Here is a 72089-nt window from a genome sequence, read left to right as displayed (position 1 = left end):
CTGCAAATTTCTAGAAGAATTTTTCCTCTTGTTTACGTACATTATGAAATCTGCATACAGCATCATGCTATTCATATGGCCTTTAGCAATAACAAACACTCGCACCCCAACTATAATGGAAATCCATTGGTTTCATTATTAAAGAGCAAACCAACACTTAACCTCTCTCCCCTACACCCTTAACAATTACCTCCAAATGCCCTCATTTTGTAGTCCTCAGGGCTCCTTGTATATATCCACGATGCCCTCCTCTAACTCCTGCTCCACAAGGTGGCAGCGTGCCCTGGGGCCCATTCCTTGCACAGAGCCCAGCTATGTGGAGATAGAGAGCCAAGACGAAAGTAGCCACATCAGGCATTGAACTTGTTCTGAAAGGGGCAAAAACAAAGCAGGATGAAAAAGCGCAAGAAGAGGAAGAAAAGAAAGAGAAGGTAAAGCAATATAAAACGGTAGACCCTAACTGATTTCAACCCAAACCTACCGTTTATAAAAACCAAAAAAAAAAAAAAAAAACAAAAAGAAGACAAACCATTGCTGTCCAGTTGATTCCAACTCATAGCGACCCGGTAGGACAGAGTAGGGCTGCCCCCCAGGGTTTCGAAGGAGCAGCTGGTACATTCGAACTGCCGACCTTTAGGTTAGCAGCCGAGCTCTTAACTTTAGCGCCACTGGCACTCCTTCTGTAGCACAATATTAAGTATTGTATAATTACTGAGAGAACTGTGGATATATGTAATATTTTTTAGTATTTGCCTGAGGGGGAGGGAGGGGGAAAGATATTGTATTATCGTATATGCTTTTTTTTTTTTTTTTTGCAATAAGGATTTATTCTCAGAACACCAAGTAAATTTATCACATGTAATATATGCATATTCAAACTATACACACAGCCTGCTTTAAAAAGTTACAGTTTTATTTAGTAAAATGATTTGTTCTATGGACTAAATGTAAAATATTTATAAATGAAGACGCATTTTAAATGTCTATACATGGAGTCATAACTAGAGCGTGGGTTTTATATAAGTTTCTAAGAATTTAGGGGAAAAATAATAAAGGTTCTATGGTATACAAAAGGCAGGGTAGATGTGAAGAAGGGAGAGAAGTAAACCTAAAAGGAGGAAGAAGAAAAGGAGTCATCAACAGATGAGTGGATAAACAAAATGTGGTACATACAGACAATGGAATATTACTCAGTCATGAAAAGAAATGAAGTCCTGATGCATGCCTACCTTGAAAACATGCTGAGTGAAATACGTCAGTCACAAAAAGGCAAATATTGTATGATTTCACTAATATGAAATACCTCGAAAAGGCAAATGTATAGAGATCAGAGTTTAAAAATGGGCAGGAGGGACAGGGAAAGGAGGGGACTCACTGCTTGGGTAGCATCGAGTTTTTGTTGATGGGGATGGAGGTTTTGGAAATGGATATTGGTGATGGTTGTACAACAGGGCTGCCATAAACTGTACACGTGAAAAATGTCGGATGGGCAAAAAAAGGGAAGAAAGACAAAGAAGAAGAAAAGGAAGATGAGAAACGAAGAAAAGATGGGTAAGAAACTGAGGAGGAAGAAGGTGATCAAAGTAAAAAGAAAAGAGGAAATGGAGAAAGAAAAAAGGAAAACGGAAGGAGAAAAGGAAGAGATGGAGGAAGGATGGAGCAGAAGCAGCAGGAGGTGCTGAACTGTGAACCCAGCTGTGGTCTGAATGTCCCCCCCACCTCCTTCACATGACACTCCCAAAAGGGGGCCCTCCACTGTGGAATAGGGGGGTGCCAGCCAAGGCGATGGGTTAAAGACCCATTCAGGGAACGGCGAGAATGTCTGGAGCTCCCAGCCTACGGGCCCCAAGCCTTCCTTCTGCACCGAGCTCCTGGACTCCTCTGGGACCAACCAATTGGGTTAGGGAGGGAAGAGAATGTCCACGGCACACTGTGCACATTAGGGAATTAGTTCGTTAGGTAACAGGATTAGAGGGAGCCGGGCAGGCCGAGGGCTCCCATGGAGATGCATTGCCTGTGCATCTCTCTGATGGAGCAGCAATCAAGTTTCCCTTGAAGAAATTTCCTATTAATGGAATTGATGGCACAACAGACAGGGGGGAGTTGGAACTGAGGCCACTGGCCAGTGGCGGGGTGTAAATTGCCTCAGATGAAACTATAGACTCACTTTTGCCCCTTTTAAAGAAGATAAGAATTAGGGTGAGGACTTGATGAACTCGCCTTGGCTAGCGGGCATGAGGAAAAAGCAGAGGCCTGGCTAATTGGATTCATGAGCTCTGCCTGCAGACACCCAGGCTCCTCCCAGGGAATGGAGGCAGACATGCAGATGGCAGCAGGCCAGCCTGGGTAATGAAAAGCCCCAAGACTGCAGGACCCACAGGCCTGGGCCTTTGTGTCCAACTGCTCCCAGCACCCTGGGGGAGGAAGACTGGCATCGCATGTGTCTGGAGCTTTCTGTCTGTGAGTGAATGCTCTTGCACTTGGTCATACTCCTAATCACTTTTCTTGTGCCTAAGAAATTGAGCCCAGAAAGTCTCAATGACTTTAATTCTTATGCTCATTATGGATGGAACTGGGGTCCTCCAGCCTCCTGCCTCCAGCTTCTTGCCATTACACCTGTGTTTCCCATCCTCAGCAGTCAATTTTTACTGGTCTGTAAAACTTTTACCATCAAAGAGCCTTGCCTTTGAAAACCTATAAATTGACAAAAACTCTGCAACTCGTAGGAACATCTGGCCCCACTAGGGGTCCACCTGCTAGGGGAGGCTTATGGTTTGTCATCATGGTGCTAAATGGAAGCTGTATCTTCATCCTTTCCTGTGCAACCCACATGTCTCCATACTGGCGGTGGGGTAGAAAGGACAGACAGGTGCACTCTTTCCTTTACCCAGTTCCAGGAACCTGACACATCCTGGCGTGAAGGTTGAAAGATTTAGGGGTAGAAAAAATAAAATAAATAAAAATAAATTTTTTTTTTATTTTTTCTACCCATGGGGAGACAAGAAAGCCAGCAGGATGGAAAAGTGCCTGACCCACTTCCTGGTTCTTCTGCCCAAAGAGGCAGCAGCAGCCTTGGTAGGGAGAGAAGAACAGCACCCTCAACAGACATGGGGAGGTGTTACAAATTGAATTGTTTCTCCAAAAAAAAGATATATTGAGGTCCCAACCCCTGGCACCTGTGAATGTGGCCTCATTTGGAAATAGGGTCTTTCTTTGAAGATGTTATCTGTTAACATGAGGTCATAGTAGGTTAGGGTGGGACCTAGTCCCTTCTGAGAAGTGTCTCATAAAAGAGAATGACACAGATGGACACAAGGGGATGATGCCATATAAAGATGCATCTACAAGCCAAGGAATGTCGAGGATTGTCAGGAGCCATCAGAAACTAGGAGAGAGAAGAAAGCCAAAGACACAAGGGAAAGATTAGTCCAAATGATTAACATGGACCACGACTACCACAGCCGCCACCAGACTGAGTCCAGCACAACTAGACGGTGCCCAGCTACCACCACTGACTGCTCTGACAGGGATCACAATAGAGGGTCCTGAACAGAGCTGGAGAAAAATGTAGAACAAAATTCTAACTCACAAAAAGAAGACCAGACTTACTGGCCTGACGAAGACTGGAGAAACGCTGAGAGTATGGCCCCTGGACACCCTTTTAGCTCAGTAATGGAGTCATTCCTGAGGTTCACCCTTCAGCCAAAGATTAGACAGGCCCATAAAACAAAACAACACTAAAGGGGCACACCAGCTCAGGGGCAAGGACTAGAAAGCGGGGAGGAAGAGGAAACCTGGTACTAGGGAAACCAAGGTCGAGAAGGGAGACTGTTGACATGTGGTGGGGTTGGTAACCAATGTCACAAAACAATATGTGTACTAACTGTTTAATGAGAAGCTAGTTTGTTCTGTAAACTTTCATCTAAAGTACAGTAATAAAAAAAAGAAAGAAAGAAACTAGGAGAGGAGCATGGAACAGTTTCTATCAGAGTCCTCAGAAGGAATCGACATAACCACGACCCTGATTTTGGAGTTACAATCTCCAGAACTGTGAAACCTTATATTTCCATTCTTTCAAGCCACCCACTTTGTGGTATTTTGTTACAGCAGCCTTAGGAAATTGAGGCAGAGGGTCTCATCGTCCTGGTCTTTCTTTCCTTGCTATCCCATCTTTCCTTGCTATCTCATCTTCTCCACCAAGGCCCTGGGTCCTTGGAATGGTCTGATTCAGCATGACTCCACAACAGTAGCTGTCATCTATGGAGCATATACTATGTGTCAGGCACTGTGCTAGGCTCCTTATCTTATTCAATCCTTACTTCCTATGAAAAAGGTATTGTTATTTCCACACTGCTGTTGAGAAAACTGAGGCACAGAGAGTGAAAGCAACCTGTGTAGAGTTACATAGCTCATAAGAGGAGTCTTATAGACTCAGAAGCCTGTGCTCTTAGCCACCTGATTACACTAAGTCCCAGAACCTTCTCTTGGATTTAGGCCCAGGCTGGTTGGACTCTGGCTACTATAATCCCTCCAATCCTGGTGATGGATTGGGGTTCCCACTCTACCTTGATTGCTCTTACTGAGAGGGCAGGTTCACTGGGATGGGCCTGCGTAAGCCTGCTAATTAAGTGATTTTTACTGAAGAATATCTTAAGTAAGACTATATGATAACTTAATGGACTGTTAAGTTTACTATTTTCCCCAGCAAAATATGGGTTCAGAGATACAGCAATCTACTCCCAGCAAAGCCAGTTGCAGCAAATGTCAGGTGTGGGGCTCCATAGTAATTTGGGGCTGGTGACCTCTGCAGCCCTTCCTCACAGCATAGACTCAATGCTAGAGTTTTGGGGGTTTATTATTATATGGTCATTTTGTTGAGTCTGAGAACCCTGATGGTTCAGTGGTTAAGCACTTGGCTGCTAACTGAAAGTTCAGCAGTTCACACCCACCAGCCGCTCCATGGGAGAAAGCTGCGGCAGCCTGCTCCTGTAAAGATTACAGCCTTGGAAACCTATGGGGCAGTTCTACTCTGTCCTACAGGGTTCCTATAAGCCGGAATCAGCTCAACAACAGTGGGTTTGTTGAGTCTGGGTGCGTGGGGTAGGGCATCATCGGAAGGATGGGGTTATTTCTAGTGGCTCAGTGATTACTAACCAAAAGATGAGCAGTTCAAATCTACCAACCACTCCTTGGAAACACTGTGGGGCAGTTCTACTCCATCTTATAAGGTCACTGTGAGTCGGAATCGACTTGATGGCAACAGGTTTGGTTTTTTGGTTATCATCTAGGAGCAGGACTTTCCTAACCCTACAACTAGACAGGATGGAGATCCTAAGGAAGCAGCATGGTGGGGCTTTTCACTCAAGATTGACCCCGTGTTATATGTGTTTTACTACAAAAACAAAAAAAATGGCCCCAAAGAGCTTGTTTCTAGGAAGTGAGTGTTCATATTGCCACCTTCCACATGGAAACAGGCAAGGAGTAGGAAGTAAGAGAGCCAAGCAAGGGGTCTCTGAAGTTGAACTGTTCCTTTGGGGCTCTACAAGGATATTTCAGGACACTGGGAAGACTCTGACAGGCCTAGGAGAAGAGAGAACCCTGTGCTGTTCAAGACAGGCTGCTTCGGTCTCCTCCTTCTTACTTCCTGTCTCTTCCCTTAATAAGGGTTCATATTAGAATTTCCAACCTCCATCCTCCACACTAAGGGACACAGAAGGAAGGGAACTTTATGCATTTTTAGGCTAGTGTGGTGGCAGCAGCAATGGTCTAATTGAGAGAAGCACCAAATGAAGGTGAAATCCAAGGGACTGCACGGGGCTACTTGGTCCCACTACCTTTCTGCCTGGAAGTCTTCCTGGTGCTAAACTTTGGAGGTTTGGGGACTTGTTTTCATGTGGGGGGTGGTAATCCTTCACACACACCATAAGGAAACCATGAGTATGAGACAAGGCAGGAGCAGGCAGGGTCATGTAAAGCTGACCTTCTCTCTCCCCCTTCCCTTCCTTTCTGGTGCAAGAAGATGGTGGTCTTACTCCAGTTCTTACAGGTGTCCAAGAAGGAGATGTTCTGGCCACTTGGACATGTCTCGCTCCCATAAGATAAAATTTCCCCTTATCCCTTTCCCCAAATGTCCATCAAGTTCTAGCTTTTTCACCTCCTTAGGGTGAAAGCCTTCTTCTATATCCCAAACAACAGAGACAACTTCATGATGCTTCAGTCGCAGAAGGATACCCTGGTAAGTGCATCTAGAATTAGCAAGCTGGTGGCAAAGGCCAGGCCTCAGTGGGACTGGTGACAGAGTTGATCTGGGGACAAAGGCCATTTGGCTTCAATATTCTCTAACTCAGGAGAATTTTTAAATTCCAGGAAAGAAGAAACCAGAGAGGTCATCTTATTCCTGGCGGGTGACCACTAGTCCACCTGGTCACCCCAAAATGGGACCTGAAGGAAGAAGGTAGTTTGGCTGAGATTTCTCTCTTGCTTGAATTCTAATTTCTAAAGTGGAAGAGACTGAAAAGGCCCTCTTATCCACCCCCTTCCTTCTAGGAATAATAATAATAAAAAAAAAATAGTTATTAGTATTTTCTGAGAAATTATCAAAGAAAGAGACTTCACAAACCCCTTTGGGATTCCAAAACAAAGTTCCTCCTAATATCTAACTTTAATTGCACTTGTTCCAATTTAAATCATTTCCCTTCATCCTGTAGAAATGAGCCCTATCTCTCATCCATCTTTGCCACAGTCTCCAAAAGACAGTAGGAACACAGTGGCAATTTATGTGTTCTTCCAGAGAGAAAAAAACAGAGGCAGAGAACGATAACATTAATCAACCTTTGTATGGAGCCACACAGTTTACGATGCACTTTTGTGAATGTTCACTCTGGAACTCATTATATGACACTTTAAGGTAGGTGATATTATCCCCATTTTGTAGATGAAGAACTATGGCTCTAAGACATTTGGTGACTTGTCCAGCATCACTTGGCTAATATCTGACCAAACTGGTTTAGAAGTCTAAGCCAAGCTAGGATGCATTCTTGAAAATCTGCCTTCTGCCTTTTCCTCTGGGGTAAGAAGTGAGGAAGAAGGAACACGATGAACTACAACAATCATTGTTTTGGGGGTTTGGATGTGTGTCTGGGGCACAGGAGTGGGGAGGGAGACTTGAGTTTCACTTTCTACCCTTTTATACCTTTAAATTTTGTACCATGTGAATATATTACCTATTCAAAGAAGTTTAATGATATTTTTAAAAGAAGCAATGGGGAAAATGGAATATAACCTGGATTTTAATCCTGGTTCTATTACAAACTCTCTGTGTGATCTTGGGCAAACCAGCTAAACTGTCTATTGGTTTTACCATGTATCTAATGGGAATAAAGGAATAATTGTCCTTCTACCAAATTCACAGGACTTTTGATGAGGATAATATACTTTAGCAATTACCAGTCTAGAGTGGGGAAGGCAGTACCAGCATCACATGGTTCAAATTATGCATGCTCCTCTTTTCCAGATATTCTGATCCCCCTCCTCTTCCCCACTACACAGACAATTAAAAACCAACAAAACCCAGTGGAAACACAGACAATTACGGAAACCAAAGTGCATGGTATTATGAAAAAAGCATGGACTCAGGAGTCAAAGGTGACCTGAGCTCAAATCTCACTTGTTCGGTTTACTAGCTACATGACAAGATACCTAAAGTTCCTAAACCCAGATTTCTCATGCCTCATCTATCCTCATAGGTTGTTCTGTGGATTAAATGAGATGATGTACGTAAAGCATGTACACAGTGCTAGACACACAGTGTACACTCAAAAAATGTTAGTTTCATCCCTTTACAAATAAAAGGCATCGATAGAATTAATAAATAAATGAGGCAATGGGTTATGAACACTCTAAAAAGAGCAAATGCAGCAATATAACCTGTAAGGGTTTGTTCCTGAGCAACCTGTCGTAAGTGGCCAGAGGGTGGAGCCTGGGAAGAGGAGAGGGGAATTCGAAAGCAACAGCTTGTCTGTGATTCAAGAGGTTGTCATCTTCCTCATATGTCATCTCACTGAGACTTTCTCTGAACATCCTGTCTAAAGCTATAGCCCCCAATACTCCCTACATTCCTTCTCCACAACACCTAACATCTGTTAGGAATTGAATTGTGTCCGCCCAAAAATGTATGCTGGAATCCTAACCCCTATACCCAAGGATGTAATCTCATTTGGGAATGAGGTTTTCTTTGTTATGTTAGTGAGGCCATATCAGTGTAGGGTGTGTCATAAACCTACTCACTTTTGAGATATAAAAAGAGCAGATTAGCCACAGAGAAGTAAGCACAAAGGGAGGGGAAGGCACATGCCACATGGAGCTCACCAAGGAACCCAGGAACACCAGCCGAGGTTATAGAAGCTAAGACAAGGGCCCTCCCCCAGAGCCAACAGAGAGAGAGAGCCTTCCCCTAGAGCCAGTGCCCTGAATTCTGACTTCTAGCCTCCTGAACTATGAGAAAATAAATTTCTGTCCTTTAAAAACCATCCACATGTGGTATTTCTGTTAAAGCAAACCAAAAAACCAAACCCACTGTCATCAAGTTGATTCCAACTCATAGCGACATTATATTACAGAGTAGAACTGCCCCATAGGGTTTCCAAGGAGAGCCTGTAGATTCAAACTCTCCAACCTTTTGGTTAGCAGCAGTAGCTCTGAACCACAGTTTCCTCTGTTATAGCAACATTAGGAAACTAAGATGCCATCTAATATGCTAATATTTTGCTTATTTATCTTGTTTATAATCTGTCTCTCCCCACTAGAATGTAAACTGCACAAGGGCAGGGACTTTTATCTGTTTTGTTGATTGTTGAATCCCTAGAACCAGGAAGAGTGCCTGTCACATAGTAAAACCAAAGCCAACACACTGTGGCAGAGTCAATTGCAACTCACGGTGATGAGTTAGAGAATAGAACTTCTCCATAGGATTTTTTTTTGGCTGTAACCTTTATGGAAAAGGATCCCTGGTGACACAGGGTTAAGCGCTTGGCTGCTAACTGGAAGGTTGACAGTTTAAACCCACCAGAGGGAGAAAGATGTGGCAGTCTGCTTCCATAAAGATTACAGCCAAAAAACCCTATGGGGGCAGTCCTACTCTGACCTGTACGGTCGCTATGAGTCAGAATTGACTCGATGGCAACAGATTTTTCTGGCGGGAGGGATCTTTATGCTAACAGATCACCAGGCCTTTCTTCTGTAGTGCCACTGTATGGGTTTGAATCACTAACCTTTAGGTTAGTAGTCGAATAAAACCATTTGGGCTACCCAGGGACCTTTGTCACAAAATAGATGTTCATAAATATTTGCTGAATGAACAAGTAAATGAATGAATGAATAAAAGGCATCAGCAGAATAGGCTATAAGTGGATGGGTCTAGGAAAATCCACCTATGTTCTGGGGCTCTCCTGGCCTCCTTGGGAGTCCTGTCAAGGGAGGTAGGATGGATGACCCCAGCCATGGGTCTTGGCTACCTTCTCTGGTTCCAGGAATGTGCTGAGCATGCCCTCTTCTGCACTGACCCTGGTATGTTGGTCTCCTGGGCAGTGACGTGATGGGACTCAGCTGGCCACGGAATGGCCTGTGCAGTAATGCATTTCTTGGAATAGAGAATATTTGGGCCACCCAAGCTGCCATTACCTGGAGATATGAAATGACTTAAGACACAGAGCCTGTAGTTCTGGTGGTTACATAGAAGGGTAGGAGGTGGGGGGAGGGCAGGCATGGGATAAAGCCCACCCTTGCTCCTGATGGGAGGCAGTGATGCCCTACAGAGAGAACTCCGGCTAAGGAGGGTCCTGCCCATACCACCCAATGGAAAGGCTGGGCCCACTGAGGCAGTTTCATGACTCCTTTGCCCTGGGGACGCTGTCTCACTTGGGCATTATGGGAGAGCAGACTGCCCCTCAGCCTAAAGCAAGACCTCAATACATCCCAGCAGATACAAACCTACTTTGTAACCAAGCCCTCCGGAGACAGAGGTCTTAGAGAAACTCTCTGACTCCTTGAAAGCTGCCTAGTCCAGCCTCCATCTGGCACTCAAATCTCTATAGCATCCCCAGCAAATGACCTGTCAGCCTTTGCTTGCAGACCTCCAAGATGAGGAGCTTACTACCTCTCAAGACAGCCCTTTTCATTTTCAGAGAAATTTTTCTTACATCAATCTCCAAATCTGTTTCTCTTCCAATCACCCAGTTCTACCCTTTAAAACCATCCAGAATAATTCCTTTTCTAACATCATCCATTCTCTTCAGTTCTTTCAACATGGAATCCAGGGTTTTGGAGCTGGAAGGAGTGTGGGCTGGGAGGGCAGAGACTGTGTGTCCGTCCCCTGGGGGTCTTTAGTGCTGTGCTCTGCCTGGTGACTCATTGGTGCTGGATGGAGCCCATTGGACCAATGGATGAACAAAAGAATCAGGTGCAAATTTCTCAATTTGTTGTGAGGCAAGGGAACCTCAAAGAGGGTAAGTGACTTAAGCAAAGGTCGTACAATTCCTGAGGTTGGAACTAGCTCCCAGTTCAAGGGTTTTTCTAGAGTCCCACACCAGAGTGTTTAGATGTCTTGCTTTGTTTTGCCTACCTGACTATGTAATTTCCTAACCTGCCCTGTCCCACCCCTGGCACACCTGATCACCCTTACCTGCCTGACTTTTTTTTTTTTTTTAATTGTGGTGAATATATATGTAACAAAACATTTTAGCTTTTTTAACATGTACTATTCTGTGACATTAATTACGTTCATCATGTTGTTCAACCATCACCATTATCTGTTTCCAAAATTTTCTATCACCTTCAACAGAGGCTCAGTGCCCCCCTGAGCAATGATCCTGCCTTAATTTTTCCTTTTTCCATAGCCACATCACCTTTATATACTACATGATGACTTATTTTGACTTACATTGATTCTTTTTTGTCTGTCTCCACTAATAGAATGTTAGCTCCACGAGGACAAGCTCCTTATGTGTTTTGTTCACTGAAGTGTCCCAAGTGCCTAGAATGATCCCTACATAGTAGGAACTTGATAAATATTTGTTGGATGAATTTCCTACACAGAGAGCCTTGCAGGGTCACAGGTCTGAATCCCCTCCCACAGGACCCAACAGGACTGAATGCATATGTGTTAACAGATTGACTGATACATGACATGTCTTTGCTGCTCTGTAGCACTGTGTGCTGGGCACTGGTCACATGGCTTAAGTCTGCACAGTCCCCCCTGAGGTCACCACAGAGGTCCCACCCATGGCCATGGTCTGGAGAGTGCTTCCTGCCCTAAACCTCAGTGGGAACTCTGTGGAGTGGCATTGGGTTCATGGTTGCCCTTTTTGCCATCTAACTCATCTCAGATGCCAGACTGTTCCCCCATGTGGCAGGCTGAAAATGGCTCCAAAGATGATGTGAGAATGTTACCTTACATGGCACTCCTTTGGAGTGTTGTTCCAAGTGGAGTCATCCTCTTCCTCCTCCGCTCTGGAGCTTCCCACCCTGCAGACTGACCTTGAAGTGTCTTGCTGGCCTGGAGTAGTTTCCCCAAAAAGATCCTCTCAATCTTTCTGGTTCCAAGCCTTTAATTAGTCCTAAATGAAGAGCCCTCCAACATCGGATAGCACTTTTCATATTTGCTGACGTAATCACATTTGCACAATTGCTGTTACTACTGATTATCCTTCTGGAACTTTCCTTCCCCTCTGGCTCCGCCAAAGTTGGTTTCATGAGCCCCAAGAACAGCAGCACTTCCCACTTTAGTGTCCTCTTGTTTCGCTGGTAGCCTTCCGAATTCCATAGCTTGATTTTTCATTCCACCTTCAGGCGTGAACACAGATTGCTACGATTCAGTGTTTCCAGGCTTGGGCTTTTTATATGCTATGTCATTTAATCACCACAGCAGTCATGAAAGATAGAGTTATTCTTCCCACCTTGCAGATGAGGAAACTGAGGCTCAGTATACTGTGGGAATCAGTAGAGCTATGATTAGAAACTGGGTATTGTAACCATTCACGCTATTCTCTAAATACTCCAGTTCTCTTCTTTTCAGGGCACATGGAAGGATTTCATTTCTTCTGTTCCATGGTGGGTTGCATGATGGGAACAAGGAGACAATGAGTTGTGAGTGGAAAGCCCTGGTGTGTCTTCCAGGCCAGGTAAGACTCTCATGAGGTCTCTTTGTCTCTGCCAGGGCGACCGTCAATATTCCAGATAGAGGCTGCTCTGTTAGCCTGGGGTCCACAGTGAGGTCATCGACTAGAGCTGGAGCTGACCCGCGGTATATGGGGTCATGTGTTACCACAGCATAACTTAGCCTCTCCTGACTAACTTGGCTTGAATGTTGGCTCTGCCACTTTCTAGCTGTGTGGCCTTGGATGAGTCAATCAACCTCTCTGGGGCTTTGTGGGATGGATGGATGACATTTATCATAGGATTTGGGAGAGGATTCATTGAGATAATGAGTAAGACTCTTAGTGTTGTGCCCGTCACATAGTAAATGCTTAGTAAATGGAAGTTGTAGCTTTTGGCATTGTTATCACTGTTACTATTATTAAAAGAAATTAAGCAACTTGCCAAGAGTCACCTATTTAGAAGTGAGTGACAGGGTGCAGGAAGGGGAAGAGAAAGAGGACCACATTTCTGAATAATCATTATATGTCTTATACTTATTCATTGTGTGATGTTAGGCAACTTACTTGACCTCTCTGGGCCTCAGGTTTTATATGTGCAAATTACTCCACCGTGGAAAGCTTTCATGAGGTTTAAATTAGATGCAATATGGAAAGGCCTCACATAATGCATGGCACCTAGTAAGTGTACAGAGAGTAGCTATCAGTAATCGACATTATCTTCATCATCTTGGGTACATCATTATCCTCTCCCAGCCTCAGTTTCCTAATTTGCAAAATGAGAGCTGGAAGAGCTGGTCTAGATTCCTCTTCAACTTTTAGTTCCTGCCTCAGACACACACACACACACACACACACCACTGCACCGGTAGGCAGAGCAGGCCTCTCCCAGTCACCTGGGCCTCTGAAGCCACCGTGAGGAGTCTAGTCTCCTCCCAGGTGCCTTCTGTGTCCACCTCAGAGTGGCAAGGAGAGGGGCACGGTGGCTGAGGGGCAAGGCCACAGGGAGTGCAGGGAAGAGGGGTTGAGTGATGAGAAAGGCCAGCAGGCCATGGGGAGACCCACAGGCTGGGAGTGCAGCCCCAGAGCCATCCCCAGTGGCCCTGGAAGCAGCAGTGCCCATAAAGCCTAATGGGCGTTGGAAATATCACCACCAGGGGAAGGTCTGGGAGATGGAGAGAGCTTTCATTCTTCCCAGGGACCTGGCTGAGACTCTGTGGCAGGGCAGAGCAGGCCACTCAGCAGCCTTGGGGACTTGGACTGGAAGACAGAGCATTGACTCCATTTGGGTGGCGCCTCTTTACAGCCCTGGCTCCTTCGGGAGGCAGGAGAATGAGCACTGACAGCAGACAGCTTACTTGGCACCCGAGTAACCCTCTTTATGCTCCCACTCCTGCCTACCCTCCCCCCCCACCATGCTTTGATGTAAGGTGGTGACAAGGCACTTCACCCACTGCAGCTTGGCTGGCTGCCTTTCAGCAAGAACTTCCTGTGACCCCCCGCTGTGGGCCAGGCTTTGTATTAGGTGCCGGAGATATGAAAGGAATGACTAAGACCTGGTTCCTGTGGTCTCAGGTCTACCTCCCCCTGATGTTCTGGTGTCTCAAGCTCTGGGAAGAGGAAGGGTTTGGGTGAACAAAAGGGCTGTGTCTGGGGGAAGCTCCTACAGTGACCAAGGCACTGGCAGAGGGGCCTGGAGATGCTGTGGTAGGGACTAGTGGGCAGCAGGCTCAGGCATTTGTCCCAGGCAGCAAGTGGCCCTGGGGGGGTAGGTGCCTGGCCGCTGGAGCTGGCAGCCTGGTTCTCCAGAACAGAGGGTGTTTACCATCAGGGGAAGGAGAGTGGTGCAGGGCCTGCCTCTCCCTCACTCTATTTCTCCTTGGATGGCACACACAGAGCCATCTCTGCCATCTGCCCACAGCCTATAATTCAGTTGCCCAGCTGCACCGAGGGCTTGACTGCCCTGATTGTGGTGAGGGGAGATTGCTGAGTGGGAATGGAGTGCTATGATTGGCAGGTGCCCGGCAGGGCCCAGCTGTCCTGGGAGCGAGGCTGGCCCCACGTGACCCCGTGCCACCCTCCCAGAGCTCCCAAAGTCAGTCCTTACCACGGCAGTTCTTTAGTTCCGTGCTTCTCCACCTGTAGTGTGCAAATGAACACCTGGGGGGTCTGGTTAGAATTCAGATTCTGATTCACTCAGGGAAGGCCTGAGAGTCTACATTTCTTACGAGCTCCTGGTGATGCTGATGCTGATGCTGATGCTGCTGGTTCAGGAGCCACACTTATACTTTGGGCACTTTGAGTAGCAAATCTCTAAAGTTTACAAAGCCCTTTCCCGCTTACGATCTCCCTGGGCTCTCATAACAGCCCTATAGTAAGATAAAACCAAGAACCAAACCCAATGTCATCGAGCCAGTTCTGACTCACGGTGTCCCCACATATGTCAGAGTAGAACTATGCTCCACAGGGTTTTCAGTGGCTGATTTCTTGGAAGTAGATCACAAGGCCTTTCTTCCAAGGTGCCTCTAGGTAGATTCGAATCACCAACATTTTGGTTAGTAGCCAAGTGCTTTACTGTTATTGTTCTCGATGCCTCTAATGCAAAGCACTATGCTGGCACTACATAAATCTTATCTTAATTAGTCCTCACAACACCTCTGAAAGCTTTCTTATAATTTATAGATTAAAAAAATGGAGGTTCTGGGATAATTAAGTAACTTGCCCATGGTCACAAGCCTAATGAGTGGTGGAGTTTGAATTTGAATCCACATCTTCTAACTCTAGCCCCTTCCCCTTTCCACTGAGAAAGCTGGCAAATAGGAGACTCTTCTAACAAGTAATGGTCAAGGGCACAAGCTCCGTACCTGGATATAGCCAAGTGTTCAAGAGCATGGAGTCTGGCTAGACCTAAATCGCTTGAATTGGAATTGGAATTCTAGCTTTGTCACTTGCCAGCTCAGTGACCTTGTGCCTCAGTTTCTTCAACTGTGAAATGGAGATAAAAATAGTAGGATTAAATGAGATTGTATGTATAGATCACTTAGAAAAGTGCCTGGCACAGATATAAGTGCTATTGATTATTATTTGTGAAATGGGGATGTTGATATTAACAATAACAATGCCATTCTTGTTGTTGTCTGCTGTCGAGTCAATTCATGGTGAATCCATGCGACAGAATATAGCTACCCTATAGAATTTTCTAGGTTATAATCTTTATGAAAGCAGATTGCCAGGTCTTTCTCTGGCAGAGCCACTGGTAGGTTCAAATCACTAACCTTTCCATTATTAGCCAAGCGCATAATCATTTGTGCCACCAGGGCTCCTTAACAATAATAATAGCTAACACTTAATAGCCAGCCACTTTAAGCATTTTACATGTAGTGACTCGGGCAGTGGGTTAATTCTTTTAACTCCCATAATAATCCCAGAAGCTAGATTTAATACTTACCACCTTTTATATATGAAGAGACTGAGACTTGGAGAGTTTAAATGACTTGCCCGAAGTTACATAGCTATTAAGTGGTAGAGCTGAAATTTGAACTCAGTCCAGTTCATCCAACACATATTGGCATATTGATTCAGTGTTTACTATGTGCTCGGCACTGTGATGGGCGCTGAAAAGACAGCAGTGAACAAAACAAACTCCTTGCTCTCCTGGAGCTGCCCTCCTGTGGTCCTAGAATAATACCACCCAAAGCACTCAGCCCAATTCTTGGCACATGGCAACACCCACAAAAAGGGTCAGTTCTGATTGCTCTCCCTTATCTGTCTCTTGGAGTCCCTGGGTGGTGCAAATGGCTAACATGATTGATTGCTAACCGAAAGGTTGGAAGTTTGAGTCTACCCAGAGGCAACTTGGAAGAAAAAGCAGCCAATGAGAACCCTATGGAGCACAGTTCTTCTCTAACAGACATGAGGTCACCATGAGCTGGAATCGACTCCATGACAACCGGTTCTGGTGTCCCTCTCTTACCAGTGGCAGACATCACTAATTGATCACAGTATTCTTTCCCACAGAACCCACCTATGACCTGAAAATTCATTTCAAGACAACACTCCAGGCAGCCTCTGCCAAACCCCAGGTTTGCATTGAGGTAAAATCTGTGTCAGCTCTGAGCGACTGGCCTGTAGTGGAACTCACACACATGTTTTTTCTTTTTTTAAGTTGTGCTTTAGGTGACAATTTAGAGTTCAAGTTAATTTCTCATTCAAAAATGTATTGTTTTGTGACATTGGTTGCAATCCCCACGGTGTGACAGTAAGCTCCCCCTTTCCACCCCGGTTTCCTGTGTCCATTCGTCCAGTTCTGGTTCCTTCCTGCCTTTTTGTCCTGCTTTTGGACAGGAGTTGCCCATTTGGTCTTGTACATTTGCTTGAACTAAGAAGCATGTTCCTCACATGTGTTATTTTTTGTTTTATAGGCCTGTCTTTTTTAATCTCTGTCTGAAAAGTGGACGTTAGGACTGATTTCAATTCTGGGTTAGCAGGGTGTCTGGGAGCAATAATTTTGGGAGTTCCTCCAGACTCTGTCAGACTACTGAGTCTGGTCTTTTTATGTCAATTTGAATTCTGTTCTACATTTTTCTCCTGCTCTGTCCAGAGTCTCTGTTGTGACTCCTGTCAGGGCGGTCGTTGGTGGTAGCCAGGTACTATCTAGTTCTTCTGGCCTCAGGCTGGTGGAGTCTCTGGTTCATGTGGTCCTTTAGTCCTTTGGGCTAGTATTTTCCTTGTGTCTTTGGTTTTCTTCATTCTCCTTTGCTCCGGGTAGGATGGGACCAATAGATGTGTCTTAGATGGCCACTCGCAGGCTTTTAAGACCTCAGATCATGCACATGTTTCTGACCCCAAAGCTTATGCTCTTTCTGGTGTACTACTTCTGCTGGGTTAAAAGCTCTGTGAGGCCAGAGACTGAGTGTCCTATTCAAGGTGGTATTCCAGCACCCAGCAAGGTCCCTGACATAGAGATATCAACTTCCTACCTGAATGAGTGGGAAAGTGAACACATGCATCAATGACTAGGCTTGTCCACTTCAAATATCTTTCCCCACAAGCTTGCCACAATACTGAACATCCTTTTTTGAGTTATGTTGCCCATTGCCACTTAAAACCAAAAAAAAAAAAGAAACTCATTGCTGTCAAGTCAATTCCAACTCACGGCGACCCTATAGGATAGAGTAGAACTGCCCCATAGGGTTTCTAAGGAGCGGCTGGTGGATTTGAACTGCTGACCTTTGGGTTGGCAGCCATAGCTCTTAACCACTGTGCCACCAGGGCTCCATTTCCACTTAAGTATCCCGAAAAACAGAAGGAAGCAAAATCATGCTGCTGGGATTCTCAGAGGGAGCATAGCCAAAGAGGACTCCCTTCCAGATAAAATTTCTTTGAAATCTAAAGTTTTGTTTTAATTCTAATTTTCTGCTCCTTCCCCACAATGTATCAGTGTTTGTTTTCATGGGAAAGTATTTGATATTCCTAATAAAACATTATTGAGTAAAATTGGCACTCTAGATGAGCCGTGTTCATTCTGGGGCCTTGAGTGCACCGAGCACACACAGGGCCCCTCTAGGGGTACATGTACCGCAGATTGGAAATTTAGCATTCACCCCTTTCAGCAATTCGTACCTGGGGATGGATTTGTTATAAATGACAGTCCAGGAATGGGCACAAGTGAAGGGATCTTGGTTGGCTTTGTGCATGGTGTTCCGGAAGGTAGACTAGGGAAGAACACAAAAGTGAGGGGTTTTGGCAGGGCTGGATTACCCAGTAAGCAAGGCTCACATGGGGGCCAATTGTGCCTTCCCACCAATATGCAGTGCACAGTTTCACTGGTCCCTGACCGCTCTGAAGATGTGAAATTGCTCGCCACAGATTAGCAAGTAAATAAAATCAAGCACATATGTTCCTTGCTCAGTGCAAGCTGGTGCATAGTGTGTTTATGGGTTAATCTGCCCCTGGGTCCTGGGGCAGGCAGTGTGGGGACTTAGTTTCCTGGGGCAGGTGTGGGTAGGGAAGAGGAAGGAGCAAGAGGAAACTTCAAAAAAACTTCAACTATTGTGCAACACGGCCAAATTCAGTCTGGGTCCTCAAAGGGCCAGGTGCTGGGAGGAGGCAGCCGGAGGGTGGGACTGGGGTAGAAAAGGAGGTTTGTATGGGGAGGAGATGAGAAGCAAGGTTGGGTAGGGGGTGGGAGGAGAAGAGGGACTGCCAGCAGCACCCTCTCTTGCTCTCAGCCTTGAGATCTCCAAAGAAGGATGAGCAGGCTGACAGGGAGCTAGATCCCATCAAGGACTGGCCGTCTGCATGCAGCCCTAGACCCCGTGGCACGCAGTAGGGTTGATTATCCCAGTAGGCCCACTCAGGCCCCAGTTCTTTGGCGCCTACACTGGGCTTAGGGGGAGGGTAGAGAGGACGTGGTGAAGAAGGGAGGAAGGGCCTCCCTCTCCCTCGGATCTGGAGCCTTCTGCCCTCCCAGAACCTGCTCGCTGCCCAGCAGTGCCCCCCAGCCCCTGCAGAAAGCACTGCTACAATTCCTGCTTTATGGCCTCTGCCAAATGAAGCACAAGCTTAACTACAGCACCTCCCCGACAGGATGGGGGAGAGGGCGGGGGTGGCGTGCTGGGCCGCTCCAGCCCCTAATCTAATCACTGGCGTGGGTCATTTCAATTATGGACACCAGAGTGTGGTAGGATAGGGGCTGCTCATAAAAGCCTCCACACTGTTGCTCAGCTAATTACGAAGCTTTCACTGTCTCGGCAGGTAAATAACTCAGGGCTGAGAGGTTCTGGCTGCTGAGATGGAGTCTGAGCCAGTAACAGGATAGGGTAGACTGAGCCTGCCTGAGAGGTGACTGAGGCGGGGCCCTCGGGCTGCAGATGGAGCTGCAATAAGGAGGTACGGCCTTCCTGGAAGGAACTTGGAAACTGAGGTCTCTGCCCTGGGGTGATCATCCGTAAGGGATTGGCAGAGAACTCCTAACCTTAAAACCCAAATTCTGAAGTGTTCTGAAAGCCTCAGAGCCACAAGATAGGGTGAAAATTGAAACTCCCCCCACTTCTACTAACTTTACTTTCAGATGTGGACTTAAAAAAAAAAAAAAACAGTTACCATTGAGTCAATCCCAACTCATGGTGACTCCATGTGTGCCAGAGTAGAACTGTGCTCCATAGGGTTTTAATGGCTGATTTTTCAGAAGCAGATCGCCAGGCCTTTCTTCCAAGGTACGTCTGGTTGAACTCGAAGTTCCAACCTTTCATTTATCGTCTGAGTGTGTTAACTGCACCACCCAGGGGCTCCTAGATATGTACTTAGATCCCTGAGATGTGAGAGGATCTGGGGAACCCTGGAGAGGGACTCAGAGGAGGGCTAATTCTATCAGGACACTTTTCTTGCTGCCTCCTTTCCCGGCAGCTCTTTGGTTCACTTCCTGGTTCTGACCCACCTAGACTGAAAGTCCTACCGTGGAAGACTTGTCATAGAGGTTTAAGAGGTGAGATACTCAGCTTCACCCTCCACGATGGCCCCCTTTCCTCTAAGACAACTGGAAAGGTGGTGGGGACATCTTGGGAGTAGAGAGAAAGAAACCTCTACCTAATTACTGGCAATATGAAAGGCTTAGGACATTGTGGGAGGTCATGTTACCGGTACTCCAAAGATATCCTAAGATAAAGCGATGAGTTGAGGGCTGCCTGGCAAGCCTGGGGCTGTGCTTAACTAACTCTATTCTAGAAGTCCCTAGAAGTAGAGCTGTGATTTCTTGATGAGTACTGAAGCTACCTTAGGCTCTAGGAAACAGCATCTGGTGGGAGCATTCACAGCTGGGAAAATCTCATTTTTTCTCTCTTCCTCAGTTTCCTTCCTGTATGGAATGGGAATAATGACATGTATAAACATGTGAAGGGGCTGAGCTTAAAGATGCTCTGTTAAATAACGGCTTCTGGCATCCCAATATTCCTCCACTACAGAGGGACAAGGGACAATATTTCAGGAGGAGGTCTGCAGTGCCATTCTCTCATAATGCAGACCTGACAGCGGGCCTTAGCATGAGTTTCTGGCCGCCATGTTGAGATCAAAGTCACTTGGTACCGGAGAGGAGGGAGTCCACTCCTGAGACAGCTTAGTGTCCAGGCTTTACTTTGGAAAGATGCCTCTTAGCGGCTGACACAAAGAACCTGGGAGATGTTCTTTGGGAAAGGGGTGAAAATGAACCTAGTGGGAAATGGAAATACAAGTCCCTCCGGCAGCCTTCGCCACTCAAGTCCCTCTCAAGGAGGCATGTGATGGCTTCAGTCCTTGGGACCCAGGAAGAAGTGCACTGCTGGGGAGAACCAGAGCCCATGACTAGATTCTGAAAAGATGGCTGGAAATGGAACCTCCCACTAAAGACCCAAAGACCGGAGTTCTTTTGCAGGCAGGCGTGAACTTTATTATGTGATATATCATTTACTTTTCAAGGTGCTTTTAAATACATTACTTCCTTTTGATTCCCATAATTCTGTGATATGGGTAGAGTAAATGTAAACAATTCCAATATCAAATAAGGTAAATCGAAGCTCTGAGAAGTCCAACTTAAGATCGTCAGTCTAGATAACGTTGGAGCCAGGACCAAAATCAGGTCTCCCGACTCTTAATCTCGTACTTTCTCCCAGGCATGGTTGGGAAGGAGGGAGAACCCACCACAGTGGGTTCACTGCAGGCCTTTTTCTCCCTTAACGACTGTGGAAGTGGAGGAAGCCAGGATCAATTTAGAGGCTAACTGAGCAGGTCAAGGCAGAAGAGGCCAGTAACAGAAAGTAGGAAGTGAGGAGGGAAACAAGTAGAGGTTTGCATGGATACTTCCTGTTCGCAAACTTATTATGTTCCTCATTTCATTAACAGCAGCAGTGGAATTTCATGGATAATTGGCGTTAAGCACTAACTGGGAAGTAATGAGAGAGGGAGGATGTAGGTAAAGGCTGTTTGAATTTAAATTCTTTTCTTTGGGGGGATGGGGGAGAGATTTTTTTTTTAAGGCAATTTTAGAGCTGAAAAAAGTTTGTAGCAAACAGCTTTGGATTCTTGTGTTCTCTGGCAGCAGTGTTAGGACAGATGACTACCACTCAGCCCCGTGTTTTTCTACCACCAACCCCCTCATGCGCTGCTCTGGGCTGAGGGAGGAGGGATGCAGATGGACCTGGTGTCTGACCTCAGGTAGGTTTTGTCCCTCAGACTTGGGAAAACTAGAAATGTGTCCACCATCAGCAGGGAGTGAGAACGGATTGCTGCAATAACTATTGAAGCTTCACCATGTGCAAAACTGTATGGACCTGGGGTAGCTGAGGGGTTAGCTAGAAAGCAGCATTACCATTCTAGGAATTGTGATGTATTTGGGGAGTCAAATGATACAGACACACATATAAAAGAATCCTGTGGAACACTCGAAGGGAGAAAAATATAAGAATACCTAAGTCTAGAGTTGAGGGATAGAGTCATGGGATAACGAGGTGGAAAAGCTGAATGGAAGAAGGCTGCATTGAGCATGTATCTGAGAGGGACTTGGTCTGCAGATTGGTGAAGCAAAAGAAGAGAATGTCAAATGGAAGTAGAGGCTTATGTAGCAATAAACCCCTTCCTGAGGAGGATGGCAAGCCGGTTGGCTTGGCCAGATTCAAGACTTGGGAATAGGAAACAATGAGAGTGAAGAAAGTTAAATACAAGGGGAAGGAAAGTTGTGGTAGGCTTGAATTCTAATCTTAGGATCCAGGTTATGAGGCCATAGGAAGTGTCATGAGATAGGCTAATCAATACAGATATTCAAGATTACCCTGGCTACTGAAGAGTATGAGCCTGAAGTCGATTTACCCAAGTTCTAGGTGACCAGGGCTCTCCTATTCTGAGCAAGTGACCATGGGCATGGATGGGAAGCTAAGGAAACTTTGGGACAGTAGAGGGTAAATTCCTTGAACCCAAGGGCTATGTTATGCCTATCCTCTAGCTCAACGCCTTACATGTGGTATATGTTTTCTAAATGCTATGTTAAATTGGGCCTGGAAGCCTTGGCACCTGGATCTCCCCCAAAAATAGTGCCCTGCTGAGGAGGCATGGGAGTGAGATGGAGACGGTGGGCTCAACTGGGATAGTGGGAGCTAGCACAGCACTTCAGAAGGATATAGTGATGGTGGGAATTTTGTATTCTGGTTGGTACACGGTTGACAATGGAAATCAAGTCAAGCAAAGAGGGATCTATAATTACCTTACCTTTGTATTCTCTGTCTTGCCCAACATCATACCTAGGACTCAATCAACACTCAGTACAGGTTTTGTTGAATGACTGACTCTGACTGAATAAAGAAATGACCAAGATGGGACTGGGAGATGGAGTGATCTTACACTTTTTTAAAAAACTGTTTATGCATACCAATATGCTTATATGTGCCTAGACAGAAGCCTTGGTGGTGCAGTTGTTAAGCGTTTGGCTGCTAACTGAAAGGTTGGCAGCTCGAACCCACCAGCTGCTCTGTGAGACAAGGATGTAGCAGTCTGCTTCCATAAATATTGCAGCCTTGGAAACCATATGGGGCAGTTCTACTCTGTCCTGTACAGTCACATTTTCAGAATTGACTCAACAGCAAAGGGTAACAGGTTTGGTACCTGGACATTTTCTGAAAGGATACAAAAGAAATTGCCTACAGTGGTTACTTTGGGGCATGAACCAGGATAAGGAGGAAAGATTACTTTTCACTGTATACCGTGTAATGTTTATGCATTTTCATCATGAATGCATTACCCCTGGGTCATTCAGTATTTCATTAGGTGGGAGTATCCAGACTGAATGAAAAGAGGCAATGGGGGGTAGAAAGCTTTTTAACCCCCTTTTCTCCAATCTCCCTCCAATCTCCCCACAAAAGAATTCAGCCTTCCCCCAAGTGCCATGACACCACCACCAAATATCAGTCTTCACCAGCTGCTCCACAGTGCCCAGAGGGAGCACAGGGTGATGGTATAGAGCCCGAGCATGATGATGTAGCTTCGAAAGAGCAGTCGGTCGAAGCGGTATAGGAGGGCCAGCCACTCAATTTCCCGTTGATCAGCCTGCTCCTGAGCCTGGACGTAGTCACTTATGGATCGAAGCTGGGACCAGACTTCTTTCAGGGTACCTGACTGGGCCTGGTGCTCTTGACAGATGGGGGACTCTGTGTTATAGAAGAAAACACCCTACATGAGTCAAGGGCTAGCAAGGCCCACCCGGGCTTTCCATTGAAGCTTACGACCTTATCCTTCAATGAAGGCTGTGGGAAAAAGATGGGGGGGGGGCAGTGGGTTGGGATTGAGCTAGCGACTCTGTCCCTCCCCGCCAAGAGAAGGCAAGGCTGTGCTGCGGGAAGCTTCAGAGAACATGGCAGAGTTGTATTGTACAATTAGGGTGTAGCTAGGCCAGATCCATCTAGATTTTTTCTTTTTGAGCTGGACCCAGACCCATTTGCCTCCATTAGAGCTTTAGGGGCTGGGTTAAATTCTTATTCTTTTTTTATATTAAGCAACTAGAATGTAAATATATACAAATATCTCTAGATCTATACCTCTATGCCTCTATATCTATCTGTCCATCCATCCATCCATCCATCCATCCGTCTATCTATCTACCTACCTATCTATCCATGCCAGCAATCTGCTATTCTGGAGTCAATGGCTAAATTACTTTGGGTAATTGGTTGTAACTAGAAAATAAAACAAGCTAAGTGTAGTGGAAGGCCTGACCTAGAAGTCAAAATTAGACTTTCTGGAAAACCAGAGGGTGCAGTCTTCATTCACAGAAGAGGTAATGAAAACGCCAGCAAAGAGGCTAAGGAAGTGTTTCAAATTTTTCACCCACTCCAACCCATGGTCTGGTGCTCCACTCATGGGAGCTGATACTGAGGATGGTAAGGCAAGATGGGGCAGAGACCTCAAGACTCCTCACAAACCTGTTGCCCCTGCAAGCTGAGCCTTGGGATCCATTCTAGTCCCGTCAGCATCGGTGTCCCCTCGAAGGCACAAGAGGGGCCGCTCCCGCCCACTGCATCGCTCATCATGGAGGAATTTGATCAGCAGAATGGACTTAGATAAGCTGAGGACCAAGAAGGCCATGCAGACTGTGAAGAAGATCTCTGAGAGAAGGAACCCAGAGGAGTGGGGTTAGCTAGAATGTCCAAGCTTCTCCCTCCTCCAACTGGAAGTGTAACATCAGACCTTTGACAACAATAATGGAAGATGGGTATCTGGTGACCCTAAAAGTGCTTACCAATCAGAGGGGTGCTCGCTGCACTCCTGGGCACCTCATCAGACATGTTGACCCTGAAGACAGTATAGCCCACCAGCACACCTGTCTTGAACACAATCCTGGCACGGCAGTTGGGTGGTAGGTAGAAGCTCCCCAGGTCCACAAGCATTAGGAAGATGCTGGGAATCAGCAGGCTTACTACGTAGACCAATGGGCGCCTGCGAATCACCACCTGGTCAGGGACAAGGAATCTATTGAAATGAGGGACCCAGCCGACTGACTAAGGTTTGGCTAAACAAATAGTCAATAATGTTCCCTGAAGTCCTCGCATTTCTGCATAATGTGAAAAATCTACATAGTTTACTTAGAAACATGTTTGAGGTTATTTTGTGGTTTAGAAAATGGAAAAAAAAATTTTTAAGCATTTACATGGAGCTTATAAAAATGTTATTAATAATTATAATAACAATAAAAAAAAACAATGTTACTATTTATTCACCACTTGCTGTGTGCCAGGCACTGGAGTCAGTGTTTCAGGGGCTTTATCTTATTCAGTCCTCACAATTCTAAGGGCTGGATATTTATATTTCATTTTATAAACAAGGAAACTGAGGTTTAAAGAGGTTAAATTACTTATCCACTCTCACACACGTGATAAGAAACTGTTTAAAACCAGACCTTACACCAAAATCTTTCTTCTTAAACCACTTATTATGCATCATACTATACTGTGTATTGGTTTTTCATTATTTCATTAGTTTAGTCTATTTCCCTACTCAGAATGTGAGCTTCTTACCAAAACCAAACCCGTTGCGACTGAGTCAATTCCGATTCATGGAGACCCTGTAGGGCAGAGTAGAACTGCTCCACAGGGTTTCCAAGGAGCGGCTGATGGATTCGAACTGTTGACCTTTCGGTTAGCAGCTGAGCTCTTAACCACTGCCCAACCAGGGCTCCGTGAGCTCCTTAGCACCTGTGTATCTGTGAGGGTCTGGGCGGAAACAACTGGAACAATTCAACTGGGAAAATTGAGAAGAGTTTAATAAAGAGATTATATACAAGGCGTGGGCATGGGTAGGGGAACCACAAGAAGTAGTGCAGTACCCCAGGGCTTTTAAGGGACTGGGTGAAGGCCTGAACTGGAAGCCAAAATTAGACTTTCTGAAGAGCCAGAGACTGCGGTCTTCAGTCAAAAAAGAGATAAGGAAAAATACAGCACAGAGGCTAAGGGGCTGGGCGACTAGCCTTAGGCCTGAAGTAGCCAAGGGGAAGGCATAGTTACTAGAACCTAAGGACAGAGAAAGCTGTATGGAGAGGGCTGCCAGGCAGGAGCTGTGGCTTTCTCTCAGGGACACAGCCAGCCTGGCAGTGACTCCACAGGGAGGGGAATGGAGAGATAAATATATACCCACTTGCTCTCTTCACTCTGTCCCATCTCCTGCTATCCTCCCGCCTCCCCCACCCCCCACCATTGGCCAGTGACCAGGGATCCCATCTCTACAGGCCACACAGCTCAGTCTCCAGGGGTGCAGACCAGGGAGAAGGAGGTTTGAGTCGGGGGCCAATTAAAAATATCCAGCTTACCCTGCAGTATGTCTGGGCATATAGTACTGCTGAGTGGGCTTCGTGGCTTGGATTTTGAGTTTCATAAAATTACCTTTATTGTCGTTGCCCTTTTTTATACATAGTTTCTCTGGGATACAATGGGAAAAACTAGGAGAGAAGAAACTAGGGAATGACAGATCTGTTTCCCCCACTAGTCTGTGGACCCCTTAAGCATGAGGGAAGCAAGTTTTTTTTAATCCTCCACAGAGCCAAAAATACCACCTACCTTATGGCGGGTGTTCAAAAAACAAATAAATGTTCCGGGCCCTTAGCTGTAGGATTTGGAAAAAAGTAATATCTAAAATCTCCCATTCCTTTGATTCAACAAATGAATGCTTTCTACACGTCAGATAGTGCTAGGGGCTTTTACATATATGATGTTGTTTATTTAATCCTCAATACAACCTTATTGGTAGGTAATAGCTCCATTTTAGACAGTTTAAAAAATGAAGCTCAGCCCCTTTAAGTGGGTAAGATGAATAGGTGGCAGAACTAGGAGGAGCCCCTACATATGATTCCAAGCCAGATGTTCTCTTCTGCCGCAGCATAGCTACAACTCTTGGCCTGATTGGTCTTCTGAGCTTAGTGCAGGGTTCTTCTCACTCATGCTGCCTCCTGTTCTGGAAGAGAATAAGGTAGATATGGAGCCAAGGCAGAGATTAAGTGCAGAGGCCAAGGTGAGATAGGACAGAGCAGAAGGTGGGGGGGAAGAGCTTGGCTGGGTAAGACCAGATATCTCCTTGCTGATGAGAGCTGGGGCTCCCCAGCCATTGGGTCTGGGAGCATATCCTGACTCAGTAGAGCTTGGCAGGCCAGTGTTGTTTGGTGGATTGTAGTGGCTTGTCTTTCATATTAAACATACTTGGCTGCAAATATCTAAACTAGAGCGACATTCACTGCTTTGCAATAATTTGGTTAAAACATATTTCTACCAAAGTGCAATCAACAAGAAAAACAACAAAAGTAACTGTCATCATCCTGCACCTCGCTAGCTCCTGTCATCGTGACGTGGCTGAGATGACTGTGGTCAGGTGGAGGCAGTAAGAAGGGAGCCAAGTGCTCAAAGTCCACGGGCAGGTTGGTGTTGAAGGCCCAGCCTGGGCTATAGGTGATCTGGCCAGATGAGGTGATGGGGGTGGCTAAGCCTGCTATCCCCTGGAAGTTAGAAGCTAGAAGACCCCTTAGAAACTTCATGGTGGGTATTACACGAAAGAGAAGAAAAAGTATAAGAATGCCACCCTAAAAAAAGTACAAGTAGGCATGTTGGGTTAAATGGAAAGAGCCCAAACTTGAAGACAAGGGAACCAAGTTCTAGAGCCCCTCAATTTTAAGTGCTTATATCAGCTAGTGGAAACCCTGGTGATGTAGTGGTTAAGTGCTACAGCTGCTTACCCAAGGGTCGGCAGTTCAAATCCACCAGGCGCTCCTTGGAAACTCTACGGGGCAGTTCTACTCTGTCCTATAGGGTCGCTAAGAGTCGGAATCAACTCGATGGCACTGGGTTTTGCTTGGTTTATATCAGCTAGTAGGGTTGCTATGAGTCGGAATCGACTCGATGGCAGTGGGTTTGGGTTTTTTTTTGTTGTTTGTATCAGCTAGTTTAAGTGATCCTGGGTAAGGGACTCAACCTCTCCATGCCTCGATTTTCCCTTTTATTGAAAGCGATTTACTTTTGCCTTGACAAGCATCTTGGGTACAATTGAGATTAGTTGTGCTCTTTAAATAAAGATCCTATGTAAATAGCACCTGCTGAGATGATTCCTCTTAGAGGCTGATGTAGAATGTGTTCAGGGAGCCCATGGCCCATGAGGCACGAAGCTAGAAGACTGAATGTAAATCTGGGCCAGAAAAAAAGATGGGCAATGTGGCTCCTTAGGGTCCCTCATCTTAGAGAAAGTGCAGTTTTATCAGAACAAATGTTTCCCAAGGTGCCAGGAGAGAGGTATGGGGAGAGCTAAGGGGTTGGGAGGCAGGGCAGGCTTCACGGGCCTTCGACCTGTGCAGTTGCATAGGACCCTGTACTTAGAAGGACTCTCTGCTTGGTTTAATGCTATGCTGGCACCATTTTGAAATTCTTAATACTTTTTGAACATGGGATCTTGTATTTTCACGTTGAACTAGGCGCCACAAATTATGTAGCTAGTTCTGTCGAGAGAATATTCCTCACCAGATATCAACAGTAGATGGATACAGAGGGGAAAGAAGTGGGTACAAGAACAGACAATTAGCTTCTGCTGTAACTAGAAGAAGGAATTTCCTTTTTCTACATTTGGGTTATAAAATTGTAAAGTGTGCAGCTGAGCACATTAACTGTTTGCACCCCCCAGGGGCTAATGTACCTGTGAATTAGACTTAATTCCTCCACAAGCCCAGTGCAGCCCAAAGAAACTAATTTTATCACACAGTTTTCAGAATTTTTTTTGTTTTCACAATTTCATTTGATCCTTATAGCCCTTTATTACCTTGTTCAACAGACATTAACTGAGCGTTAATTGAACAGAGTATCAGGTGCTATCCTAGATACTAGGGTTAGAACTGTTAACAGGACAGACAGGGTCACTGCCCTTGCCTCCATTTTATGGGATCAGGGACCAGACTAGTGGCTGCATGACCTGCCCTTTAACACACGGGTGGATGGCAAAGAACAGAGCGGAACACACTGCGTTCCCTTTAGTTGTGTGTTAGCATGATATGGGATTCTGTAGACGGATTGTTTGGATTCATGGTTTCTGGAGTTAAAGTGCCTAGATTCAAATCCAGCCACCACCAGTCACCTGCAACCTCGAGTAAGCTACTCAACTACTCTGTACCTCCATTCATTTGTAAAAATGCCTGTACTTAGAGCACCCACATCATAGGGATTTAAGGGTTATATGTACAAACTCTTAAAATGGTGCCTCACATAAAGTGCTTAATTCATTTTGTGGTTATTGTTATTACGTCTCCCTGGGGAGATTTTGAGGTCCATGATAGATATCAGGAAGCTTGTCTTATTCATCTTTGTGACCTCCGTGTTTAACATTGAGCCTGGCACATGATAAGAGCTCAGAAGATGTGTGTTGAGTTGTATTGGAGTCTGTTAATGATGCTACTTTTAGTTTCAATGGGATGGGAGTGCAGAGTTAGTCCCCTTATTGAGGCCAGTCCTTCCAAAGGCTACCTCCCTGCAGGTCATGCTCGAAGCAGTAATCCCTGCTTTTGCTGAGGGGAAAAGATGTCACCAACGCAGTGAGAAGCTGTCTGCAGCACTGCCCCTACCTAAAGCCCATAGTTTCTAATGGACTAAAGGAGCTGGTGCCTTTAAATTCCACAGAAAGAGAAGAAAAAGCACTTTAGTTTCAGTCTGTGTTCTCCATTAGACACCCTTCAGGTGTTAGCAATATTATGCCACAATTTCATTATCCATTAAAGCCAGGTAATAATAAGTACACAAAGGTATTTGGAGCCTATTGACGTTAATGAAAGAGATCAATCTAATTCGGAATGTGTGTGTGGAGAGCTCCTTGGAGATGGAATAGGACTGAAGGTTAGCCTCTAATTGCCTCCTTGATGGTAGACCCCACCAGTACTCAATTTTGCATGACCGTCTTTATGACATAGTTGGAATTTTGACGCCCAGGCTCACGCTTCATACAGAAGCCCATTTTCCTCCTCTCCCAAACCCCTCCCAACATTCCCAATTTAGAAAGGATGGGAAAGTTGCTGCCAATTAAGTAAGATCCTTGCACCTGAGTGCTTCTTGGATCTTGACTATGGATCTTGGGCTGGATTAGCAGAAGTCCATGATTCCAGGATTATTCGGGTACCCCTAGAAAGATTTCTAGAGCTCTCTCTCTTTTCTCTCCTCTGTCTTCCCTCCCTTTCCCTTCAAGCCCCTTCCCTTTCCTTCCTTTCCCTTCCCTCCCCTCCCCTCCCCTCCCCTCCCATTCCTTTCCCTTCTCTTCCCTTCCCTCCCTCCCCTTCCCTCCCGTTCCTTTCCCTTCCCTCCCCTCCCCTCCCCTCCCCTCCCCTTCCCTTCTCTTCTTCTTCTTTCTCTCTCTCAATCTGGTGGTGCTCAGAATGATCTCTATCAAGTTTATGAGATGCATTCACTGGGTGTCTCAGCAAAGCTGCTCTACCCTGATCTAGAAGGGAAAAGTATGATAGAAGAAGATAGATCAGGTGCCTTTCTTTCCCAGATGCCTCTTCGCATCTTTCTGGGAGTCCCCTGTGGGCACCCCAGGTCCTATCTGAATGAACACTTCAGTCAGCATGAGGATTTTTGTGGTTGAGTTCAGTTTAGTTATCACAGCTGTCCAACATTTTCCATACAAAGTGTTCCTACATTTTATTTCTACCTCCCTCCCACTCCTATCCTCATTCTTTAAAAACAACAACAACAACACTGCCATGCAGAAATCAAATGCTTACCCTGCTGTCTCTGGGAACCAGCACCTCTAATAATGTATTGGAAGAAACCTCGCCTCTCACGGCTGCTGGATCGGGTCCCAGGCTGCATACAGACATCCTAGTATGGAGAATTGTCTGTGCGTGGGGGCCCCCTGTGGAATGCAGCCTGACTCCAAAGCACCAGCCAAGCCCTCGCATAAACAATACGTGTCCTAGAGCAGGCAGATAGGATTGCACATTAGCTGGAGCTAACAGGGCACCCGGAGCATCTGATTTAATGGAAATGGCAGCAGTGTACATCAGGCCCAGGGTGACGATGTACTTAGAATAGATCATTGTTCCCCCTGTCTGCTCCACCAATCTCCATTGCCCTGCTGGACAGCCTGGACCGGAACACTAGGGTTGATTAGATTAGGAGGAAGCTGGCCCTTTGCTAGCGGGCCCAATGTTGGCACGGGCCTGGCTCTAAATTTCATGTCAGTGGCCAAGGGCTGTTGAAGGACACCTGAATGCCTCAGTTGCTATTCCAGAGTGAGATGTCTGGTATGGAGTAAGGGAACATAATGAGCCTAACCAAGCTGTACATAGCAGAAATGGGGAGGCATGGAGACTGAGAGAGACAACTGTGATAGTTGCCAAATCTACTCGAAGTCTTTCCAATGTTGCAGAATCCCTTCTGAGTTGGCTCCCTGCCCTACCAAATACAATCTGTGACTCTACTCAGCATTCTGTCCCTACTCTGTTCCAGAAGCCAGTGTGGAAGCCTGCTGCATAGCCCACCTTAGCCCCCAGGGCAAAAGAACCTAAGGAAAACCTCTAAGAGTACGCAGCCATATCTATCCCCACCTCCAGCAGCCTCAATGTGCACACTGAAAATACATGACAGTGCAGAAAGCAAAGGAACTGGATCATGGCTCCTGAGATCCAGGGAAGCTTTAATCTTTGCTCAGCTCTGTTCATCGTATTTAAAATATAGTGCACAGAAAACCTCTCACCACTGTCGAGAAGACAAATTAATGCTTGAGGTGAAGGGTGAGATAAAAATAATGGCTGCTTGCATGGAGAGAGACAGACCGAGATCTTGAGCGTGTGAGCGCGTGTGTGTGTGTGTGTGTGTGTGTGTGTGTGTGTGTGTGAGCGTTCCTGTTTACCTGCCCCTTCTTTTGCCTTTGTTTGTCTTCTCCGTGCAGTGTAGGTAATGGTGTGTGCAGCGTTCTCCGGAGTGCTTGGTAGGTGGCTATGTTCCACCTTGCACGTGCTGCTCCCTCACATTTCCCATTAATGCTCTCCATTATTTGGGCTGCATTAATAATGTTTGCCGGCTGATATCTTTAAAATTAATGAGGTGTTTACTCTTAGCCAAGAAACTCATTCAAATTAAAAATGCTTTCTTTTTTCCCTCTCTTTCCCTAAGTTAAAAAAAAAGTGGACAAACAGGCCACAATGCAAGCTTTGCTAAAAACCAAGCAAAATTCTAGGCAAGAACCCAAACCTCACCCTTAGCCTAGAAGGTGGGAGTTGTGACTACTTAGTACCCAGCCTTATGCATTACTCAGCTTCAAATCACAACTATGTCTGAGTGGTCCCTGATTTACAAGAGCTTTGCTAAGCTTGGCTGGAAAACTGCATAAAACAAACCCCTTTTAACCAATGGAAGGGCATCTGTGCCCTCGATAATAGTTTATTCCACTCCCCCTTAGATAGAATTATCTACAGTAACCGCAGTGCCTTAGTCTAGTCTAATTTTTTTTTTTCTTATTCAAAGGTTTGATTTCTATAAGAATTCATCTCGTGTGCAACCCTGACCTACCTGCAGTCTCTGTTTTTCAATGGGATCCATCACCTGGTATTAAGGACCCACCATCACCACCACTAGTCAACTTTGTGCAGAAAAGTAGAGCGCACTGCCAAATACTAACGATCTTAGTCTACCCATTGTGTGAACTTACTGGAGACCTTGTGTCAGGATGGTTTGTCAGGAAGGCCAGGGAAAGCAGAAAAACTGCCTCTGGAGTGCAGAGTACCAGGTTGTACTGACATGCACCCCATCATCCTCCAGGCCCCTGCTGGGCACTTTTCCCTGTAAGCAGTGCACTCAGGAACATTCCCAGTGGCGTATCTGAGAAGCATGGGCTCTCATCACGTCCCTTTAGGGCACTTGTTCTCTCTGATTCACAAACCACCAGTGGTCTCTGAGGGTCCCACAGGTGGTTTGTTGGCTAATCCCTCAAGGCTTTCAGGTTAATGCTATAAAAATTTTATGTACTTGCATCTGGAATTACTAATTAACAGTCAAAATGAGACAATAATGTTAATGAGACACTCTTCTCCCCACCTCCTTTTTTTTTTTTTTTGCTGAGATGTGTGGGTTTTTTGTTTGTTTACCTCAGTAGCAATTAGAAGTAAGGATGTTAGTGCATATTGAGAAGGTTTGAGGATTCCCTCTGTGGTGGGTGGTCTGGGTCTCGCTTTTAGTCCTCTGGGTGTCTGGAAGCCATTGTCTCTCTGTTTGCTTGTGGAGTATCTACAGCTGGAGACCAGATCTGTGACTAAAGTGCTGAAGTACAGGTGGATGTCCAGGGCCATATGAATCAACTACACTTGGGCACTAATGAATGTGCATATGCAACAGAGCAGAGATTCCTCAGTCCAAAGACAGCAGAGAAGTGGACCACAGGAAGAGGAAGGGGAAAAAGAACCTACATTAAACTGAATCTGGGCAAAATCTCCAGCGCTGTTCTGTAGGATGTTGTATGTTGAGGGCACAGAAAGAAGTTCCCATTCGCTGTCATTCAAAAATGCCTTTTTGTCATGCTTAATGTCTTCTCTGCTCCTCAGGAAGGCCAAGTCTATGTCTTCCACTGGAAACAACAGAAACAATTGACTTCCATGTAGAGAAAGGCTCCAACATCCACCCACTTTTACAACTCACCAATATGAACCCTTCCTTTAACTCCTGCCCCACATGCAGTCTTACTTGGATTGGGTTCAATATAACCTTTTGGAATGGAGGTAGAGACAGGGAAAAGAATCTTTCTAGCCATGACCAAAAAAACAAAAACCTCTGAGTTTAGGGCTTAGATTCAACTATCCATAAAATGTTGGAATTGGTCCTGTGACCTCTGTAACATTCTCAACGGCAGTGGAAGCTTAATGTATTCCCAAATCAGCAGCAGTAATTGGCTATATATCTGTGTGCAATATTCTACTAGGTCTGATTTATGGCAGGAACCGAATAGCTGCAACAAGGGTTTAAATTTTTTAAAAAGTCAATTATGGGCAAGAATAAAATAGACCTGATGGATGACATAATATAATTTCACCTATGTGCACCCACCCTGCATAGGTGTGTTTTCCAATTAGTGGCCTGCATCTCCCATGCTTTACCTGTGTGCAGAATGCTATTGAAGGTTAGACTGCAATTCTGGATATCAAATGGGAAAGCATATGTCTCTAAACTGCATGCGGACACCACCTGGATGGGCTTAGTATTCCTAACGGTCCCAGATGAGTTCACATAAACATAAGGAAGGTCAGGCGATCTTTCAATGTCCACACTACATGAAAAATAAGAAACTTATTACAGACGGGGCTTCAGTCATTTCAAAACATAAATAGAACTGACTATGAGATGGTAGTGACCATGACACCTAGGACTAATCTAACTCTCCAAGGACAATCTCATTTCCCATTAGACGATTAGCCATGGCAAAGCTTGGCTCAGCAGTGACAGCAAGCTTGCTCACTTGCTCTTGTTATAACACAGATATAATCCATGAGTAACCTCATACATTAGTAATCAAATCTATATCTCAAATGATGTTGACTCATGGTATTCCACCCCTAAACATTCCCCCAAAATATGCTCCTTTTATGGTTTAGAAACAAAAGCTTATTTCAGAAACAAGTTCAGAAATTAAAAAAAAAATAGCAACGCTGACTATAAGTAGACAGCAATTGGTGACTTGAATATTCCAAGCACTCTAAGCAGTGTAAACAAACCCCACAGAAACACACCCAGCACACTTACAATTCATTAATGATGATATCAGGGGCCCAGAGGGCACTTAGAGGTAGGGAGATCTCTCTAATATCATCAAACATGCTGGTGTTCCAGTATAAAAACTCATCGTCCCAAACCTGTCAGGAGCAACCAAAAAGGAAGGGTATCATAATGGGGCAATGTCAACCTCACCAAAGAACTGAGAAGAAATTTGGGTTAACAACCCACTTGATCAGCACCTTGGTACTACAGTAGCCAAGGGAGAGGACTTTTCATCCATTTCCTAAAGATGGTAGCCCCAACCAGAAACCATGGTCAACACATTACAATAAATTATTAGAATCCATGTAAATGTGTGGAGCTACAAACATATAAATGATATCTGTTCCTTGGAATAATACATTTTTGACTGATTCAGATCAGGAGTCCAGCATGTACAAAGGAAGCACAATTACTTACCTCTCGGTACCATATGCTTGTCTTTAATTTTTGATTCTGTGCATCCTGCAAATCAAAAAAGAAAATTCACACCAAATCTTAGAATGTCAGTAAATCAAAGGTCAGTTCAACAGTATGACAATTCAGGGGAAGAAAATCAAATCTGCCCAAATAATCCTGATTCTAAAATCATTACCTTAATTCTTCCTGGGTAGTCTCAGTTCTTATTTATTATTCACACCTGTCACCATGAACTTTATTATCTATGACAAAATGGCACTTTGACTGCACTTGACATTTGGAACGATTTGCTAGTCTCTTACCATTCCAATTAGTTACTCTGCCATTAATCACACTAAAAAATGGTGTGTAGTCTTAGCCAATTCTGGGTTAAAAAGATGACACCATACTTTTATTTGTAACCAAGATATTATTTATAATCTTTTAATGAGTGTTATCCCAACTGCCGTTGGCAGCCATTCCTGTTAAGTCACCCTATGCTTGCATTTCTCTGCTTATCAAATAGACTGAATGAGCTTAATGCAAATGAGGTCTATTTTTGATGATATGATAGATGCACTTTCCCATGTCTGTAATAAGTCAATGATTTTTTTTTAAAGGCCTCAAAGCAACAACCAAAACAAAAAACTTCCTTACAAATTCTTTTCATGTTGAATCTAGTGAAGGCCATTCTAAACTGCCATGTTCTTAGGGATTAACAGAAAAGGGATGCCTCACACCATATACAGATGTTAACTCAAAATAGATCGTAAACCTAAATGTAAGAGCTAAAACTATAATAGAAGAAAACAGAGGAGTAACTCTTTATGACTTTGAATTATGTAATGGTTTCTCAGATATGACAACAAAACCATGAGTAACAAAGAACAAAGTATATGGGACTTAACCAAAATTAAGAACTTAATGTGTTTCCAAAGACACCGTCAAGAAACTGAAAAGACAACCCACAGAATGGGAGAAAATATTTTCAAATCATATATCTGAGAAGAGCCGTGTATCCAGAATATATAAAGAATGCTTACAACTCAACAATAAAAAGACAAATTAGCCAGCTAAAGGATTTGAATAGACATGTTTCCAAAGGTATACAAATGACCAGTAAATACATGAAAACATACCCAACATCATTAGTCATTAGGGAAATGAAACGCAAAGCTACAATAAGATATCACTTCATCCCCACTGTGATGGCTAAAATAAAAAAGACAGAAAATGACAAGTGTTGGCAAGTATGTAGAGAAATTGGAATCCTCACACATTGCTGCACAAAATGGTGTAGCCGCTTTGGAAGAGTCTGATTATCTCCTCAAAATGTTAAACATAGAGTTATCATATGACCCAGCAATTCTGCTCCTAAGCATATACTCAAGAGAGATGAAAAGACATGCCCACACAAAAACTTATACAGGACTGTCCATAGCAGCATTATACACAATAGCCAAAAAGCAGAAACAACTCAACTGTCCAACAACTGATGAAAGGATAAACATCATGTGGTGTATTCATATAATGGAATATTATTAGCAATAAAAAGTAATAAAACAAGCCTTGAAAACATTATACTAAGTAAAGACAGTGAGTCACAAAATGCCACATATTGTATGATTCCATATATATGAAATGTCCAGAATAGTTAAATCCATAAAAATAGAAAATATATTATTGGTTGCCTAGGACTGGGGAGGGAAAGAAAAGAGGGGATGGGACTGACTGCTAATGAGTATGGGGTTCCTTTTGCGAGTGATGAAAATGCTCTAAAATTAGATAGTGGTGATGGTTCCATAAATGTGAATATACTAAAAACCACCAAAATGTGTAGTTTAAATGGGTGAATTTTGTGGTTGAATTATATCTCCCTGGAGTGACTATTTTAAAAATGCACTAATAAAGAAAAACAAAACCATCTTTGAAGACATTTCTAGGGAATTTATAAGTAAGAAGGCTGATAAAAACTATTTAAAAAATCTCCTTGAAATCATATTCTTCACTCCTTTTTGCGGATAATTCATCACTGAAAACTGCATCCTTAGAAGAGAGTAAGAGGAATGGAAAATTCAAGATAAAGAAAAGTGAAATTAAATCTGTACATCTCCTCTGCCTAATTTAGGTTCAAAGCTCAAGAGCCATTTAGATAACCTTTGTATTTCTGTAACATCTAGTATAATACTAAATCTCCTTGGAGTGTTGATGACGTGAAAGCAAACAACTCTTTTCTTCCCCAAAACTGGGTTTGTTTCTTTTGTATTTGTGGGGAACCTTCACTGATTGCAACTAAGACTTGAACTAAGCATTTTTGGGCTTTAGTGGGTGAGACATGCCATATTTCATGGTCTCTCAGCTGGTAAAATTTGCAAGGAAGTGCTGTCACCTAATCTTGAGTTCTCAATAGAGGTCTTTTATTGCAACTGCCAGGACCCCTGTGGAGCTGATCTTGGCTGGGAGTCCTGTCCCTAGCTCCTACAAGCTGTTCCTTGAGGGAAATTCTTGTGAATGCAATCTTTTCACTTAGTATATCACTTTGAAACCTGTCTTTCCCAAGTATCAACTTTAAGTCCATAAAAATCTGTAGAATAAATTCACACAGACCAGCCTTTGTGAAGCCAGTAAAAGTAGGGTCACTCCATATCTGCTCATACTCCCTTTTCTTTCTCCAGGTAGCTAAACATGCTTAAACACACACACACATACCCATTGCCCTCAATCTTTTAATAGCCAGCCACATTAAAAATACATACTCTTTGTGCACAGGGTCAAGCTACCACTCTGAAGGATCCAGGTTTGGCAGGGGAAGAGAGGCACCATTGATGACTCAGTCCTCATGAATGGAGGGCCAGGAGCTGTGCTGTACACAGACTACACATACGTACACGGTGGCTCGGCACAGCGGCATCATTTGAAAGAGAAACAGCGATAAGCCTTTTAGGTTAAAGTTTCCCCTTCTTCCAATTAGAAAAGCAAACTGCTACTGACTAAGCATGTTTACAGGGTCACTATGAGTCAAAAGCGACTTGAGGGCAAAGGGTTCGTGCATGTGTGTGTGTGTGTGTGTGTGTGTGTATAAACATGTTTAGCTACCTGGAGAAAGAAAAGGGAGTATGAGCAGATATGGAGTGACCCTACTTTTACTGGCTTCACAAAGGCTGGTCTGCGTGAATTTATTCTACAGATTTTTATGGACTTAAAGTTGATACTTGGGAAAGACAGGTTTCAAAGTGATATACTAAGTGAAAAGATTGCATTCACAAGAATTTCCCTCAAGGAACAGCTTGTAGGAGCTAGGGACAGGACTCCCAGCCAAGATCAGCTCCACAGGGGTCCTGGCAGTTGCAATAAAAGACCTCTATTGAGAACTCAAGATTAGGTGACAGCACTTCCTTGCAAATTTTACCAGCTGAGAGATCATGAAATATGGCATGTCTCACCCACTAAAGCCCAAAAATGCTTAGTTCAAGTCTTAGTTGCAATCAGTGAGGGTTCCCCACAAATACAAAAGAAACAAACCCAAAACGCAGTTTATATTACTGGAAAATACAGCTGGTAAGTACCAGGCGCTCCCTGGAAACTCTACAGGGCAGTTCTACTCTGTCCTATAGGGTCGCTATGAGTCGGAATCAACTCGATGGCACTGGGTTTTTTACTGGGTAAGTACTCTTTCACAAGAAATATACTTCTTACATCTATTAAATGTACAGTTTCTTTACCACTATCTTCCTAAACTGTGAGTGTATCTCAGTGACTCAGTCCTGTGGCTGGGGAGAGGGTTTTTTTTTTTCAATAATTTTTATTGTGCTTTAAGTGAATAAAAATACAAATCAAGTCAGTCTCTCACAGAAAAACCCATATACACCTCACTACACACTCCCAATTACCCTCCCCCTAAGGAGACAGCCTGCTCTCTCCCTCCACTCTCTCTTTTTGTGTCCATTTCGCCAGCTTCTAACACCCTCCACCCTCTCATCTCCCCTCGAGGCAGGTGATGCCAACATAGTCTCAAGTGTCCGCCTGATCCAAGAAGCTCACTCCTCACCAGCATCCCTCTCCAACCCATTGTCCAGTCCAATCCACATCTGAGGAGTTGGCTTCGGGAATGGTTCCTGTCCTGGGCCAACAGAAGGTCTGGGGGCCATGGCCACTGGGGTCCTTCTAGTCTCAGTCAGACCATTAAGTCTGGTCTTATGAGAATTTGGGGTCTGCATCCCACTGCTCTCCTGCTCCCTCAGGGGTTCTCTGTTGTGTTCCCTATCAGGGCAGTCATCAGTTGTAGCTGGGCACCATCTAGTTTCTCTGGTCTCAGGATGATGTAGTCTCTGGTTTATGTGGCCCTTTCTGTCTCTTGAGCTCGTAATTGCCTTGTGTCCTTGGTGGGTTGAGACCAATTGATGTGTCTTAGATGGCTTCTTGCTAGCATTTAAGACCCCAGACGCCACTCTTCAAAGTGGGGTGCAGAATGTTTTCTTAATAGATTTTATTATGCCAATTGACTTCAATGTCCCCTGAAACCATGGTCCCTAGACCCCTACCCCTGCTACTCTGGCCTTCGAAGCATTCAGTTTATCCTGGAAACTTCTTTGCTTTTGATTTAGTCCAATTGTGCTGACCTTGGGGAGAGGGTTTTTATGTTTTAACCTTTCATTTTAACTATCACTGTATCCAGTTTATTCTTATTAAGTGCCATGATGATGCCTCAGCTAGTTTTTCTCTTCCTGCCCAGTGCTCTGCCAGATTACACGTAACAATAATGTTAAGATTTTTTTCTCTAACATTTTATGAGGGTGGCTGGGAGGATTCATCATTCAGCCCTACAGAACACAACATCAAAAAGGCTAAAACTAGTCTTTTTTGTCAAAGGAAACAAGTTTCTCAATGCCAGCTGGTAAACATAATTGGTTCTCTGGTGGCATTATTCACAGCTTTTCGCTCTGTGTATCTCTTTTTTCTTTTTCTTTTTTTCAGATACCTTACATCTTGCTTGTTAAAAGCGAAAGATATTTCAGAGAATTGGAATTCATTAGTCTTCCTAACAGAGGGAGTTTATTTAGATCTAAATTGGTGGTTAGCAAATATACAGATAATTCCCCCACATTCTTTTTTATCTTTCCCAGTTCCAGAGACTATAGAAACAGATGCCTCAACGTCTGGCTGAGAGGCTCTAGTCAATGGACTGGAATACAAAGGTATCTGGGATTCGGAATTGACAAAACTCAGTAGAAACAAATTGAAACTCCTCACTGTTGAGTAGATTATCTCTATAATCAGATTTCCCTAAGGTACTCATAATACCCAGAAATTCTAAGGCAAGACTGTAGTCTTTTATATAAACAAAACAGGAGGCAAAACATTACCATGAAAGTGAGGTGCAGTCATGAGAGCTGGGCTGAAAGCCCTTCATTCCAAACAAAAGTTGCCAGGCGGTTCAGCAGTTGGAAGATGCAACCAACAAGTTATGTATTCACATTGGGAGTGGCCTGACATGAGCAGAATCTTGAGCAATTTTACTGAGTGCTTCGAAACTGTCCCTACCTCTGAAACTAACTTTCAGGGTCCACCTAAATGTAATAGGCTTAGCCCCCCTAAATGTAATAGAGATATTCTCAAAGCATATTCCGAGTAGCCAAGTCATTCATAATGACAATCTCAAAATTGGTACTTCCATATTTTAATTAATCGGTTAATTTGGCAAGTCTCTATCCAGTATCTCTGAAGTGAGATACATTGTGCTGCTTATTGTGGAAAATACAAAGAAGATACCCTTCCCTCAATAATTATAATAAATCAGATTATGCATTTTAATTGTATGACTATGTGTGTTAAGCAATATGCAGACTGCAGTGCTCTATATTTTTGCAACAATAAAAAAGAGGAATAGATAGACTGTTAAGTGAATTTAGAGGAAGGAGTCGTTATTGTCAGCTTGGGGGATGAGAAAATTTCTTTTCGGAGCTGAAATGTGAAGGACTACAATATTTTGCAGGTGGAGAATGAAGAGGAAGACCTTCAGTGGAATAAATAGAAAGTGAATGGTCTAGAAGCAGGAAACAAGGGGTTCAGGTTGACTGTAGAATTGAGTACATTTATCTTAGAAGATAAGATAAAGACAGTAGATAGAGATTTAAATTAAAAAAAAAACTAGAGAGATGGAATATAAGAATTTTCCAGATTTCTGAAGGAAAGTTTGTCATACTCAACAATATGAAAGGTCTAATATATTCTTGTAAAAAATGAGTATATCTAAGGTTACCATCCTTGAAAAAATAATGGTGTTTCCCTTACCCACTGTAAGGAATGTGATTTTATTTTCGTTTATTGAGATAGAGATAAAAATTTTCCGTTTGAGATAGAAAATGATCCTGGTGAGGAGTGAACTTCTTAGATCAAGTAGACACATGAGACTATGTGGGCAGCTTCTGTCTGGAGGGGAGATGAGAAGGCAGGGGGGAACAGAAGCTGGGTGAATAGACATGGAAACAGAGGGTGGTGAGAAGGAGTGGGCTGTCTCATTAAGGGGAGAGCAACTAGGAATATATAGCAAGGCGTATATAAATATTTGTATGAGAACCTGACTTGATTTGTAAACTTTCACTTAAAGCACAATAAAATAAAATAAAATAATTTTTTTTTAATTTCTGTTAGACACAATTGTTCTACAGGAAAAAACTAATATCAAGACTACTCTTTTTCTGTGTTTATCCCCAGAAAATCCCCAGAGTCGTCTCTAAATGAAAGCCTGAGTAATTCTACTATACCTTTAAAAAAAAATTTTTTTTATTGTGTTTTAGGTGAAAGTTTATGCAGCATGTTAGTTTCCCATTCAGCAATTTATACACAATTTGTTCTGTAACATTGGTTGTTATCCCTGCAATGTGTCAGCACTCTCCCCATTTCCACCCTGCCTTCCTGTTTCGGTCCCTCCAGTTTCCTTGCCACTCCTTGCCTTCTTATCTTTGCTTTTGGTCAAATGGTGCCCGTTTGGTCTTGTATAGTTGATTGTTCTGAGGAGAACATTCCTTATGGGTGTTATTGTTCATTTTATAGGCCAAACTGTTATTTGCTAAAAGGTGACCTCTGGGATTGGCTTCAGTTTCAGGTTAAAAGAATGTCTTAGGGAGATGATCTTGGAGGTTCCTCCAGTCTCTGTTAGTCCAGTAAGCCTGGTGTTTTGTTTTGTTTTTTTTTATGAATTTGAGTTTTGGTCTACATTTTTCTCCCATTCTAACCAAGTTCTTCTATCGTGTCCCTGGTCAGAGTAGTCATCACCTATTTTTTCTGGTCTCAGGCTAAAGGAGGCTGTGGCTTATAAGGGCCATTAGTTCTATGGACTAATTGCTTCCTTGAATCTTTGGTTTCCTTCACTCTCCTTTGCTCCAGATAGGAAGAGACCAATAATTGTATCTTAAGTAGCCACTTTCAAGCTTTGAAGACCCCAGAAGCTACTCACCAAACTAGAATGTAGAACATTATCTTTATGAACTATGTTATGCCAATTGACCTAGATGTTCCCCTAGACTATGGTCCTTAGTCTTCAAGCCCAGTAACTGAGCGCCATGAGGTGTTTGAACATGTCTAAGAAATTTCCATAACTGCGCCCTCTATGTGCTCTATTATATATATATATGAATACATATGCAGCACATACAAATAGGTATATGAAAATGTCCACAACTATACCTATACGTGCACTCGCATGTGTGCCCATACGCCCTCCCACACCTACATAGCATACATATATACCTATGTAATCACACACAAATATTTGTTTACTATTACTGTTGCAGAACTGTATATGTTATAGTGTACCTCTCAGTGTCTCCATTTACCTTTGTGGTGTTATGCTGACCTCTGCCATATTGTGTGTTGCTTTTTCCTTCACCAGAATTAACACTTGTCTACTATCTATAAGTGATTCTCCTCCCTCCCTTCCCCTCCCATTTCTGATAGCCATCAAAGAATGTTGCTTTCTGTGTATAAACCTATTCTTGACTTTTTATAAGTGATATCATGTAATATTTGTCCTTTCGTGATTGATTTATTTCACTCAGCATAATGTCTTCCAGATTCATCATGCTATAAGATGTATAAGATGTATTGCAGACTCATCATTATTCTTTATTGTTGCATAGAATTCCGCTGTACACATGTACCACATTTTGTTTATCCATTCATCCCTTGATGGACACTTGGGTTTTTTCCATCTTTTTGCTATTGTGAATAATGCTGTAATGAACATGGGTGTGCATGTGTCTATTCATGTCATTGCTTTTATTTCTCTAGGATATATACCTAGGAGTGGCATTGCTGGATCATACAGTATTACTATTTCTAGATTTTGAGGAAGTGCCATATCATTTTCCATGGTGATTGTACCATTTTACAATCCCACCAGTACTGTATGAGAATTCCAACCTCTCCACAACCTTGCCAGCATTTGCTGTTTTCTGGGTTTTTTTTTTTTTTTTTTTCTTTTTATGATCAGTGCCATTTTTGCAGGGGTAAGATGGTATCTCCTTGTACTTTTGATTTGCATCTCTCTGTGGAGTGGTTAAGAACTGAGCTGTTAACAAAAATGTCAGCAGTTTGAACTCACCAACTGCTCGTTTAAAGCCCTATGGGGCAGCTCTACTCTGTCCTATAGGGTCACTATGAGTTGGAATTGGCTTGAGGGCAACAGGTTTAGTTTCTGGTTTTTAACGGCTAATGATTGTGACACTCATTTTATGTGTTTGTGAGCTGCCTGAATGTCTTCTTTACGAAGCATCTGTTCATGTCCTTTGCCCATTTTTTGATTGGATTGTTTGTCTTCTTGTTGTCGAAGTGTTCTATAAATTTTAGAGATTAGACCCTTGTCACATACGCCGTTGCCAAAAATTTTTTCCTGGTCTGTAGGTTCGCTTTTTACTCTTTTGGTAAAGTCTTTTGATAAGCACAAATGTTTAATTTTTAGGAGGTACCAGCTGTCTAGTTTATCTTCTGTTGTTTGTGCATCTTTAGTTATGTTTAATAGTGTATTTATGCAATAGATTAAGACCCCTAGCTTTGTCACTCTGTTATTGTCCAGGAACTTTATAGTTTCAGATTTAACATTTAGGTCTTTGATCCATTTTGAATTAGTTTTTGTGTATAGTGTGAGGTATGGATCCTGTTTCATTTTTCTGCAAATAGATGCCCAGTTTTGACAGCACCATTTGTTGAAGAGATTATCTCTTCCCAGTTCAATGGACTTCAGTGCTTTGTTGAAGATCAGCTGTTCATAGCTGGACAGATTCTGGGTTCTCAATTCTGTTCCATTGGTCTATGTGTCTGTCATTGTACCAGTATCTACTTCATCTTAATCAATATGAAATTAGAAAGCAGAAGAATGAGAAGGAACACAGAAAGTAGTCTTATCTCTTACTCAAGGCTGATTATACCTCTGCCCTGTGGTTTCACATGACATGAAGCAATTCATGTGTCTTTATTCAAATCATCTTCCCATTGGACAATGTCTACTGAACAATATAGTCATAATACAGTTATAATAACCCAATGACAACTACATGGCACGAAATAGTATCTCTCCTAGCCAAGTGAAGAACCAGTCCCAAGAAATTAAAAAAAAAAAAAAAGTCTCCAAAATTCTAGTTCAATATTCAATTAGAAAAGAGATTCGAAGGAGTTTTCTATTGGAATTTTGTGCATGACTAGGCTTTTTGGGGCAGGGTGGGTATTTCCTGACATTTAGCAATATTTTCTAGGATCTTAGGTCTACTGTTTTTACTAGTAAATCAAAAAAACAGACCCATTGCCATCAAGTTAATTCTGACTCCTAGTGACCATATGGGTTAGAGTAGAACTGCCCCATAGGGTTTCTAGGATGGTGATCTTTATGGTCAGATGGATCGTGGCTAAATGTGGAGAATACGGGAAAGATGTTTACCTGTGTCTTATTGACTGTGCAAAGGCATTCGACTGTGTGGATCATAACAACTTATGGATAATATTGGAAAGAGTGGGAATTCCAAAACACTTAATTGTGCTCATGAGAAACTTGCACTTAGACCAAGAGGCAGTCATTCAAACAGAACAAGGGAATACTGTGTGGTTTAAAGTCGGGAAAGGTGTGCGTCAGGGTTGTATCCTTTCACCATACTTATTCAATCTGTATGCTGAGCAAATAACCCGAGAAGCTGGACTATATGAAGAACGGGGCATCAGGATTGGAGGAAGACTCATTAATGACATGCAGATAACACAACCTTGCTTGCTGAAAGTGAAGAGGACATTGAAGCATTTACTGTGAAGATCAAAGACTGCAGCCTTCAGTATAGACTACACCTCAACAGGAAGAAAACAAAAATCCTCACACCTGGACCGATTGGCAACATCATGATAAACGGAAAAAAGATGGAAGTTGTCAAGGATTTCATTTTACTTGGCTGCAAGAGATCTCTTTAAAGCGTTAAAAAGCAAAGGTGTCACTTGGAGGACTAAGAAGCGCCTGACCAAGCCATGGTGTTTTCAATAGCCTCATATGCAGGCAAAAGCCAGACAATGAATAAGGAAGACTGAAGAAGAATTGATGCTTTTGAATTATGGCGTTGGCAAAGAACGCTGAATATACCACGAACTGCCAGAAAAACAAACAAATCTGTCTTGGAAGAAGTACAGGCAGAATGCTCCTTTGAAGCAAAGACAGTAAGACTTTATCTCACATACTTTGAACGTATTATCAGGAGGGACCATTCCCTGGAGAAGAACATCACGCTTAGTAAACAGAAGGTCAGCAAAACAGAGGAAGACCCTCAACAACATGAACTGACACAATGGCTGCAAAAACGGGCTCAAACATAGCGATGATTGTGAGGACGGCGCAGAACTGGGCAGTGTTTCCTTCTGTTGTGCATAAGGTTGCTATGAGTCAGATTTGATTCAACAACATGTAACAACAACAACAACAACCTTTATGGAAACAGACTGTCACATCTTTCTCCAGCAGAGATGCTAGGTGAGTTTGACCTTTTGGTTCACAGCTGAGCACTTAACCAGTGTGCCACCAGGGTTTCTTTTTTACTAGTATGAGTGGGAAAATAAAGCTGAGAAAAGTACAATTGGTTGCTAAAATAGCATTGTTTACTAGGAAACGATTAGGGGTTTATTTGAAATTGCACTAAAATAACTTGAATCAGGCAAAAAATAATAATAATTGAAACCTGTTATAACATATCGATTATACTCTTGTTTCAAGTTTATTTTTTCACCAATCTTAGAGCCTAATTTTATGTAAAAAAATCCAAGATTTTATGATTCATAGCATTAAGATCTTAACATAGAAAAACATCTCCATTAAAACAAAGAAGAACCATTAAATTCTTCTCACAAAGTAAATTAAAATAATAACATTGCATTATGAGGTATATCAGGCACATAAATGTAAAACTGAAGACAAAAGGAACACAAAAAGCGGGGGAGAATGTAAACGGAATTTGCTGCTATGAGGTTTGTAGCTCGGTAGTAGAACTCTTGCCTCCCAACCAGAGACCTGTGTTCCATTCCCAGCGCAGCTCATGGCAGCCGCCCTCCGCCGTCAGTGGGGGCTTGCGTGTCGCTGTGATGCTGAGTAGGTTTTAGCAGAGCTTCCAGACTAAAACGAACTAAGAAGGCCTGGCAATCTACCTCTGAAAATCAGTCAGTGAAAGCCCTGCGGGTCCCGACGGTCTGACCTCCAATCAATCACGGGGCTGGGGAAGAACATTCCATTGTGCGTGGTGTCACCACGAGTTGTGGGCCGACTTGACGGCAGCTGACAACAACAAAGGTTTGTACATTTCACACGAAGTGTCATAATATTAAGTCTTAAGCACATTGAATAAGTTAATGATGAATATGGCAATCCCTAAAGCAGCCTGCAGAAAATAACTTAAAGGGCAGCTACACAGTCAATCAATCCCGCTGCAGCGCGTCGGTTCCGACTCACAGTGACCCCACAGGACAGCGGAGAACTGCCCCAGAGGGTTCCCAAGGAGCGCCAGTGGATTTGAACTGCTGACCTTTTGGTTAGCACCCAAGCTTTTAACCACTGCGCCACCAGGGCTCCAAACTGTCAATAGAGGAACTAAAATGAACTATTAAAAGGTATTTAATTAACCTAAAATAAAGCAGGATAAGAGGAACAGAAGGAAAAAGAGATGAGACAGCTAGAAAACAAGTTATCAAGATGGTATTGGTAAGTGGACTAAACTCTTCAATTAAAATGCATGGATTGTAGACTACTTAATAAAGCAAGTCCCTAGAATACCACTCAGCAATAAAAAGGAACAAACTATTGATACGCAAAACAATGTAGATGAATTTTAAGAGAATTATGCTGAATGAAAAAAGCCATCTCAAAGGTTACATGCTAGATGATTCCATTTATATAATAATCTTGAAATAGCAGTTATAAAGCTGGAGATGAGATTAGTGGTTGCCAGGGATTAGGAGTTAGGGAGGAGAAGAAGTTGTAGCTAGAAAAGAGTGGCACCATTGAGCCCTATAGTGATGGTACAGTTCTGTATCTTGATTGTGTAGACAGTTAAATAAAGTTACATATGTGATAAAATTACATACAACTACACACACACAAGTGTATGTAAAACTGGAGATATCTAAATAAGCCCTGGGGATCGTATCCATGTCAGTTTTCTAATACTGATATCCTACTGTAGTTACATAAGATGCTAACATTGGGGGAGGCTGGGCAAAGGATGCATAGGACCTCCCTGTATATTTCTTTGCAACCTCCTGCAAATTTATGATTGCTTTAAAATAAAAAGTGGAAAAAAAAAAAGCAAGCTCCAGCTACATGCTGCCTAAAATAAATGGCTTCAAGTACAATGCCACAAGTAGATTGAAAATAAACGGATGGGAAAGATATGCTATCAAAAAATAATCCTAAGAAAAACTTCAAGAAAAGAATATCACCAGAGATGAAGAGTGACGTTTCATAATGATGAAAGGACACATTCATCAAGAAAACATACAATCCTACACGTGTATGCAGCTACTACCAGAGCTGTAAAATAAAAATATATGAAGCAAAAATTGACAGAACCAAAGAGAGAAATGGACAAATCACAATCATAGTTGGAGATTTTAATACGTTTCTCTATGAAATCAATAGAACAACTAAACAAGAAAGTACAAAAAGATTATTGAAAATTTTAGCAACATTATCAATCACATTTATCCAATTGATATTTAAAGAATTTTGTTTGATACCCTTCTAAGGGAGACCTGGCGGCACAGTGGTTAAGCACTCAGCTGCTAACCAAAAAGTTGGTGATTTGAACCCATCAGCCACTCAGTAGGAGACAGATGTAGCAGTCTGCTTCCGTAGAGATTATAGCTTTGGAAACCCCTATGGGGCAGTTCTACTCTGCCATATAGGGCCGATATGAATGGAATCGACTGGATGGTGGTGGGTTTAGTTTTCTTTTTTATTTTGGTTATAATCTTCCATTTAACATTGTACTGGTGGGCCTAGCAGCACAGTAAGGCAAGACAAGGAAATAAAATGTGTAAGATTGAAAAGAAAGAAGCAAAACTGTCTTTACCACAGACAAAATGACCTTCTACGTAGAAAACCTGAGAGAATATATAAAAAAGCCCCTAAAACTAAATGAGATAGCTAGCTGGGTCACAGGATCCGAGGCCAATATATACAAATCAATTGTATTTTTGTATGCTAGCAACAAAAAACTGGAAATTAAAACTTAAAACACCATTTACATTAGCATCAAAAAATATGATATGCCTAGGGGGCAAATTTAACCAAATAAGTGTAAAATATTGAAAACTGTGAAACATTACTGAGAGAAATTAAAGAAGAACTAGTGGTTCCCCTTCCCCAACCCTTCTCCCCTTTGTAACCATCAAAGATTGTTTCTTTCTGTGTGGAAACAGTTTCATGTGTTTTATTATTATTATTGTACTTTACATGACGGTTTACAGAACAAACCAACTTTTCATTAAACAATTAGTACACATACTGTTTTGTGACATTGGTTACCAACCCCGTGGCATGTCAACACTCTTCCTTCTTGTGCTTGGGTTCCCCATTACCAGCTTTCCTGTCCCCTCCTGCCTTCTGGTCCTTGCTCCAGGGCTGGTGTGCCTCTTTAGTCTCTCTCTTTTTTTTTTTAACGGGCTTATTTAATCTTTGGCTGAAGGGTGACTTTCAGGAGTGACTTCATTACTGAGCTAAAAGGGTGTCCAGGGGCCATACTCTCGGGGTTTCTCCAGTCTCTGTCAGGTCACTAAGTCTGGTCTCTTTTTGTGAATTAGAATTTTGTTCTACATTTTTCTCCATTTCTGTCTGAGACCCTATATTGTGATCCCTGTCAGAGCAGTCAGTGGTGGTAGCTGGGCACCATCTAGTTGTACCGGACTCAGTCTGGTGGAGGCTGTGGTAGTTGTGGTCCATTAGTCCTTTGGACTAGCCTTTCCCTTTTGTGTCTTTGGTTTTCTTCATTCTCATGTGTTTTTATAATACTGGCCTCATACAGTATTTGTCCTTTTGTGATTGACTTATTTCACTCAGCACAATGCTCTCCAGATTCATTCATGTTGTTAGATGTTTCACAGATTCATCATTGTTCTTTATCATTGTGTAGTATTCCATTGTGTATATGTACCATACTTTGTTTCCCTTTTAACTCAGTACTGAAGTTACTCCGGAAGTTCACTCTTCAACCAAAGATTAGACACATATGAGGGATGTGCTTCACAGTTCAAACATGTACAAGAGACTAATGGGCACACCAGCCCTGGAGCAAAGACAGGAAGGCAGGAAGGGATGGGCCAACGGGGTGGAGAAGGGGAGAGTGCTGACACATCGCGGGCTCAACAACCAATAGCATAAAACAATTTGTGTATTAACTGTTTAATGAGAAACTAATTTGCTATGTAAACTTTCACCTAAATCACAATAAATAAATAAAAAGAAAAAAAATTAAAAGAATACTATGAACAACTTTAAGCCAAAAAATTAAAAAACTTGGATAAAATAGATAAGTTCTTTAAAAAATACAAATCACCAAAACTGACAAGAAATCGAAAATATGAATATTCTCATATATGCTAATGAAATTGAATTCATATTTGAATGCTTTCCCACAAAGAAAATTTCAAGGCAAGATGGTTTCACTGGTGAGTTCTATCAAACATTAACAAAGAAAAAAATCCGTGTTGTATAACTGCTTCGGAAAATTGAGGGAGCACGTCTCAGCTAGTTTTATAAGGCCAATATAACCCAGATACCAAACCAGACAAATTAATTACAAGAAAAGAAAACTATAGCACAATACCCCTCATTAGCATACATGCAATCTATATTAATTAGGAAATTAAATCTAGAAATATATAAAAAAGATAGTACATCAAGATCAAGTGGGGTTTATCCCAGGAGTGCAGGGGTGGCTTAACACTTGAAACAAAGTAATTTATCATTTTAACTGATAAAAGAGAAAAAACCATATGATCATCCAAACAGATGCAGGAAAGCATTTGACATAATTCAATACACATTTATGATTAAAAAACTCTCAGCACACAAGAGATAGAAGGGAACTTCCTCAACCTGATAAAGTATATCTATGAAAAACCTATAGCTAACATCATACTTAATGGGAACAAGTAAAGATGTCTCCTTTCACTGCTTCTATTCTTGGGCAATGTGATAAGACACAGAAAAGAAGAAGAAAAAGGGGCATACAGATTAGAAAGAAGTAAAACTCTTTAGTTGCAAATGACTTGGTTATATTTGTAGAAAATACTAATCTAGAAAAAAAACCCTACTATAATTAGTGAATTAATTTAGCAAGGTCACAGGATACAAGGTCAACATTAAAAAAATCAAGCATATTTCTATATACTAGCCAAAAAAACCCAAACCTGTTGCTGTCGAGCCGATTCTGACTCATAGCGACACTATAGGACAGAGTAGAACTGCACCATAGAGTTTCCAAGGAGTGGCTGGTAGATTCAAATTGCTGACCTTTTGGTTAGCAGCCGTAGCTCTTAACCACTACGCCACCAGGGTTTCCTTTCTATATGCTAGGAACAAATAATTAGAAAAATGTAAATAGTATTTATAATAGCACCAAAATTACTTTGGAATAAATTTTATAAAATACGTGTAAAACTTCTACACTGAAAATCACAAAACAGTTGCTGAAGATCCAAATAAATGGAGAGATATACCATGTTAAAGAATTGGAAAACTCAATATTGCTGTCAATTCCCCACCCAACTGATCTCTAGATTCCACACCATTCCAAACTCCCAGCAGGCTTTTTAAAAAAATTGAAACTGACAAACTGATTCGAAAATTTATACGGAAATGCCAAGGACCTAAAAAAGCCAAACAACCTTTAAAAAGGAAGAAGAAAGTCGGAGAACTTTACACTACCTTATTTCCAGAGAAATAGACCCACACGTATATAGTCAATTTAATTTTCTACCAAGATAGCAAAGCAATTCAATGAGGAAAGGAAAGGCTTTTCAAAAAATGGTGCTAAAACAGCTGTTACCTAAAAACAAAACAAAATAAACAGAAAACCTTGGCTCATACCTCACACCATCACAAAAATTAATTCTCAATAGGTCGTAGAGCTAAATCTAAGAGCTAAAAACTATAAAACTTCTAGCAGAAAACACAGGAGACTATCTTTGTGACCTTGTAGTAGTAAAAATTTCTTAGACAGGACCCAGAAAGCACTAACCATAAATAAAGTATTGATAAAAGTGCACTTCATCATACAACCCGTTAAGAAAATGAATAGGTAGGCCACAGACTGGAATAAACCTTCACAATTTGTAATGGTGTCAACTTGGCTAGGCTATGGTGTCTATTTGCTTGGTCAAACACTAGTCTAGAAGTTGTTATCAAGTAGTTTAAAAAAAAAAGAAAGAAAAAAACAAAGCTAAGCCAGCTGCCAACGAATCGACTCCGACTCATGGCAAAGCCACACGTGACCGAGTAGAACTGCCCTATAGCCGGGACTTTCAACTACCAAACTTTCAGTTAGTAGCCAAGCACAAACTGTATGCACCACCCAGGGACCTATAACCTCTCCCAGGCACCTGTGTAAACAACAGGTAGTTTTCAAAGAGGGGAACAGATATAGGAAAGCATGAGATGGTTCTTACCACATCCAATACTGCGTGGACAAATAGATCGAGGTATACAGTAGTGGCCTCGCTCCAGTTGTGAACTGGTCTCACTTCTTTGTGGTATTTCTGTAATAGATTCTTGGTGAGATGACGTATAGCAGAATTCCTGGGATGAGATGTATCTGTGGCTTGGATTCCTGGAAAAGAAACTTAACACTGTGAGGAAAAAAATAAGAGGAATTTAACATCTTTAGGATGTTTCAGACCGTTCAGGACTCATTGGCTCTTAGTAGAATATGATTTTCAGCTCTCCCCAATCTGCATAAGTCCACAGCCAGCTAGTGGAGTTTTTTGGCAGATACTTCTTTAACATGAACTAATGGCATAAGTGCCCAGTAGAGATACCTCATTGTAAGATAAATAAATCAAGCCCATTTCCAAGGATATAAACTATACCTGGAAACCCTGGTGGCATAGTGGTTAAGAGCTACAGCTGCTAACCAAAATGTCAGCAGTTCGAATCCACCAGGCGTTCCTTGGAAACCCTATGGGGCTGTTCTACTCCGAGTCGGAATCGACTTGATGGCAATGGGTTTGGTTTTCTGGCTTTTTTTTTTTTCTTTTTTTTTTAACTATGTTTATAATTCCACTCTTACAGCAATCATGCATGTTGAAGAGACAATCTTTTCTGTATCCCTGTATCACTACCTCCAGGCACATAGAAGAAACCCACCTATACTTAGCCAAAATTTAACTTCATCCTTGATTTTTCCTTTTGATTTTTCGCTTGTAATTAAAACTTAAATAGAAAGAAAGAAAAAACATGGATAAATCAGTGAACTCAAAGATCGTGTGGATTTTTAAATAATGAGATGAATGAGATTCCAGTTCATACTTTTCTCCTGAAACAATCTCTTTTCTCACTCAATCCGTCTTTCACTGAAATGCACTTGTCAGAAAATGAGATCTTTGCTTTGGGAAAATTCTCTCTAGTTGGAGGGAACAACCATTTCCTATGACCCAGGAATCTTGATTTGCAGAAGAGCGGTGATTGGTGTCGAGGCAGGGGAAGCCAAGGGAAAGAAAGCAAGAGAAATGAGCACCAACAATTGGAAGTGACAAATTTGTGAGGGCTTTCTCTGAACTGCAAAAAGATATTTTGCTCACAAGCTTTGCTAGCCCTTAGGGAACTCCAAGCTTCGCCAGGTCGTTGAACTGAAGCAAATTGCACACCTCCTACCACAGCACATGAGTGAAATCTAATCTGTAGTGTCCTGTGCGTGAATTCGCCTGGGCTCTCAGTGGTTTTGATGGTTGTTTTGATGAGCTGCTGAAGGTATGAGGGATCCAGCAGGAAACCGTAAATGAGATAGCTGGTCCTGGTGCAACAATCCTGTTTATGCCCATTTCTTTATGAATGATGTCATGTCACTTGCCACCATAGGCAGCAATTTCTATGATTTATCCACGTCAATGTGACCAAAAAATGAACAACAATGCTGGAGGTGCAATTTCAGACACACTGTGGGCAGTGGAATAGTCACCCTCATTGTTATCAGCACTGGGAATCTAATGAGCGTTTTAACTCACTAACCATTCACCCATGAAGGTGCTTAAGTGGCATCAGCTACTCAGGTGTGTAGGGTTTGGGTGGGTGGTTTGCACAAGGCATCATTTTCAGGGTCTTTTCTTCTCTCTTCTCTTCTTTTCTTTACTGTGATTGTCAAAAATGTGCTGTGACTCTCCCTACCTGAGACCCTTTCTTGCTGGCATCCTCCAGGGGAGAGGACTCAGGAGCACAAAGGGAAGCTGGTCTAGTGCTTTTTCTGCCAACTTCCCTCTGGGCAACTTCACTCCTACCTCGCTTGGAAGCCCCCAGTTCAAGTCTCAGTCGGGGAAACGCTGAAATGTGCATGTTTCAATACAGGAGACTAACTACCTGAGACAGAATCAAAACATATTTCTGAGAAATGAAAGTGTCGTTTCTGCACCCTCTGCCTATAAAACTGAAATTCCCCCTGTTATCCTTTCTAGGAAACAACCCGTAAGTTCCCTACGGATAAACACATACTTCCTAGAATGTTTCAACGTCTTTGTCTGCGTCAAAGTCTTTGGGTAAAAGAGAGAAAGTTCTAAAAGCTAGAACTAGGAACAAAAGAAAAACCAGCAATGGTAGCAGAAAAATAATAAGCAAATGGAAATGTGTTTGAAGAAACCAAAAAGAGAAAGAGTTCTTTGTTTAAAATGGGAAGAAATAATAAATCACATTTTCTACTATGAATGCAAATGTGCCTGGGAGAAAGATCAATTACAGACGAGAGATTAGGGATTTAAGTGACCATAAATTAACAGTAAATTACGCCCCTTGAAAGCTAATGTGACATTCACACAAGAACTAAATGACTCACAGTTCAGTGATGTTTCAGCAGACACTGATGGGAGCTATCAACAGACCCCAAAAAGATTCCTCCTTGAATGCTAATAATCAGCTGTAAACAATTCACTTACAAGATTTCTGGAAAGGAGAATGTGTTAGCAGCTGAGCTATGAAGTACTTTTAGGTGAAAATAGATTAAAAGAAAAAAACAGATAAGAATACAATAGAATTATTACTTTGTTTTCCCTGTTTTAATGAGTTGCTCTCTCAAAAGCGTATCTCAAAGTGTTACAGCGCACTCTGAGTAAAAGCCATTTTTTCTTTGGTGAGTATGCTCTCTTCAAGATTCTCAGAGAACGTTACGTAGCTTGGAGTTCCGGGGTGGCACAAATGTGTAAGCGCTGGACCTACCAACAGAAAGCTGGGCGATTCAAACCCACCCAGAGGTGCCTTGAAAGAAAGGCCTGGTGATCTGCTTCCGAAAGGCCTAGCCTTGGAAACCCGAAGGGACGCAGGTCTACTCTGCACACCTGGGGTTGTCATTAATCAGCATCGACTCGAAGGTAACAAGCACCACCGACGTACAGGTATCTGAGAGATTATAGGGAAATAGAGGTTTAGGTGTGTGGTAACAACGCTTAAGGCCAAATGAGTGCCTACTGTATGCCAGGAAGTAGGCTAAGCCCTTCACATGAATTATCTCACTTAACTCTCACACCAATCTTTAGGAGACAGGCACCCTACAACCCTGTGAGGTGTGCACGATGACTGCAGATGAGGAACTATATACTTAGCTTACCATGGTCACACAGTTTGCAAGTGATGGGGCTGGAATTTAAACACAACTGGTCTGGATACAAAGCCCATGCTCTTAAATATGATACTACATTGAGCTGGCTCCCTTGGAATATTATGAACAGCTATGGATCACCCTTCAAAAGGAAGACTGACATGTTGCATGGAGTACTGTCATTAACTGAATTGTGTCCCCCCAAATATGTATCAATTTGTCTAGCCATGATTCCCAGTATTGTGTGATTGTCCACCATTTTGTCACCTGATGTGATTTTCCTATGTGTTGTAAATCCTACCTCTATGATGTTAATGAGGTGGGATTAGTGGCAGTTATGTTAATAAGGCAGGACTTTTTTTTTTTCAACCTACAAGGCTAGATTGTGTCTAAATCACTCTCTTTTGAGACATGAAAGAGAGAAGCGAGCAAAGAGACCCGGGAACCTCATACTACCAAGAAACAAGAGCCAGGAGAATAGCACCTCCCTTGGACCCGGAGTCCCTGCACTGAGAAGCTCCTCGAATAGGGGAAGATTGATGATAAAGACCTTCCTCCAGCGCTGACAGAGAGAGAGAAAACCTTTGCCTGGAGCTGACACCCTGAATTTGGACTTATAGCTTACTGGACTGTGAGAGAATAAGTTCCTCTCTGTTAAAGCCATCCACTCGTGATATTTCTGTTACAGCAGCGCTAGATATCTAAGACAGACACGTTATTGGGCGAAAACACCCTGGTGTTATATTTTGTGTGTTTTTTCAGGTTAATAACATCTTACATTTGTTTTGCACCTTACAATTTCACAATCTCATCTTATTCTATCTTCATAAATACCCAAAAAAACAGTTAACTTACAGGGAAGCTGAATCTCCAACAGATTAATTGACTTGTCCAAGGTCACAGGGCTGGTGAGTAGTGGAGCAGCAGCTAAATTGTACTAATCCAGGTCTCCTTCTACCCAGCACAGTCCTTCCAGGTGGCAGCCATATATTGGTGATCTGTTCAATGCTCTTATATTTATAAATTGTTTTGATATTAATGAAGTAAAATTGCGAAAGGTGGGTTTTTCTGCAATAAATGTTCTCCATATGATTTACAGTCAAACACTGATTACTAAATACTATTAAAGCACTTTTTCTACCAGATTTGAGATAAAAATCAACCATAATATAAAACATTACAAAGAGATATCGTTAAAATGAATTTCTTCTGTTTTCTTACCTTCATTTTTCTATTTCATCTTACTTAATTTAATGTTCACGATTATTTCCTGCTCAGAAACCCATTTGGCCTTTAATGAAATTTTCTGTGTTTTCATTTTTATAGTTAAGATGTGCTCTTACCCCCTAAGTTCAACACTGAAGATTTTTATACTTTAATGATAATGGTAAGTGGCCATTTTTCTTCTCTACACAATAAAAAATCATTTCCATATCCTTGGCTACTAAGTTCCTTACTTGTCTCCTTGGTTAGCTCATTCCACTTCCAGTTGCATTTTAAAAACTTGAAAATTCAGATATGAGCTCTAGGAAGGAGGGTGTTGGGAAACACCAGCAAAAAGATAAATTCTTGATTTGTACACATTTACCAACTAAGAATCAATTGCATCCTACATGGCATGGTTTAATTCAGTAGCGTTAATACTGGTAGTATGGAGGTACAGTTCCAGAAATATAGGAAAAAAAGGTATTAGTTTCCAAAATATTTTCAAAGACAATAGTACACTCAAAACCTGCAAGCTTATAGAATCTGTCTTTAGAGATATACTCATCACCTCTATAGACTTTGTAAGGCTAGGCAGAAAACCTCCAATGCCAAAACGATATCCAGGTGTCTGGAGCCATGACATATGCAAGAGATTCTTTCTCTAGGCTTCTAAAAGCTTATAATAAAGACAAGACTAATTTGAATAATAAAAATATATTATCCAGATATAAAAACAAATCTGAAAAAGAATGCCTTAAACTCTCAATGTAAATTGCTGCAAAGAGATCTTGAATTTCTAGAGAAGACCCTTACTTAATAATTATAACATTTAAGAGCATTTTTCAAGTGTAAAAACCCCCACTGTATGACCCTGTATGTATGTGTATCTGTAATTGTAGGACTGAAGTCATAAATACGTCTCCATGTAGCTTCACAGGTTTGGCGTTTTTCAGATGATAAATGAAAACAAACACTCGTGAGGAGTTACATAGCACAGCATATATATAAAAAAAAAATTGTTTCTAGCTTCTAATAATTATTACTCAAAGCCTAGCAAAACCATTAAAAGGACTTACCTGAAGCAACCACCAGGATGAGGGACCACAGATGAGTCATTATACTTGCAGATGTTCCTGGGAAGGTCCCAAAGAGGAGGAAGGCAAAGTTGCTTATCGGATAGAATGCCGCCAATTTTTCCTAAAAGTGTTCCTCTCCACTTGGTTCTTCTCTGTTTTCTAGTTTGTGCTAACCGCACTGGGGCTATTTTGTAAACACTAAATGAGACCAAAGGGAAAACCTGCACCACACAAATGTTTTGGAATGAATGCTATCACAATACCCCTTAACTTCTCCATTTGGTTCTGCCCCCAGATTAGATCCTGGCCAACATTTCAATTTCCCCGGCACGAGATAGCTAAGTGAATAATGTAATCCAAGAGGAGCCCCTAAGGAGAGGAAATTCTACACTAATATGATTTCCGTTATAGCCTTTACCTAAGGCAATGCTCTTGCTGACATCCAGGACGCTAATTTCATTAATAATTGAGATCCAAATAGCTGTTCTAAATCAGACTTTTGCAGCAACATCTTCAGCGTTTCGCAAGGGTTATTGGGCTCTCGAGTTACACAAAGCTAATGGAAACCTGGAATTGTCTAATGGAGAACAACTACTAACAATACAATGGAAAAAGTGCTTTCTGTGTTTCCTAAGCCCCTTTAATTAAAAGAAACATTGGTTTTTGATAAATAGGAGTGCTTCTTAAATTTTCACTGCCCACACTTCAGAAAGTGAAAGGATGCTTCTAGGCCTATTGAAGATGAGAACTATTAAAGTTTAACACCGCTCAATTAAAAGTGTTTGTATCTTTTCATTTTTTGATTGAGTGCCCATTGACTTTTTGTTATTAAGGAAAAAGCATTCATAATTCTGTATAATAACTCTATCCTTCATTGGTAGACCCCTAGATGCTCTAGAAACAAAAACTTTCATACCATTTCTAATATATCTGCCTGCTTTTGATTATAAATGGGATTGTAGAGGCATAGGTTTGAGGTAAGCTTTGACAGAGCAAATTAAGGGGAAAGAAGCATATATCTGATTCCTGTTCTCCTAATTATTTAGTCTCTTTGTTTAGAATCCATGGTGTTCTTCTAATTTTCATCTGCCAATAAAATGTAGCTTGACTGGTTTCCTACTGTTGGTAAAACCAAAAACACCCAAACCCATTGCCCATCAAGTCAATTCTGACCCATAGAAACCCTAGAGGACAGAGTAGAGCTACCCCCTAGGGTCTCCAAGGAAGGGCTGGTGGATTTGAACTGCTGACCTTTTGGTTAGCAGTGGTATCACTTAACCACTGGACCACCAGGACTCCACTGTTGGTAAAGGGAGTTACAAATATGGAAAAGGAGAAATATTGAATGAGTTGGTTTTAGAGGTATCAGTGTGAACTCAAGGTTTTATAGAGAGAGAGAGAGATTAATATAGAAGTAAGTACAGATATAAGTATGTGTGTATGTGTTTATACATACATGTATTCCCTAGCTTTGTCTACTAGAGGGACAAGGAGCAGTGATACCTGGGCTGGGTCAGGGAAAACATAGAAGGACATCTTGTATCAGAAAGTAAAGGAGTGCTAAAAGAATAACGAGGTAAAAGAAAGACCAGACTTGCTGGCCTGACAGAGACTGCAGAAACCCTGAGAGTATGGCCCCCGGACACTGTTTCAGCTCGGTAATGAGGCCACTTCTGAGGTTCACCCTTCAGCCAAAGATTGAACAGACCCATGGAACAAAGCAAAACTGAAAGGGCGCGCCAGGCCCGGGGCAGGGACTGGAAGGCAGGAGGGAACAAGAAAGCTGGTGATGGGGAACCCAGGGTTGAGAGCAGAGAATGTTGTCTTGTCGTGGGATCGTTAAACAATGTCATAGAACAATGTGTGCACTGACTGATGAGAAGCTAGTTTGTTCTGTAAACCTTTGTGTAAAGTACAATAAAAAAAAGAATGATGAGGTGCTTCATCGACATGTTTTGGTGTGTATATTTCACCACAATAAAACTGTTTAAAAATTAAATACTCAGCTGAAAAAAAAAAAAAAAAAGAATAAGAATGATGGGGCTGTGATCAAAAGAGCCAGCTTGAATGGGCTCACCTGGGGCAAATCTGGGACAATTTGAGCATCAAAATCACTAATGATGGTCACGAATTAAAAAAAAAAAAAAAAAAAAACCCACTAAACAAATGTAGGGTCGCTATGAGTTGAAATTAACTTGGAGGCAATGAGTCTACTTTTGGTTTAAATAAAATAATAACCCACAAGTCCATACTTATTTAAATAAATAAATGAATGGGAAGGAGAAAACTCTTTTCCTTAAATTAGAACGCCAATTAATAAGTGTAGAAGGAATGATGGGCTCTTCATACCAAATCAAACCAAACCCAGTGCCGTCGAGTTGATTCCGACTCATAGCGACCCTATAGGACAGAGTAGAATTGCCCCATAGAGTTTCCAAGGAGCGCCTGGCAGATTTGAACTGCCAACCCTTTGGTTAGCAGCCATAGCACTTAACCACTATGCCACCAGGGTTTCCAGGCTCTTCATAGTAATAACTAATGCACCCAAGAAATATCAGTGGATACTAAAACTAGTTTGATGAAGAATAACATATTTACACAAAATATGTAGTAATTACAAAACCCAGACCCAGTGCCGTCGAGTCGATTCCGACTCATAGTGACCCTACAAAGAATAAAAAAAAAAACTTTTCAGTGAAGAGACCTGACAGACAATATGTTACTCTAGTGATGAAAGCTAACGTCACCAGTAACGGGAGTTGCTTGTCACCAAATAGGATGAATTGAGAAGCCACAGCAGCACTTCCGTGATCCAAAGAAACCAGATGCCCTCAAGTCCATTCCAGCTCATGGCAACCCCATATGTTGTAGAGTAGAACCACACTTTGTAAGGTTTTCAAGGCTATGATCTTTCAGAAGCAGATCACCAGGCCTTTCCTCAAAGGCCCTTCTGGGTGGGTTCAAACGCCAACCTTTTGGTTAGTAGTTGAGCAATTAACTGTTTACACCACCCAGGGACTCCCACTTCTGCCAAAAAATTCATAACCTCAATCTATTCAGGAGCAAACAGGAGAAGACCTCATATTGTGGGACATTCCACAAAATCACTGGCATGTACTCTTCAAAATTGTCAGGGTCATGAAAGTTAAGAAAACACTGTGAAACCGTAGCGAACAAAAAAACAGTTGTCCTCTGGCTGATTCTGACTAGTGGCTATTTCACGTGTGTCAGAGTAGAACTGTGCTCTAGGGGGTTTTCAATGGCTGGTTTTTTGTAAATAGATGGCCCGATCCTTCTTCCAAGGAGCCTCTGGGTGGACTCAAACCTCCAACCTTTTGGTTAGCAGCTGAGCATATTAACTGTTTGCACCACCCAGGGTCTCCATAGCAAACTAAAGATGAAGGAGGCATGAAGGGAAAAATGCAGTGTGTGACCCTGGGCTGGATTCTTTTGTTACAACATGACACTTTGAGAAGAATTGGTGAAACTCAAATGGGATCTGTGGATAAGATGGTAGTAATGTATCAATGTTTATTTCCTGATTTTGATTATATTGAGATGATGTAAAAGGATGTTTCTAAGAACAACATGTAAGGAAGTATTCTGTGGTGAAGGGGCATCGTGTTGACAACTTACTCTCCAACGGTTGGTGGGGAGGTCTTTCTACTGTTCTTCCAATTTTGCTGAAAGTTTGGAAATATTTCAGAATAAAAAGAAAAATATTCAATGCAACCTGGTGGAGGAACTTTGATACTTTGATACAAAAAAAAAAAAAAAAAACCCAGTGCCATCGAGTCGATTCTGACTCATAGCGGCCCTATACAAAGTTATATAAATTATATTTGAAAAATACTCTGTTATAGATTGAATTACATCTCCACAAAGTATGTGTTAACTCCTGTACCTGTACCAGTAACTCTGACCCTATTTGGAAATGGGGGTTTTCTTTTGTTATGTTAATGTGTTCTGTTAATGTGGTCACACCAGAGTAGAGTGTGTCTTAAACTTCATCACTTCTAAGTAGTGTCTTATAAAATAGAGTATACACATATACACACACAGAGGGAAGACACGTGCCACGTAAAGGCCCATCTACAAGCAAAGGAACTCCAAGGATTGCTGGAAGACTCCAGAAACGATGAGAAAGTCTCACAGAAGGAATTCACATGGCCACGGCCCTGATTGGGACTTTTATCCTCCAGAGCTGTGAGAAGATAAATCCCTCTTCTTTAAAGCCACCCACTTGTGGTATTTTTTGCTATGGTAGCACTTGGTAACTAAGTGCTTTGGGGAGGGGGGAACCTCATCAAGAGGTGGGCTCACAAAAGATTGACGTGGCTCTTGAAGTCCCAGCACTTCCCATCAGTTCTCCCAATCATCAGCTTCTACCTAGGAGATGAATTGGGACAAGAGAAAGGCAAGCTGCAGACAGCATATCCATGTAGGCAGCACTTTTTACTGGAAGGAAACACAGAAGCTTCCCTTTATGCAGAGGCTTGATTGAGATGAGGATTGACTTATTCTTGCCACGAATTTTAGTAAGCCACGACGCTAAGTCAGACCTCCTGGGGCATGCTTTCCCTCCCTTTTCTTTGCACTTTCTCATGTACCCATCTGTTACTGGAAGGCCATTGCTAATAATGTGTAATACAGGTATGTTACGACCTTCATTAGCTTATTTAACAACAGTCTGGTGATCTTGCCCATTACAGCTCTTTACTGGCTGACAGATTCTGCCAGAAGATGGGAATGGTTTTGAGCAACTTGTCTTCAAAGTCGTTTATATGTACATGCTTCCTTATCTTTCCTTGGTCACTCCCCACTCTGGCTCTGTATCATCCACTGGCTAAGATCTTTCTTTTTCTAACCTTAATGTTTCATCCTGTCTGGGCTTAATTTGCTTACTAAGTGCTTTCAGATTTGTCTTGTCCCCACCTGTCATTTTTCGTGAACACTGTCTCTTCTCCCGCTCTTTAAATACAGCACTTCTCATCTAGAGAAAGCTTTTCAGTCACACATTCTTGCTCAGAATTCATTAGTCAAGGATTTCACTCCCCTGAGACATCTCCTTGTGAAGATGAGGATGGGGGCAAACCCCATTCTGACTTTTCAAGCAGATCAGTATTTTAAAATCTAGAATTGGATTCATCAGGGGCTATGAATTCAGGCTCCTTGAGTAATATCACCAGGGCAAAAGAAACAAAGACTTAATCTGAGTTTTGAATCTGCCATTCGCTGATAGCAGGTCGGGCCAGGCCTATCTAATAAGAGAGTATCTAGAAATGCATTTATTTCTGAAGACCTCTCTGCACACTCCCATGAATCTTGCCACTCTGTTTCTCCGTTATTTCCAGGTAAGATAGGACACGTCTTACATCCACCAATGTCTTTTGGAAGAAGCAGGGGGAGAGGGCTTATTATGCAAACATAAAAAGGAAGTGTTTATTATGCAAACAGCAACTGAGTTATGTGTCCTTTAAGACTACTAAATAGTTTTTAATTACTGCTATATCAGGAAATCCCATAAATATGCAAATGCAATTAGTTCACAAAATAGGCCTTAAATATCTTTATTCCTCTCCAACAAAGTTCTTTGAAGTTAATCACTAACTCCCTTTGTTCACTCCCTTAGCAGTCGTGCAAAAACTGACGGGAATTTTGACAGATGTACATATTCGGGGGAACCAAGTTTTCTGAGCGCATCTGGTCAAGCTGGAGAAGAGAAGAAGGAAAGGACTCTTTAGCCAAATTCAAGCATTTGATGAGTAAAGTTCCACATGAAATTTCTTTAACTCCATAGCGTTGCTCTCGAAACAAATATCAAGGTAATCATTGGGGCGCCACTTCAAGTCCAAAGTCACGCTCAATATTTGATTTTCCTCTGGTTCAGAATTTCATCTTTATACACACATCCATGCTCACTGCAGCATTATTCACAACAGCAAAAAGATGGAAACAACCTAAGTGACCATCAACAGATGAAAGGATAAACAAATTCTGGTGCATACACACAACGGAGCACTACACAACCATAAAGAACAAGGATGGACCCTCAAAACAGCTCACAACATGGATGGACATGGAGGGCATTCGGCTGCACGAAATAAGTCAATCACAAAAGGACAATTATTGTATGAGGCCACTGTTGTAAAAACTCATGAAAAGGTTTACACACAGAAAAAAGCAATCTTTGATGGTTACAAGGGAGGGAGGGGCAGGGAGGAGAAACCGCTAACTAGATAGTAGACATGTGTTAGCTTTGGCAAAGGGAAAGGCAACACAGTACACAAAATAGGAGAAATCAGCACAAGTTGACTTGGGCAAAGGAAGCCACTGAGAGACAGGAAAATCGGAAGAATGGAAACGGGAACCCAGGAGGGGGGCAGGGAGGAGAGTGCTGACACACTGTAGGGATGGCAACCAATGGCACGAAAAAATTTGTGTATAAATTTTTTGGGTGGGAAACTAATATGCTCCGTAAACTTTCACCTAAAGCACAATAAAACTTAAAAAACATTTTTTTCATTGTTAATAGCAATGTACATGTTTTTGGTACCTAAAAGAAAGAAAGTCCCCCATGGCTCTGGTCCTTTGTGACATGACATTCTATGGGAAGTCGTAGAGGATAAAAGTTAAGGCCCAGGGTCTCACAAGGCCCAAATCCAGGTGGAGTGCTGGAACTGGCTCTTACTGCCTCGAAAGAGCCACTTTAGCACAATGCTTCCCAACTCTGTGTTCAGTGACATCAGGTTGGTAGCTTGAAACCAGTGGTGATGGGACTATTTAACACATGGCAATCAGCAAACACTACATATCAGGACTCCTTTCGCTAGGTGGTTACTAACCATCTTCTAGCACACCATGACCCACTCCTTGACCTTACAGGGCCTTGTGTATGCCTTCATTACAGCACTTATCCACGTGTATTACAAGTATTTGCTTAGTACTTTTCTATCTGTTCCAGAGCTCAGAATTCCGAGATTTCTGGACGGTAGAGAGCCGTGTTTCATTCATCTTTGTATCTCCAGTCCAGAACTTGACCCCTGGTAAGTGCTCATAAAATGTTTGAGAAGGAAAGGCAGGGAAGAATTAACAAATGATCAGAAAAGAATTTGGACTTAATCAAGGAGGATGGCACTGAACCAAGAAGTGCCAAGCTTTTCCACAACCGTATTCAATATACTATCCTTTCCCCACCTGTCTCACAAAGGATGTGTGAGAATGACAACCTGGCTTGGAGCAAGGCTGCTTTTATTAGATTTGCTCCAGAACCAGCTACCAAGCAGGGAAAAGGAGAAACACGAGAAACAGATGCAGGTGGATTAGGCCTCCCTTTGGTTCTGTCAGAGCAGAGATGCACAATAAGCAAGGTATGCACAAGCTTTCTTGTGCTTACTTACTAATCTGTAGTGTACAATTTTACCTGCTTTTCACCAAATCACCACATCACAGCATGGCAGCTTCCATGGAGGGTAGAAGCCTTAGTGTGCAAAATGGGGCTGATAATTCCAAACTCACATGAATTGAATGGATTAACAAGTTCACGATACAAAGTACTGAAGGGGAATAAAGTAGGAAAGTAAAATATTGTATAAGCCTGTATAACTGCTGTTATTATAAAGCTGTCTTCCAAATGGCCTGTAGCCATTATTCTAAAATGCACAACAGCTGTATTTGTCCCCTTTCTGCCGTTGCTGAAATTTACACTGTCATTGCTCCAAGAGGAAGGCTTGGCACTAATAATAGGCTGGCTGACTATGGCTGGAGTGTGACAGACCTCTAGTTAGAGCCCTTAAAGGCTGAGAGCAGAGGAGTGGGAAAAATCTAAGGCTCGTTGAAAACCAAAAGCTTGCTGTTGGTGCTCTAGCACAGTGAATACAGTCAGAGCACCACCTGGTGGCCACCGTCGTACCTGCCTTAACAAATTCTCTGCTGCCACAGAAAATGCCATAAACCCATTTTAGGTTTTATTTGTGCACTTTTGAGGAGCCCTGGTGGTACAGTGGTTAAGTGCTTAGTTGCTAACCAAAGGGTCGATGGCTCAAACCACCAGCTGCTCCACAGGAGATAGATGTGGCAGTCTGCTTCCATGAAGATTTGCAGCCTTGGAAACCCTATGGGGCAGTTCTACTCTGTCCTATAGGGTTGCTGTGAGTTGGAATTGACTCAATGGCAGTGGGTTTTGGGGTGTGTTCTTTCAGACGATTTAAAAGTCCGTTCATGTCTCTAGTCATGTGACTACCCTTTTTTCTTTGCTCTTACCATCCCTCTTCCAAGTTCCCCAACACCAACCTGACCAATCTGTTTCCACTCTGCTTACAATGGTCAACCAATTCCTCCCTGCTCACTTCCTTACTTATGTTCCTCCAAACTCTGCCCCTAGGAGCTACCAAGTTCTCCAGGAGAGGAGGGCTCAGCTCAGCTGACTCAGTGGCTTCTTAAAGGGTAACTTCCCTGCTTGTCTTCATGTTGTTGTTGCTGCTAGTTGTCCTTAACTCTTGGTGACCCCATGCACAATGGAATGAAACACTGCCCTGATCCTGTCCCAGCCCCATGATCTTTGTGATCCATAGCATTTTCATTGGCTGATTTCCAGGCCTTCGACTCGACGGCAATGGGTTTGGTTTTTTTTTCTTCCTAGTCCATCTTCGGGTCTGGAAGCTCTACTGGAACCTGTTCAGCATTAGAGCCACACCCAAGCCTCTACAGACACAGGGGAGGTGGTGACTGCGCTTGAGGTGCATTGGCTGGAAATCAAACCTGGGTCTCCAGCATCGAAGGAGAGTATTCCACAACTGAACTACTTCCTTCATAAAAAAAAAAAAAAAAAAACCACACCAAACCCATTCCCATCGAGTCGATTCCAACTCATAGCGAGCCTGCAGTAGACCTGCACCATATTGTTTCCAAGGAGTGCCTGGTGGGTTGAACTGCCGACCTTTTGGTTAGCAGCTGTAGCTCTTAACTACTCTTCCTAAGAAGGAATAAATAAAGCCTAAGACAGTATGTAGGAAACCTGGGGGTGTAGTGGTTAAGTGCTATGGCTGCTAACCAGAAGTTTGGGAGATCGACTCTACCAGGTGCTCCTTGGAAACTCTATGGGTAGTTCTACTCTGTCCTATAGCGTCAGTATGAGTTGGAATCAACTCACTGGCAACGGGTTTGGTTTTTACGGGAAAAAGGTATGTAAGCCAATAGCGCATATATACAGGTTCTACACCTCTGAAAAGCTATAAGCTGTATTATTAAAAGCCAGACAGAATTTTAATACAGCCAAAAGTGACAAAACTCCACAAAGTTTACTCTCTTAGGTTGGGTTTCCTGAAGCTGATCCTGAGATAAGGATTTGTGCACAAATGATTTATTATGAAAGTATAACAGAAATCGGTAAGGGAGTGAGAGAAGCAGGACAGGAAAGGAAAAAGGGTGGCTTCAGCCTGATCCCACAGGGAAACTCAAGAGTGTAAGCTACATCAAGAGCACAATTATTGGAAAGAAGGGAGCTGGGCTTCCATCCTCTCACTCACACCTGTCAGCCATTGGCTAAAGGCCTGGGAAGGGAGTAGCAGGGAGTGAATTCTCAGACATTTCCGGGTCTTCATGTGTACAGGAAAGACTCCTGGTGGCGCAGTGGTTAAAGTGCTTGGCTGCGAAACAAAAAGCTGGCGGTTTCAACCCACCAGCCCTCTATGGGAGAAAGATGTGGTAGTCTGCTTCCTTAAAGTTTTACAGCCAAGGAAACCCTATGGGGGTAGTTGCACTCTGTCCTGTAGGATCACTATGAGTCCGAAGTGACTCTACCGCAACAGGCTTTTTTTCTTTTTTGGATCCTGGTAGGAGAGAGTCCTGGTGGTACAATGACTAAAGCCCTCGGCTGTTAACCAAAAGGTCAGTGGTTTTCACTTACCAGCTGCTCCCCTGCAGAAAGATGTGGCAGTCTGCTTCCGGCAGAATTTACAGCCTTGGAAGCCCTGTGGGGCAGTTCTACTGTGTTCTACAGGGTCGCTATGAGTCAGAATTTACTCGATGGCAATGGGTTTTTGTTGGTATCCTGGTAGGAGGAGTCCCTATGTGGTGCAATTAACACACTCAAACACCAACCAAGAGGGCGGAGGTTCAAATCCACCCAGAGGTGCCTGGGAAGGAAGTCCTGGTGATCTGCTTCCAAAAGATCAGCCATTGAGACCCTGTGGAGCGCGGCTCTGCTCGGACACCCTGTGGCCGTCAGACGTCAGCCTCGACCCCAGGGCAACCGGCCGGGGGAAATCCTCTCCCCAGAACACTCAACAATTATTCCCCCATAAATTTTAGCCAGAGGTACAGGGCTCCTGACTTGACCACGTATATTTAAGAATAAGATACAAAATCATAAAGACTGAAATTTACGTTATGCTGATGTGAAGCCTAAACAAGTAGTTTGCGACCATGGTAGCACATTGGAATCATCTTAGGTACGGTTAACTTTTTATAGAGTTACCTGGACCCACCTGGACAGATTCTGACGTCATTGGTTAGGGTGGTGACCAGGCACGGACGTGGTTTTAAAACCCACAGGCGATTCTAATGTGTAGCCAGATCTCAAAACCACATGTTTAAATAAATACAAACTGATTCACTTGTAGATTAATGGAATTAATTTCCCTTTATTCAATTATTAAATTCTATTTTCATGCTTTTAAAAGGAACTTTTTGGGGTAGCTGCCCTGTCTACAGGAAACCCTGCTGGCGTAGTAGTTAAGAGTTTGGCTGCTAACCAAAAGGTGGGCAGTTCAAATCCACCAGGCGCTCCTTGGAAACTCTATGGGGAAGTTCTAGTCTGTTATATAGGGTCACTATGAATCAGAATCAACTCGATGGCAACGTGTTTTTGGGTTTTGCCCTGTCTAAACTTTCCTCCCCTGAGAACTGCCATTTTCTCCAGCTCCTGTGGCCATATGTGTACTGTTATTCCACCTCTCTGAACAAAGTCAACTGGACCAGCAGTGGACACCTGGTCCAAGTGGACCACTGAGACTCTCCTAGAACTTGGAACCAAGACAGTAAGTCAGTCACAAGTCAGTTGGTTACTGGTGTTGGGGCTGGAAAATAAGAAGTGTTGTGGACCCAGGGCTGGGGTGGTGCCAGTTTCTACCATTTTCATTGAGAAGCAAAGCACGCCAGACTACAGAGAATGAGAAGAAATGTAGAGAGAGCAAGGATGAGAAACCACACGTGGCAGCAATCAAAGAGAGAATTTTGATTACTGATGAGTTCCCCGGAACTGGTTTCAGTGCTTGTGTAGTCCAGCTATACTCCAACGAGATTGCTCTGTGGCCTCCAACAACTTTGCCATCTCTTCCCTTCTTTATTTAGAGCTTCTTTGTTCTGGTTTCTGTTAATTGTGATCAAAAAGCCTTAATTAAAACAATGGTGGGTATGCCAGGTGCTGAGTCTGTGCCAAAAAATGTCTTTCTGTTAGGTCACAAAATATACAGAGGAACAGAAGCCAATAGTCCATACGCTTTTCTGAGACTGTGTACAGTCATTCCTCAACACCATGTTTGTCAAACTCACTAAACTAGAGGTCAGAAAAGAGCAAGACGCTATGCCTTAACCACCCACCCAGCATCTAGTACAGTAAAGTGGTGTCTTAGTGTCCTAGGGCTGCCTAACAAAGAGTGCCACAAGTGGGTGGCTTTTAAAGGACAGAAATCTATTTTCTCAGTTCAGGAGACTAGAAGTCCAAATTTAGGGTGTGGCTTAGGGGAAGGCCCTTGTATTCTATCCCAGGTTCTAGTGTTTGTCACCAATCCTTGGGATTTCTGGACTTATCAATGCATCTGCTGCATATGTCTGTCTTCATTTCGTGTCTTTCCCCTATGTCTATTCTGATCTTTTTATAACTCAGCAATTAGATTTAGAATCCACTCTACAGTGGGTATGGCCTCATTAACATAACAAAAGAAAACCCCAATTTCTAAACAGGGTCACGTACACAAGTATAAAAATCATTGCCTTCCAGTTCATTCCAACTCATAGCAATCCTACAGGACAGAATAAAACTGCCCCAAAGAGTTTCAAAGGAGGGGCTGTTGGATTTGAACTGCTGACTTTTTGGGTAGCAGCCATAGCCCTTAACCATTATGCCACATAATAGAGGGGCTAAGATTTCAACACATATTTTTGAGGAACACAATTCAATCCATAACAACTATTACAGTGAATGTTCAATAAATAATTGTTAAATTCAAGTGTTGTTGTTGTTAGGTGCCACCAAGTCAGTTCTGACTCACAGTGACCCTATGAACAATAGAATGAAACACTGCCTGGTCCTGCACCATCCTCACAATTGTCGCTATGCTTGAGCCCATCGTTGTAGCCAATGTGTCAGTCCATACTGTTTAAGATTTTCCTCTCTTTCGCTGACCCTCTATTTTACCAAGTGTGATGTTCTTCTCTGGGGACTGGTCCCTCCTGATAACATATCCAAAGTATGTGAGACAACGTTAGACATGTCAAATAAATTATATATATGTCCATTCATAGGTCCATAGGTGGCACAAACGGTTTGCATTCCACTGCTAACCTAAAGGTTGGCAATTGGAACCCATCCAGCAGTTCCGTGGAAGATAGGCCTGGTGATCTGCTTCCATTAAGATTAACCCAAAAAAACCCAAACCCACTGCCGTCGATACAGTCAAGAAAACCCTATGGGGCAGTTCCAGTGTGTAATAGTTGGGGTCACCATGAGTCTGAATTGGCTAGATAGTAACTAATAACAACAAACATGCTCATTCATTTGTTTATTCAACACACTTTCATTAATTGTGATGAGACAGGCCTAGTGCAATCCCCGAAACCAAAGGCTTTTGGGTGTTCCGTCACTGGTAAACAGGCTATGGGACAAAGAACTAAGTTTGGATTTTTGTATCTGGTTTCTGAAAATAGCCTGAACAATTAAGCTACTTTTTGTCTTTCTAAAATAGCCAGGCCAATCTTTAACATATGTAAATAAATTGGGAGTGCCGGTTGATCACCTTGGCAACAGGTCTCAGGAAGGCAATGTGCAGGATGAGGCCTCACACCTTTCGAGGCCTCAGGCTTGCCCATGACACAAACCACATGGGCTTTGGAGTTAAAAATGGCTAGCTGGGGGAACCTCATGATCTCCTCAGCTGTGGTGCTAGTGGGGCACATGTGTTAAACTTATAGCCCACCTAAGCGAATCTCCCTGGCCAGAAGGAGACTGGCAGAAGATAGGCTCCCATTGTGTCCCTCAGCCACTGATGCCAGGTGGAGAGTTCCACTGGGACAAGTTCCAGAAGCCAGGGAGGAAGATGTGTCATGTAACTGTCCCATTTAAGTTTCTCACCCTCGATACAAAGTGAGGTGTGCATAGAAGCCATTATCTTCACCTGGACAGCTTTTGAACCAGGTAGTACTATTCATCTGTTGTGGACCATCCACTTCTTATTCTGTTGCATTGGGCTTCTCAACCTCAGTACTATTGACATTTTGGGCCAGATAATTATTTGTTGTGGGGAGCCATCCTGTGCATTCTACGATGTTTAGCAGCAACTCTGACCTCTATAGATGCTTGTTGTACCCGCTCATCATTCAGCTCTGACAACCAAGAATTTCTTCCAAAAACTCAAACCAAACGCGTTGCTGTCCAGTAGATTCTGACTCATAGCAACCCTGTAGAATACAGTAGAACCGCCCCATAGGGCTTTCAGGGAGCATCTGGTGGATTCATACTTCCAACCTTTTGGTTAGCAGCCAAACTCTTAACCAAAAATGTCTCCGGGGGACATAAATGTCTCTGAGGGGACAAAATTGTCCCTGGGGAGAATCACTGTTCTATCCTTTTGTCAATACAATCCAATTGAAACCATACAGTGTAAGGTCTCCAAATTTGCTTTTTCTTTTTTTTTTTTAAGATTGTATTAGCCACTCTAGCTCCTCTGCATTTTTACATAAATTTTAGAATCAATGTATCAATTTCTACAATAAAAAAGCCTGCTGAGATGATGGTGAAATTATGCTGAATCTGTAGATCAATATGGGAAGAATTATCATAACTGTTGAATCTTCCGATCCATGAACATGACATATATATTTATTATAACCCGAAAATCAAACCCACTGCTGTTTAGTTGATTCCGACACATAGCGACCTTGTAGGATAGAGTAGACCTGCCCCATAGGGTTTCCGAGTCTGTAAGTCTTTACAGAAGCAGACAGCCACAACTTTCTCCCATGGAGTGTCTGGTGGGTTTGAACCCAATCTTTTGCTTAGCAGCCGAGAGCTTAACCTCTGTGCCACTAGGGCTCCTCTATTTATACCAAAAAAAAACAAACTAAACCCACTGCCGTTGAGTTGATTCTGACTCACAGTGACCGACCGTATAGTGACCCTATTTATTCACTGAGCAATGTTTTGTAATTTTTCGTGACGAAGTCTACTTAAGTATCCTTAAGTATTTGTTTTTTGATGTTATTGCAAATGATCATTTTTATATCATCTTCAAATTGTAACTAGTATGTGGAAATAGTTAATTTTTGTATATTGACTTTGTGACTATCCTATAACCTTGCTAAATCACTTAATTTCAGTAATTACCTTGTAGCTTCCTTAAGATTTTCTACTTATATGTCATGTCATCTGCAAATACAGATTGCACTCTTATACGTATA

The 72089-nt window shown here is 42.6% G+C and overlaps 1 protein-coding gene across 1 annotated transcript; it reads right to left on the bottom strand.

Annotated features, from left to right (window-relative positions):
* Positions 1 to 23081: 23081 nt before the first annotated feature.
* Positions 23082 to 70589, bottom strand: HTR3B (5-hydroxytryptamine receptor 3B). Its single transcript, XM_049857342.1, has 10 exons — positions 70478 to 70589; positions 57414 to 57470; positions 52001 to 52161; positions 34841 to 34885; positions 34409 to 34518; positions 33766 to 33935; positions 33082 to 33239; positions 24406 to 24616; positions 24089 to 24271; positions 23082 to 23317 (listed from the first exon to the last, which is right to left on the bottom strand). The coding sequence occupies exons 1-10, from the start codon at positions 70587 to 70589 to the stop codon at positions 23082 to 23084; spliced, it is 1443 nt and encodes a 480-aa protein (XP_049713299.1).
* Positions 70590 to 72089: the final 1500 nt, after the last annotated feature.

Source organism: Elephas maximus, chromosome 17 (assembly GCF_024166365.1).
Source record: "Elephas maximus indicus isolate mEleMax1 chromosome 17, mEleMax1 primary haplotype, whole genome shotgun sequence".
NCBI classification, from domain to species: Eukaryota; Metazoa; Chordata; class Mammalia; order Proboscidea; family Elephantidae; genus Elephas; species Elephas maximus.
This window is presented reverse-complemented; position numbering and strand designations above follow the sequence as displayed.

What these genes read in the sequence shown, in the direction of transcription:
- HTR3B (XM_049857342.1), bottom strand. Translation starts at nt 70,589, where the DNA reads ATGTGCCCCACTAGCACCACAGCTGAGGAGATCATGAGGTTCCCCCAG. An exon ending in CAAGCCTGAGGCCTCGAAAG is followed by an intron (nt 57,471 to 70,477) that starts GTGTGAGGCCTC and finishes GGACCTTCCCAG; the next exon opens with GAACATCTGCAAGTATAATG. An exon ending in TTGCCCAGATTCAGTTTAAT is followed by an intron (nt 24,617 to 33,081) that starts GTAGGTTCTTTT and finishes GTCCCTGACCAG; the next exon opens with GTGGTGATTCGCAGGCGCCC.